Source organism: Dendrobates tinctorius, unplaced genomic scaffold (assembly GCF_039654945.1).
Source record: "Dendrobates tinctorius isolate UK_male_01 unplaced genomic scaffold, ASM3965494v1 ptg000019l, whole genome shotgun sequence".
NCBI classification, from domain to species: Eukaryota; Metazoa; Chordata; class Amphibia; order Anura; family Dendrobatidae; genus Dendrobates; species Dendrobates tinctorius.
Window position 1 is genome coordinate 11,592,121 of NW_027361687.1, and position 72,089 is coordinate 11,664,209.

The following is a 72,089-nucleotide window of genomic DNA, read 5'->3' on the forward strand; positions in this document are numbered from 1 at the left end:
CATAATCATTTTGTTGATGTCATAATCATTTGATGATGTCATAATCATTAGATGATGTCATAATCATTTGATGATGTCATAATCATTTTGTTGATGTCATAATCATTTGATGATGTCATAATCATTTTGTTGATGTCATAATCATTTGATGATGTCATAATCATTAGATGATGTCATAATCATTTTGTTGATGTCATAATCATTTGATGATGTCATAATCATTTTGTTGATGTCATAATCATTTGATGATGTCATAATCATTAGATGATGTAATAATCATTTTGTTGATGTCATAATCATTTGTTGATGTCATAATCATTTTGTTGATGTCATAATGATTTGATGATGTCATAATCATTTGATGTCATAATCATTGGATGATGTCATAATCATTTGATGATGTCATAATCATTTGATGTCATAATCATTTTGTTGATGTCATAATCATTTGATGATGTCATAATCATTTTGTTGATGTCATAATCATTTGATGATATCATAATCATTTGATGTCACAATCATTGGATGATGTCATAATCATTTTGTTGATGTCATAATCATTTGATGATGTCATAATCATTAGATGATGTCATAATCATTTGATGATGTCATAATCATTTTGTTGATGTCATAATCATTTGATGATGTCATAATCATTGGATGATGTCATAATAATTTTGTTGATGTCATAATCATTTGATGATGTCATAATCATTAGATGATGTCATAATCATTTTGTTGATGTCATAATCATTTGATGATGTCATAATCATTTTGTTGATGTCATAATCATTTGATGATGTCATAATCATTTTGTTGATGTCATAATCATTTGATGATGTCATAATCATTTTGTTGATGTCATAATGATTTGATGATGTCATAATCATTTGATGTCATAATCATTGGATGATGTCATAATCATTTGATGATGTCATAATCATTTGATGTCATAATCATTTTGTTGATGTCATAATCATTTGATGATGTCATAATCATTTGATGTCATAATCGTTGGATGATGTCATAATAATTTTGTTGATGTCATAATCATTTGATGATGTCATAATCATTTTGTTGATGTCATAATCATTTGATGATGTCATAATCATTTTGTTGATGTCATAATCATTAGATGATGTCATAATCATTTTATTGATGTCATAATCATTTGATGATGTCATAATCATTTTGTTGATGTCATAATCATTTGATGATGTCATAATCATTTGATGTCATAATCATTGGATGATGTCATAATCATTTGATGATGTCATAATCATTTGATGTCATAATCATTTTGTTGATGTCATAATCATTGGATGATGTCATAATAATTTTGTTGATGTCATAATCATTTGATGATGTCATAATCGTTAGATGATGTCATAATCATTTTGTTGATGTCATAATCATTTGATGATGTCATAATCATTTTGTAGATGTCATAATCATTTGATGATGTCATAATCATTGGATGATGTCATAATAATTTTGTTGATGTCATAATCATTTGATGATGTCATAATAATTTTGTTGATGTCATAATCATTTGATGATGTCATAATCGTTAGATGATGTCATAATCATTTTGTTGATGTCATAATCATTTTGTAGATGTCATAATCATTTGATGATGTCATAATCATTAGATGATGTCATAGTCATTTTGTTGATGTCATAATCATTTGATGATGTCATAATCATTTTGTTGATGTCATAATCATTTGATGATGTCATAATCATTTTGTAGATGTCATAATCATTTGATGATGTCATAATCATTAGATGATGTCATAGTCATTTTGTTGATGTCATAATCATTTGATGATGTCATAATCATTTTGTTGATGTCATAATCATTTGATGATGTCATCATCATTAGATGATGTCATAATCATTTTGTTGATGTCATAATCATTTGATGGTGTCGTAATCATTTTGTTGATGTCATAATCATTTTGTTGATGTCATAATGATTTGATGATGTCATAATCATTTGATGTCATAATCATTTGATGATGTCATAATCATTTTGTTGATGTCATAATCATTTGATGATATCATCATCATTAGATGATGTCATAATCATTTTGTTGATGTCATAATCATTTGATGATGTCGTAATCATTTTGTTGATGTCATAATCATTTGATGTCATAATCATTGGATGATGTCATAATCATTTTGTTGATGTCATATGATTTCATGATGTCATAATCATTTGATGTCATAATCATTGGATGATGTCATAATCATTTTGTTGATGTCATAATCATTTGATGATGTCATAATCATTAGATGATGTCATAATCATTTGATGATGTCATAATCATTTTGTTGATGTCATAATCATTTGATGATGTCATAATCATTTTGTTGATGTCATAATCATTTGATGATGTCATAATCATTAGATGATGTCATAATCATTTTGTTGATGTCATAATCATTTGATGATGTCATAATCATTTTGTTGATGTCATAATCATTTGATGATGTCATAATCATTAGATGATGTAATAATCATTTTGTTGATGTCATAATCATTTGTTGATGTCATAATCATTTTGTTGATGTCATAATGATTTGATGATGTCATAATCATTTGATGTCATAATCATTGGATGATATCATAATCATTTGATGATGTCATAATCATTTGATGTCATAATCATTTTGTTGATGTCATAATCATTTGATGATGTCATAATCATTTTGTTGATGTCATAATCATTTGATGATATCATAATCATTTGATGTCACAATCATTGGATGATGTCATAATCATTTTGTTGATGTCATAATCATTTGATGATGTCATAATCATTAGATGATGTCATAATCATTTGATGATGTCATAATCATTTTGTTGATGTCATAATCATTTGATGATGTCATAATCATTGGATGATGTCATAATAATTTTGTTGATGTCATAATCATTTGATGATGTCATAATCATTAGATGATGTCATAATCATTTTGTTGATGTCATAATCATTTGATGATGTCATAATCATTTTGTTGATGTCATAATCATTTGATGATGTCATAATCATTTTGTTGATGTCATAATCATTTGATGATGTCATAATCATTTTGTTGATGTCATAATGATTTGATGATGTCATAGTCATTTGATGTCATAATCATTGGATGATGTCATAATCATTTGATGATGTCATAATCATTTGATGTCATAATCATTTTGTTGATGTCATAATCATTTGATGATGTCATAATCATTTGATGTCATAATCGTTGGATGATGTCATAATAATTTTGTTGATGTCATAATCATTTGATGATGTCATAATCATTTTGTTGATGTCATAATCATTTGATGATGTCATAATCATTTTGTTGATGTCATAATCATTAGATGATGTCATAATCATTTTATTGATGTCATAATCATTTGATGATGTCATAATCATTTTGTTGATGTCATAATCATTTGATGATGTCATAATCATTTGATGTCATAATCATTGGATGATGTCATAATCATTTGATGATGTCATAATCATTTGATGTCATAATCATTTTGTTGATGTCATAATCATTGGATGATGTCATAATAATTTTGTTGATGTCATAATCATTTGATGATGTCATAATCGTTAGATGATGTCATAATCATTTTGTTGATGTCATAATCATTTGATGATGTCATAATCATTTTGTAGATGTCATAATCATTTGATGATGTCATAATCATTGGATGATGTCATAATAATTTTGTTGATGTCATAATCATTTGATGATGTCATAATCATTAGATGATGTCATAATCATTTTGTTGATGTCATAATCATTTGATGATGTCATAATCATTTTGTTGATGTCATAATCATTTGATGATGTCATAATCATTAGATGATGTCATAATCATTTTGTTGATGTCATAATCATTTGATGATGTCATAATCATTTTGTTGATGTCATAATGATTTGATGATGTCATAATCATTTGATGTCATAATCATTGGATGATGTCATAATCATTTGATGATGTCATAATCATTTGATGTCATAATTATTTTGTTGATGTCATAATCATTTGATGATGTCATAATCATTGGATGATATCATTATCATTTTGTAGATGTCATTATCATTTGATGATGTCATAATCATTTGATGATGTCATAATCATTTTGTTGATGTCATAATCATTTTGTTGATGTCATAATGATTTGATGATGTCATAATCATTTTATGTCATAATCATTGGATGATGTCATAATCATTTTGTTGATGTCATAATCATTTGATGATGCCATAATCATTTGATGATGTCATAATCATTAGATGATGTCATAATCATTTTGTTGATGTCATAATCATTTGATGATGTCATAATCATTTTGTTGATGTCATAATCATTTGATGATGTCATCATCATTAGATGATGTCATAATCATTTTGTTGATGTCATAATCATTTGATGATGTCATAATCATTTTGTTGATGTCATAATCATTTTGTTGATGTCATAATGATTTGATGATGTCATAATCATTTGATGTCATAATCGTTGGATGATGTCATAATCATTTGATGATGTCATAATCATTTGATGTCATAATCATTGGATGATGTCATAATCATTTTGTTGATGTCATAATCATTTGATGATGTCATAATCATTTTGTTGATGTCATAATCATTTGATGATGTCATAATCATTTGATGTCATAATCATTGGATGATGTAATAATCATTTTGTTGATGTCATAATCATTTGATGATGTCATAATCATTTGATGTTATAATCATTGGATGATGTCATAATCATTTTGTTGATGTCAGAATCATTTGATGATGTCATAATCATTTTGTTGATGTCATAATCATTTTGTTGATGTCATATGATTTCATGATGTCATAATCATTTGATGTCATAATCATTGGATGATGTCATAATCATTTTGTTGATGTCATAATCATTTGATGATGTCATAATCATTAGATGATGTCATAATCATTTTGTTGATGTCATAATCATTTGATTATGTCATAATCATTAGATGATGTCATAATCATTTTGTTGATGTCATAATCATTTGATGATGTCATAATCATTTTGTTGATGTCATAATCATTTGATGATATCATAATCATTTGATGTCACAATCATTGGATGATGTCATAATCATTTTGTTAATGTCATAATCATTAGATGATGTCATAATCATTTGATGTCATGATCATTGGATGATGACATAATCATTTTGTTGATGTCATAATCATTTGATGATGTCATAATCATTTTTTTGATATCATAATCATTTTGTTGATGTCATAATCATTTGATGATGCCATAATCATTTGATGATGTCATGATCATTAGATGATGTCATAATCATTTTGTTGATGTCATAATCATTTGATGATGTCATAATCATTTTGTTGATGTCATAATCATTTGATGATATCATCATCATTAGATGATGTCATAATCATTTTGTTGATGTCATAATCATTTGATGATGTCGTAATCATTTTGTTGATGTCATAATCATTTTGTTGATGTCATAATGATTTGATGATGTCATAATCATTTGATGTCATAATCATTGGATGATGTCTAGAGTTGAGCGATACCAGCCGATACTTGAAAATATCGGATCGGAATGGATCGGCCGATCTTTAAAAAAAGTATCGGTATCGCCGATTCCGATACCGGGAACCAATGCAAGTCAATGGGGCCAAAATATCGGAATTAAAAAAAACCCTTTCTTTCCTTGTAGGTTAATTCTACATGAAGAAAAACAACTAAGAATAATGTAGAATGTATTGTGGGAGGTGGAGGAGACATTAAAGCCATAGAGGTTTAGCCCAATCAAATGGAATAGCAGGAATTAAACTTTTTTTTTTAAAGATGTTAGGAGTTACAAAGATATTGACTATGTTAGCCTCATTTATATTTTGCCAGACATGTATGTCTTCTTCTTCTACTTCCTTTTTTTACATTCTTCTTCTTCTTCTTCTTCTACTTAATTTTTTAACATTCTTCTTCTTCTTCTTCTACTTCCTTTTTTTACATTCTTCTTCTTCTTCTTCTACTTCCTTTTTTTACATTCTTCTTCTTATTCCTTTTTTTACATTCTTCTTCTTCTTCTTCTACTTCCTTTTTTTACATTCTTCTTCTTCTTCTTCTACTTCCTTTTTTTACATTCTTCTTCTTCTTCTTCTACTTCCTTTTTTTACATTCTTCTTCTTCTTCTTCTACTTCCTTTTTTTACATTCTTCTTCTTCCTCTTCTACTTCCTTTTTTACATTCTTCTTCTTCTTCTTCTTCTTCTTCTTCTTCTTCTTCCTTTTCTTACATTCTTCATATTCTTCTTATTCAACAATTATTATTCTACATATTCAGCTTCTTCATCTTCTTCCTATTCTTCTTCATCATATTCTTGTTTGTGTCAGGCATTCCTGTAGTTGTTATCTAGAAAAGTTAGAAGTTTACACCTTCCGTTCTGCCTGTCACAAAAGATTTACAACAGGATTTGTCCGCGTTCAGTTTGGCCTGCAGAAGCAGGCCTTTTCCAGGGGCACCACGAGGAGGAACGGACTCACCCCCATACACTGCTTAGTCTTCTTCTGCTTATAAATAAGATAATATCATTTGCTCAGAGTATTAGTCTTATGCTTAATGTTCTTCTGCTTTGTTTTTTTTATGCTTCTTTGTCTTCTCTCTCTTGTTGTTCTGCATCTTGGTGGTTGTCTTCCTGTTCTTTGTCCTCTTGAACCAGCTGACGGTACTGGCACCCGGAGGGGCAGCAGAAGGAACAAGAGCCAATGGCACTACCGAGGACCAGCTGACGGTGCTGGAACCCGGTTACTAAGCAGGAGGTACCTGTGCTACAAAGCACTACCAAGGACCAGCAGACGTTGCCGGAACTCGGATACCGAGATGGAGGCACCTAGGCCAAAGGCTCTGACGAGAACCAGCTGACGATGCTGGAACCCGGAGGGGTAGCATAAGCTGCAAGAGCAAATGGAAATAGCGAGGACCAGCTGACAGTGCTGGCACCCGGAGGGGCAGCAGAAGGAATAAGAGCCAATGGCACAACCGAGGACCAGCTGACGGTGCTGGAACCCGGTTACTAAGCAGGAGGTACCTGTGCTACAACGCACTACCAAGGACCAGCAGACGTTGCCGGAACTCGGATACCGAGATGGAGGCACCTAGGCCAAAGGCTCTGACGAGAACCAGCTGACGGTGCTGGAACCCGGAGGGGTAGCATAAGCTGCAAGAGCAAATGGAAATAGCGAGGACCAGCTGACAGTGCTGGCACCCGGAGGGGCAGCAGAAGGAATAAGAGCCAATGGCACAACCGAGGACCAGCTGACGGTGCTGGAACCCGGTTACTAAGCAGGAGGTACCTGTGCTACAAAGCACTACCAAGGACCAGCAGACGTTGCCGGAACTCGGATACCGAGATGGAGGCACCTAGGCCAAAGGCTCTGATGAGAACCAGCTGACGGTGCTGGAACCCGAAAGGGGTATCAGAAGTTACCCCTGAAAAGCAAAGTTGGCATGCCGCAAGCTGGCCGCAGTTACCGAATCACACAGTCCTACAGGGGGTGCTTGTCCTACTGGCACTATGGAACAAACCTTTCTTACCAGAACCCGCAGTCCACATAGGAAGCACCTAAACTGCTGGCACCCTAGCCTCGGCTAACCCAACCGCAACACGACATGGCAACTTGGGGTGGCAAACTGACATTGACACTTCCCGGAAACAGCAGGCAGGGCTGGAACCAAGCTGGGCAGGAGGGAGTACCCGTGCCAAAGTCAGTTATGAGCAGCAACTGGCGATGTTGGAGCCCAGGACAAGCACTTAGCAGGCTGAGGCCTGATGTGCTGTCAATTGGGAGGCAGCAGGACAGATTGCCATCAAAACAGCAGGGGAACAGCTGACGTTACTGAACCCCACAAACACAGGAGCTAGTGTTTTACTCTGTGAAGACGGCACTTCCGAGCAACAACTGGCTGTGTTGAAGCCCAGGGACAAGCACGGAGCAGGCTTAGGCTGCATTGAAGAAATTTTAAGATCGGTTGTAGACTACTAATTTGAACCAAGCTCCACTTAGGCCTGTGGCTTCACTGATTCACATTCCGATAATGGGAATGTGGACAGAGCAGGCGACATTGCCGGACACACATCAGGGGATTAACTGACCGGACTGAACACCTGTAACACAGGAACAAGTGTGGATTGTGCAGACGCCACTTCGGAGCTGTAACTGGCGGGGTTGGAGGACAGGGGAAATACGAGAGACAGTGTAGCCACAGGCCTAATTGGAGCACGGTTAAAAATCAGTAGTGGTACGACTGTGTAGGCAGCAGGAGACTTTGCCATCCACACAGCAGGGGATCAGCTGACATTACTGAACCCCACTGAGACACGGGAGCAAGTGTCTCTTTCCGTGTGGACGGCACTTCCGAACTACAACTGGCTGTGTTGAAGCCCAGGAAATAGGAGGGTGTAGGCAGAGGCCTACTGTATTTTGAATGAGTTTACAGCAGGAGAGACTGCCATCCACACAGCAGGGGATCAGCTGACGTTACTGAACCCCACTGAGACACGGGAGAAAGTATCTCTTTCCGTGTGGACGGCACTTCCGAACTACAACTGGCTGTGTTGAAGACCAGGAAATAGGAGGGTGTAGGCAGAGGCCTACTGTATTTTGAATGAGTTTACAGCAGGAGAGACTGCCATCCACACAGCAGGGGATCAGCTGACGTTACTGAACCCCACTGAGACACGGGAGCAAGTGTCTCTTTCCGTGTGGACGGCACTTCCGAACTACAACTGGCTGTGTTGAAGACCAGGAAATAGGAGGGTGTAGGCAGAGGCCTACTGTATTTTGAATGAGGTGACAGCAGGAGAGACTGCCATCCACACAGCAGGGGATCAGCTGACATTACTGAACCCCACTGAGACACGGGAGCAAGTATCTCTTTCCGTGTGGACGGCACTTCCGAACTACAACTGGCTGTGTTGAAGCCCAGGAAATAGGAGGGTGTAGGCAGAGGCCTACTGAATTTTGAATGAGTTTACAGCAGGAGAGACTGCCATCCACACAGCAGGGGATCAGCTGACGTTACTGAACCCCACTGAGACACGGGAGCAAGTGTCTCTTTCCGTGTGGACGGCACTTCCGAACTACAACTGGCTGTGTTGAAGCCCAGGAAATAGGAGGGTGTAGGCAGAGGCCTACTGAATTTTGAATGAGGTGACAGCAGGAGAGACTGCCATCCACACAGCAGGGGATCAGCTGACGTTACTGAACCCCACTGAGACATGGGAGCAAGTGTCTCTTTCCGTGTGGACGGCACTTCCGAACTACAACTGGCTGTGTTGAAGCCCAGGAAATAGGAGGGTGTAGGCAGAGGCCTACTGAATTTTGAATGAGGTGACAGCAGGAGAGACTGCCATCCACACAGCAGGGGATCAGCTGACGTTACTGAACCCCACTGAGACACGGGAGCAAGTATCTCTTTCCGTGTGGACGGCACTTCCGAACTACAACTGGCTGTGTTGAAGCCCAGGAAATAGGAGGGTGTAGGCAGAGGCCTACTGAATTTTGAATGAGGTGACAGCAGGAGAGACTGCCATCCACACAGCAGGGGATCAGCTGACGTTACTGAACCCCACTGAGACACGGGAGCAAGTATCTCTTTCCGTGTGGACGGCACTTCCGAACTACAACTGGCTGTGTTGAAGCCCAGGAAATAGGAGGGTGTAGGCAGAGGCCTACTGAATTTTGAATGAGGTGACAGCAGGAGAGACTGCCATCCACACAGCAGGGGATCAGCTGACGTTACTGAACCCCACTGAGACACGGGAGCAAGTATTTTGTTGATGTCATAATGATTTGATGATGTCATAATCATTTGATGTCATAATCGTTGGATGATGTCATAATCATTTGATGATGTCATAATCATTTGATGTCATAATCATTGGATGATGTCATAATCATTTTGTTGATGTCATAACCATTTGATGATGTCATAATCATTTTGTTGATGTCATAATCATTTGATGATGTCATAATCATTTGATGTCATAATCATTGGATGATGTCATAATCATTTTGTTGATGTCATAATCATTTTATGATGTCATAATCATTAGATGATGTCATAATCATTTTGTTGATGTCAGAGTCATTTGATGATGTCATAATCATTTTGTTGATGTCAGAATCATTTGATGATGTCATAATCATTTTGTTGATGTCATAATCATTTTGTTGATGTCATATGATTTCATGATGTCATAATCATTTGATGTCATAATCATTGGATGATGTCATAATCATTTTGTTGATGTCATAATCATTTGATGATGTCATAATCATTAGATGATGTCATAATCATTTTGTTGATGTCATAATCATTTGATTATGTCATAATCATTAGATGATGTCATAATCATTTTGTTGATGTCATAATCATTTGATGATGTCATAATCATTTTGTTGATGTCATAATCATTTGATGATATCATAATCATTTGATGTCACAATCATTGGATGATGTCATAATCATTTTGTTGATGTCATAATCATTAGATGATGTCATAATCATTTGATGTCATGATCATTGGATGATGACATAATCATTTTGTTGATGTCATAATCATTTGATGATGTCATAATCATTTTTTTGATGTAATAATCATTTTGTTGATGTCATAATGATTTGATGATGTCATAATGATTTGAGGTCATAATCATTGGATGATGTCATAATCATTTTGTTGATGTCATAATCATTTGATGATGCCATAATCATTTGATGATGTCATGATCATTAGATGATGTCATAGTCATTTTGTTGATGTCATAATCATTTGATGATGTCATAATCATTTTGTTGATGTCATAATCATTTGATGATGTCATCATCATTAGATGATGTCATAATCATTTTGTTGATGTCATAATCATTTGATGATGTCGTAATCATTTTGTTGATGTCATAATCATTTTGTTGATGTCATAATGATTTGATGATGTCATAATCATTTGATGTCATAATCATTTGATGATGTCATAATCATTTTGTTGATGTCATAATCATTTGATGATATCATCATCATTAGATGATGTCATAATCATTTTGTTGATGTCATAATCATTTGATGATGTCGTAATCATTTTGTTGATGTCATAATCATTTGATGTCATAATCATTGGATGATGTCATAATCATTTTGTTGATGTCATATGATTTCATGATGTCATAATCATTTGATGTCATAATCATTGGATGATGTCATAATCATTTTGTTGATGTCATAATCATTTGATGATGTCATAATCATTAGATGATGTCATAATCATTTGATGATGTCATAATCATTTTGTTGATGTCATAATCATTTGATGATGTCATAATCATTTTGTTGATGTCATAATCATTTGATGATGTCATAATCATTAGATGATGTCATAATCATTTTGTTGATGTCATAATCATTTGATGATGTCATAATCATTTTGTTGATGTCATAATCATTTGATGATGTCATAATCATTAGATGATGTAATAATCATTTTGTTGATGTCATAATCATTTGTTGATGTCATAATCATTTTGTTGATGTCATAATGATTTGATGATGTCATAATCATTTGATGTCATAATCATTGGATGATATCATAATCATTTGATGATGTCATAATCATTTGATGTCATAATCATTTTGTTGATGTCATAATCATTTGATGATGTCATAATCATTTTGTTGATGTCATAATCATTTGATGATATCATAATCATTTGATGTCACAATCATTGGATGATGTCATAATCATTTTGTTGATGTCATAATCATTTGATGATGTCATAATCATTAGATGATGTCATAATCATTTGATGATGTCATAATCATTTTGTTGATGTCATAATCATTTGATGATGTCATAATCATTGGATGATGTCATAATAATTTTGTTGATGTCATAATCATTTGATGATGTCATAATCATTAGATGATGTCATAATCATTTTGTTGATGTCATAATCATTTGATGATGTCATAATCATTTTGTTGATGTCATAATCATTTGATGATGTCATAATCATTTTGTTGATGTCATAATCATTTGATGATGTCATAATCATTTTGTTGATGTCATAATGATTTGATGATGTCATAATCATTTGATGTCATAATCATTGGATGATGTCATAATCATTTGATGATGTCATAATCATTTGATGTCATAATCATTTTGTTGATGTCATAATCATTTGATGATGTCATAATCATTTGATGTCATAATCGTTGGATGATGTCATAATAATTTTGTTGATGTCATAATCATTTGATGATGTCATAATCATTTTGTTGATGTCATAATCATTTGATGATGTCATAATCATTTTGTTGATGTCATAATCATTAGATGATGTCATAATCATTTTATTGATGTCATAATCATTTGATGATGTCATAATCATTTTGTTGATGTCATAATCATTTGATGATGTCATAATCATTTGATGTCATAATCATTGGATGATGTCATAATCATTTGATGATGTCATAATCATTTGATGTCATAATCATTTTGTTGATGTCATAATCATTGGATGATGTCATAATAATTTTGTTGATGTCATAATCATTTGATGATGTCATAATCGTTAGATGATGTCATAATCATTTTGTTGATGTCATAATCATTTGATGATGTCATAATCATTTTGTAGATGTCATAATCATTTGATGATGTCATAATCATTGGATGATGTCATAATAATTTTGTTGATGTCATAATCATTTGATGATGTCATAATCATTAGATGATGTCATAATCATTTTGTTGATGTCATAATCATTTGATGATGTCATAATCATTTTGTTGATGTCATAATCATTTGATGATGTCATAATCATTAGATGATGTCATAATCATTTTGTTGATGTCATAATCATTTGATGATGTCATAATCATTTTGTTGATGTCATAATGATTTGATGATGTCATAATCATTTGATGTCATAATCATTGGATGATGTCATAATCATTTGATGATGTCATAATCATTTGATGTCATAATTATTTTGTTGATGTCATAATCATTTGATGATGTCATAATCATTGGATGATATCATTATCATTTTGTAGATGTCATTATCATTTGATGATGTCATAATCATTTGATGATGTCATAATCATTTTGTTGATGTCATAATCATTTTGTTGATGTCATAATGATTTGATGATGTCATAATCATTTTATGTCATAATCATTGGATGATGTCATAATCATTTTGTTGATGTCATAATCATTTGATGATGCCATAATCATTTGATGATGTCATAATCATTAGATGATGTCATAATCATTTTGTTGATGTCATAATCATTTGATGATGTCATAATCATTTTGTTGATGTCATAATCATTTGATGATGTCATCATCATTAGATGATGTCATAATCATTTTGTTGATGTCATAATCATTTGATGATGTCATAATCATTTTGTTGATGTCATAATCATTTTGTTGATGTCATAATGATTTGATGATGTCATAATCATTTGATGTCATAATCGTTGGATGATGTCATAATCATTTGATGATGTCATAATCATTTGATGTCATAATCATTGGATGATGTCATAATCATTTTGTTGATGTCATAATCATTTGATGATGTCATAATCATTTTGTTGATGTCATAATCATTTGATGATGTCATAATCATTTGATGTCATAATCATTGGATGATGTAATAATCATTTTGTTGATGTCATAATCATTTGATGATGTCATAATCATTTGATGTTATAATCATTGGATGATGTCATAATCATTTTGTTGATGTCAGAATCATTTGATGATGTCATAATCATTTTGTTGATGTCATAATCATTTTGTTGATGTCATATGATTTCATGATGTCATAATCATTTGATGTCATAATCATTGGATGATGTCATAATCATTTTGTTGATGTCATAATCATTTGATGATGTCATAATCATTAGATGATGTCATAATCATTTTGTTGATGTCATAATCATTTGATTATGTCATAATCATTAGATGATGTCATAATCATTTTGTTGATGTCATAATCATTTGATGATGTCATAATCATTTTGTTGATGTCATAATCATTTGATGATATCATAATCATTTGATGTCACAATCATTGGATGATGTCATAATCATTTTGTTAATGTCATAATCATTAGATGATGTCATAATCATTTGATGTCATGATCATTGGATGATGACATAATCATTTTGTTGATGTCATAATCATTTGATGATGTCATAATCATTTTTTTGATATCATAATCATTTTGTTGATGTCATAATCATTTGATGATGCCATAATCATTTGATGATGTCATGATCATTAGATGATGTCATAATCATTTTGTTGATGTCATAATCATTTGATGATGTCATAATCATTTTGTTGATGTCATAATCATTTGATGATATCATCATCATTAGATGATGTCATAATCATTTTGTTGATGTCATAATCATTTGATGATGTCGTAATCATTTTGTTGATGTCATAATCATTTTGTTGATGTCATAATGATTTGATGATGTCATAATCATTTGATGTCATAATCATTGGATGATGTCTAGAGTTGAGCGATACCAGCCGATACTTGAAAATATCGGATCGGAATGGATCGGCCGATCTTTAAAAAAAGTATCGGTATCGCCGATTCCGATACCGGGAACCAATGCAAGTCAATGGGGCCAAAATATCGGAATTAAAAAAAACCCTTTCTTTCCTTGTAGGTTAATTCTACATGAAGAAAAACAACTAAGAATAATGTAGAATGTATTGTGGGAGGTGGAGGAGACATTAAAGCCATAGAGGTTTAGCCCAATCAAATGGAATAGCAGGAATTAAACTTTTTTTTTTAAAGATGTTAGGAGTTACAAAGATATTGACTATGTTAGCCTCATTTATATTTTGCCAGACATGTATGTCTTCTTCTTCTACTTCCTTTTTTTACATTCTTCTTCTTCTTCTTCTTCTACTTAATTTTTTAACATTCTTCTTCTTCTTCTTCTACTTCCTTTTTTTACATTCTTCTTCTTCTTCTTCTACTTCCTTTTTTTACATTCTTCTTCTTATTCCTTTTTTTACATTCTTCTTCTTCTTCTTCTACTTCCTTTTTTTACATTCTTCTTCTTCTTCTTCTACTTCCTTTTTTTACATTCTTCTTCTTCTTCTTCTACTTCCTTTTTTTACATTCTTCTTCTTCTTCTTCTACTTCCTTTTTTTACATTCTTCTTCTTCCTCTTCTACTTCCTTTTTTACATTCTTCTTCTTCTTCTTCTTCTTCTTCTTCTTCTTCCTTTTCTTACATTCTTCATATTCTTCTTATTCAACAATTATTATTCTACATATTCAGCTTCTTCATCTTCTTCCTATTCTTCTTCATCATATTCTTGTTTGTGTCAGGCATTCCTGTAGTTGTTATCTAGAAAAGTTAGAAGTTTACACCTTCCGTTCTGCCTGTCACAAAAGATTTACAACAGGATTTGTCCGCGTTCAGTTTGGCCTGCAGAAGCAGGCCTTTTCCAGGGGCACCACGAGGAGGAACGGACTCACCCCCATACACTGCTTAGTCTTCTTCTGCTTATAAATAAGATAATATCATTTGCTCAGAGTATTAGTCTTATGCTTAATGTTCTTCTGCTTTGTTTTTTTTATGCTTCTTTGTCTTCTCTCTCTTGTTGTTCTGCATCTTGGTGGTTGTCTTCCTGTTCTTTGTCCTCTTGAACCAGCTGACGGTACTGGCACCCGGAGGGGCAGCAGAAGGAACAAGAGCCAATGGCACTACCGAGGACCAGCTGACGGTGCTGGAACCCGGTTACTAAGCAGGAGGTACCTGTGCTACAAAGCACTACCAAGGACCAGCAGACGTTGCCGGAACTCGGATACCGAGATGGAGGCACCTAGGCCAAAGGCTCTGACGAGAACCAGCTGATGATGCTGGAACCCGGAGGGGTAGCATAAGCTGCAAGAGCAAATGGAAATAGCGAGGACCAGCTGACAGTGCTGGCACCCGGAGGGGCAGCAGAAGGAATAAGAGCCAATGGCACAACCGAGGACCAGCTGACGGTGCTGGAACCCGGTTACTAAGCAGGAGGTACCTGTGCTACAACGCACTACCAAGGACCAGCAGACGTTGCCGGAACTCGGATACCGAGATGGAGGCACCTAGGCCAAAGGCTCTGACGAGAACCAGCTGACGGTGCTGGAACCCGGAGGGGTAGCATAAGCTGCAAGAGCAAATGGAAATAGCGAGGACCAGCTGACAGTGCTGGCACCCGGAGGGGCAGCAGAAGGAATAAGAGCCAATGGCACAACCGAGGACCAGCTGACGGTGCTGGAACCCGGTTACTAAGCAGGAGGTACCTGTGCTACAAAGCACTACCAAGGACCAGCAGACGTTGCCGGAACTCGGATACCGAGATGGAGGCACCTAGGCCAAAGGCTCTGATGAGAACCAGCTGACGGTGCTGGAACCCGAAAGGGGTATCAGAAGTTACCCCTGAAAAGCAAAGTTGGCATGCCGCAAGCTGGCCGCAGTTACCGAATCACACAGTCCTACAGGGGGTGCTTGTCCTACTGGCACTATGGAACAAACCTTTCTTACCAGAACCCGCAGTCCACATAGGAAGCACCTAAACTGCTGGCACCCTAGCCTCGGCTAACCCAACCGCAACACGACATGGCAACTTGGGGTGGCAAACTGACATTGACACTTCCCGGAAACAGCAGGCAGGGCTGGAACCAAGCTGGGCAGGAGGGAGTACCCGTGCCAAAGTCAGTTATGAGCAGCAACTGGCGATGTTGGAGCCCAGGACAAGCACTTAGCAGGCTGAGGCCTGATGTGCTGTCAATTGGGAGGCAGCAGGACAGATTGCCATCAAAACAGCAGGGGAACAGCTGACGTTACTGAACCCCACAAACACAGGAGCTAGTGTTTTACTCTGTGAAGACGGCACTTCCGAGCAACAACTGGCTGTGTTGAAGCCCAGGGACAAGCACGGAGCAGGCTTAGGCTGCATTGAAGAAATTTTAAGATCGGTTGTAGACTACTAATTTGAACCAAGCTCCACTTAGGCCTGTGGCTTCACTGATTCACATTCCGATAATGGGAATGTGGACAGAGCAGGCGACATTGCCGGACACACATCAGGGGATTAACTGACCGGACTGAACACCTGTAACACAGGAACAAGTGTGGATTGTGCAGACGCCACTTCGGAGCTGTAACTGGCGGGGTTGGAGGACAGGGGAAATACGAGAGACAGTGTAGCCACAGGCCTAATTGGAGCACGGTTAAAAATCAGTAGTGGTACGACTGTGTAGGCAGCAGGAGACTTTGCCATCCACACAGCAGGGGATCAGCTGACATTACTGAACCCCACTGAGACACGGGAGCAAGTGTCTCTTTCCGTGTGGACGGCACTTCCGAACTACAACTGGCTGTGTTGAAGCCCAGGAAATAGGAGGGTGTAGGCAGAGGCCTACTGTATTTTGAATGAGTTTACAGCAGGAGAGACTGCCATCCACACAGCAGGGGATCAGCTGACGTTACTGAACCCCACTGAGACACGGGAGCAAGTATCTCTTTCCGTGTGGACGGCACTTCCGAACTACAACTGGCTGTGTTGAAGACCAGGAAATAGGAGGGTGTAGGCAGAGGCCTACTGTATTTTGAATGAGTTTACAGCAGGAGAGACTGCCATCCACACAGCAGGGGATCAGCTGACGTTACTGAACCCCACTGAGACACGGGAGCAAGTGTCTCTTTCCGTGTGGACGGCACTTCCGAACTACAACTGGCTGTGTTGAAGCCCAGGAAATAGGAGGGTGTAGGCAGAGGCCTACTGTATTTTGAATGAGGTGACAGCAGGAGAGACTGCCATCCACACAGCAGGGGATCAGCTGACATTACTGAACCCCACTGAGACACGGGAGCAAGTATCTCTTTCCGTGTGGACGGCACTTCCGAACTACAACTGGCTGTGTTGAAGCCCAGGAAATAGGAGGGTGTAGGCAGAGGCCTACTGAATTTTGAATGAGTTTACAGCAGGAGAGACTGCCATCCACACAGCAGGGGATCAGCTGACGTTACTGAACCCCACTGAGACACGGGAGCAAGTGTCTCTTTCCGTGTGGACGGCACTTCCGAACTACAACTGGCTGTGTTGAAGCCCAGGAAATAGGAGGGTGTAGGCAGAGGCCTACTGAATTTTGAATGAGGTGACAGCAGGAGAGACTGCCATCCACACAGCAGGGGATCAGCTGACGTTACTGAACCCCACTGAGACATGGGAGCAAGTGTCTCTTTCCGTGTGGACGGCACTTCCGAACTACAACTGGCTGTGTTGAAGCCCAGGAAATAGGAGGGTGTAGGCAGAGGCCTACTGAATTTTGAATGAGGTGACAGCAGGAGAGACTGCCATCCACACAGCAGGGGATCAGCTGACGTTACTGAACCCCACTGAGACACGGGAGCAAGTATCTCTTTCCGTGTGGACGGCACTTCCGAACTACAACTGGCTGTGTTGAAGCCCAGGAAATAGGAGGGTGTAGGCAGAGGCCTACTGAATTTTGAATGAGGTGACAGCAGGAGAGACTGCCATCCACACAGCAGGGGATCAGCTGACGTTACTGAACCCCACTGAGACACGGGAGCAAGTATCTCTTTCCGTGTGGACGGCACTTCCGAACTACAACTGGCTGTGTTGAAGCCCAGGAAATAGGAGGGTGTAGGCAGAGGCCTACTGAATTTTGAATGAGGTGACAGCAGGAGAGACTGCCATCCACACAGCAGGGGATCAGCTGACGTTACTGAACCCCACTGAGACACGGGAGCAAGTATTTTGTTGATGTCATAATGATTTGATGATGTCATAATCATTTGATGTCATAATCGTTGGATGATGTCATAATCATTTGATGATGTCATAATCATTTGATGTCATAATCATTGGATGATGTCATAATCATTTTGTTGATGTCATAACCATTTGATGATGTCATAATCATTTTGTTGATGTCATAATCATTTGATGATGTCATAATCATTTGATGTCATAATCATTGGATGATGTCATAATCATTTTGTTGATGTCATAATCATTTTATGATGTCATAATCATTAGATGATGTCATAATCATTTTGTTGATGTCAGAGTCATTTGATGATGTCATAATCATTTTGTTGATGTCAGAATCATTTGATGATGTCATAATCATTTTGTTGATGTCATAATCATTTTGTTGATGTCATATGATTTCATGATGTCATAATCATTTGATGTCATAATCATTGGATGATGTCATAATCATTTTGTTGATGTCATAATCATTTGATGATGTCATAATCATTAGATGATGTCATAATCATTTTGTTGATGTCATAATCATTTGATTATGTCATAATCATTAGATGATGTCATAATCATTTTGTTGATGTCATAATCATTTGATGATGTCATAATCATTTTGTTGATGTCATAATCATTTGATGATATCATAATCATTTGATGTCACAATCATTGGATGATGTCATAATCATTTTGTTGATGTCATAATCATTAGATGATGTCATAATCATTTGATGTCATGATCATTGGATGATGACATAATCATTTTGTTGATGTCATAATCATTTGATGATGTCATAATCATTTTTTTGATGTAATAATCATTTTGTTGATGTCATAATGATTTGATGATGTCATAATGATTTGAGGTCATAATCATTGGATGATGTCAAAATCATTTTGTTGATGTCATAATCATTTGATGATGCCATAATCATTTGATGATGTCATGATCATTAGATGATGTCATAGTCATTTTGTTGATGTCATAATCATTTGATGATGTCATAATCATTTTGTTGATGTCATAATCATTTGATGATGTCATCATCATTAGATGATGTCATAATCATTTTGTTGATGTCATAATCATTTGATGATGTCGTAATCATTTTGTTGATGTCATAATCATTTTGTTGATGTCATAATCATTTGATGATGTCATAATCATTTGATGTCATAATCATTGGATGATGTCATAATCATTTTGTTGATGTCATAATCATTTGATGATGTCATAATCATTTGATGTCATAATCATTGGATGATGTCATAATCATTTTGTTGATGTCATAATCATTTGATGATGTCATAATCATTAGATGATGTCATAATCATTTTGTTCATGTCATAATCATTTGATGATGTCATAATCATTTGATGTCATAATCATTGGATGATGTCATAATCATTTTGTTGATGTCATAATCATTTGATGATGTCATAATCATTAGATGATGTCATAATCATTTTGTTGATGTCATAATCATTTGATGATGCCATAATCATTTGATGATGTCATAATCATTAGATGATGTCATAATCATTTTGTTGATGTCATAATCATTTGATGATGTCATAATCATTTTGTTGATGTCATAATCATTTGATGATGTCATCATCATTAGATGATGTCATAATCATTTTGTTGATGTCATAATCATTTGATGATGTCATAATCATTTTGTTGATGTCATAATCATTTTGTTGATGTCATAATGATTTGATGATGTCATAATCATTTGATGTCATAATCGTTGGATGATGTCATAAATATTTTGTTGATGTCATAATCATTTGATGATGTCATAATCATTTGATGTCATAATCATTGGATGATGTCATAATCATTTTGTTGATGTCATAATCATTTGATGTCATAATCATTTTGTTGATGTCATAATCATTTTGTTGATGTCATAATCATTTGATGATGTCATAATCATTTGATGTCATAATCATTGGATGATGTCATAATCATTTTGTTGATGTCATAATCATTTGATGATGTCATAATCATTAGATGATGTCATAATCATTTTTTTGATGTCATGATCATTTGATGATGTCATAATCATTTGAGGTCATAATCATTGGATGATGTCATAATCATTTTGTTGATGTCATAATCATTTGATGATGTCATAATCATTTTGTTGATGTCATAATGATTTGATGATGTCATAATCATTTGATGTCATAATCATTGGATGATGTCATAATCATTTTGTTGATGTCATAATCATTTGATGATGTCATAATCATTAGATGATGTCATAATCATTTTGTTGATGTCATAATCATTTGATGATGTCATAATCATTTTGTTGATGTCATAATCATTTGATGATGTCATAATCATTTTGTTGATGTCATAATCATTTTGTTGATGTCATAATGATTTGATGATGTCATAATCATTTGATGTCATAATCATTGGATGATGTCGTAATCATTTTGTTGATGTCATAATCATTTGATGATGCCATAATCATTTGATGATGTCATAATCATTAGATGATGTCATAATCAGTTTGTTGATGTCATAATCATTTGATGATGTCATAATCATTTTGTTGATGTCATAATCATTTGATGATGTCATCATCATTAGATGATGTCATAATCATTTTGTTGATGTCATAATCATTTGATGATGTCATAATCATTTTGTTGATGTCATAATCATTTTGTTGATGTCATAATGATTTGATGATGTCATAATCATTTGATGTCATAATCGTTGGATGATGTCATAATCATTTGATGATGTCATAATCATTTGATGTCATAATCATTGGATGATGTCATAATCATTTTGTTGATGTCATAATCATTCGATGATGTCATAATCATTTTGTTGATGTCATAATCATTTGATGATGTCATAATCATTTGATGTCATAATCATTGGATGATGTCATAATCATTAGATGATGTCATAATCATTTTGTTGATGTCAGAATCATTTGATGATGTCATAATCATTTTGTTGATGTCAGAATCATTTGATGATGTCATAATCATTTTGTTGATGTCATAATCATTTTGTTGATGTCATATGATTTCATGATGTCATAATCATTTGATGTCATAATCATTGGATGATGTCATAATCATTTTGTTGATGTCATAATCATTTGATGATGTCATAATCATTAGATGATGTCATAATCATTTTGTTGATGTCATAATCATTTGGTTATGTCATAATCATTAGATGATGTCATAATCATTTTGTTGATGTCATAATCATTTGATGATGTCATAATCATTTTGTTGATGTCATAATCATTTGATGATATCATAATCATTTGATGTCACAATCATTGGATGATGTCATAATCATTTTGTTGATGTCATAATCATTAGATGATGTCATAATCATTTGATGTCATGATCATTGGATGATGACATAATCATTTTGTTGATGTCATAATCATTTGATGATGTCATAATCATTTTTTTGATGTCATAATCATTTTGTTGATGTCGTAATGATTTGATGATGTCATAATGATTTGAGGTCATAATCATTGGATGATGTCATAATCATTTTGTTGATGTCATAATCATTTGATGATGCCATAATCATTTGATGATGTCATGATCATTAGATGATGTCATAATCATTTTGTTGATGTCATAATCATTGGATGATGTCATAATCATTTTGTTGATGTCATAATCATTTGATGATGTCATAATCATTAGATGATGTCATAATCATTTTGTTCATGTCATAATCATTTGATGATGTCATAATCATTTGATGTCATAATCATTGGATGATGTCATAATCATTTTGTTGATGTCATAATCATTTGATGATGTCATAATGATTAGATGATGTCATAATCATTTTGTTGATGTCATAATCATTTGATGATGCCATAATCATTTGATGATGTCATAATCATTAGATGATGTCATAATCATTTTGTTGATGTCATAATCATTTGATGATGTCATAATCATTTTGTTGATGTCATAATCATTTGATGATGTCATCATCATTAGATGTTGTCATAATCATTTTGTTGATGTCATAATCATTTGATGATGTCATAATCATTTTGTTGATGTCATAATCATTTTGTTGATGTCATAATGATTTGATGATGTCATAATCATTTGATGTCATAATCGTTGGATGATGTCATAATCATTTTGTTGATGTCATAATCATTTGATGATGTCATAATCATTTGATGTCATAATCATTGGATGATGTCATAATCATTTTGTTGATGTCATAATCATTTGATGATGTCATAATCATTTTGTTGATGTCATAATCATTTGATGATGTCATAATCATTTGATGTCATAATCATTGGATGATGTCATAATCATTTTGTTGATGTCATAATCATTTGATGATGTCATAATCATTAGATGATGTCATAATCATTTTTTTGATGTCATAATCATTTGATGATGTCATAATCATTTAATGATGTCATAATCATTTTGTTGATGTCATAATCATTTGATGATGTCATAATCATTTTGTTGATGTCATAATGATTTGATGATGTCATAATCATTTGATGTCATAATCATTGGATGATGTCATAATCATTTGATGATGTCATAATCATTTGATGTCATAATCATTTTGTTGATGTCATAATCATTTGATGATGTCATAATCATTTGATGTCATAATCATTGGATGATGTCATAATCATTTTGTAGATGTCATAATCATTTGATGATGTCATAATCATTGAATGATGTCATAATCATTTTGTTGATGTCATAATCATTTGATGATGTCATAATCATTAGATGATGTCATAATCATTTTGTTGATGTCATAATCATTTGATGATGTCATAATCATTTTGTTGATGTCATAATCATTTGATGATGTCATAGTCATTTTGTTGATGTCATAATCATTTTGTTGATGTCATAATGATTTGATGATGTCATAATCATTTGATGTCATAATCATTGGATGATGTCGTAATCATTTTGTTGATGTCATAATCATTTGATGATGCCATAATCATTTGATGATGTCATAATCATTAGATGATGTCATAATCATTTTGTTGATGTCATAATCATTTGATGATGTCATAATCATTTTGTTGATGTCATAATCATTTGATGATGTCATCATCATTTGATGATGTCATAATCATTTTGTTGATGTCATAATCATTTGATGATGTCATAATCATTTAGTTGATGTCATAATCATTTTGTTGATGTCATAATGATTTGATGATGTCATAATCATTTGATGTCATAATCGTTGGATGATGTCATAATCATTTGATGATGTCATAATCATTTGATGTCATAATCATTGGATGATGTCATAATCATTTTGTTGATGTCATAATCATTTGATGATGTCATAATCATTTTGTTGATGTCATAATCATTTGATGATGTCATAATCATTTGATGTCATAATCATTGGATGATGTCATAATCATTTTGTTGATGTCATAATCATTTGATGATGTCATAATCATTAGATGATGTCATAATCATTTTGTTGATGTCAGAATCATTTGATGATGTCATAATCATTTTGTTGATGTCAGAATCATTTGATGATGTCATAATCATTTTGTTGATGTCATAATCATTTTGTTGATGTCATATGATTTCATGATGTCATAATCATTTGATGTCATAATCATTGGATGATGTCATAATCATTTTGTTGATGTCATAATCATTTGATGATGTCATAATCATTAGATGATGTCAGAATCATTTTGTTGATGTCATAATCATTTGGTTATGTCATAATCATTAGATGATATCATAATCATTTTGTTGATGTCATAATCATTTGATGATGTCATAATCATTTTGTTGATGTCATAATCATTTGATGATGTCATAATCATTTGATGTCATAATCATTGGATGATGTCATAATCATTTTGTTGATGTCATAATCATTTGATGATGTCATAATCATTAGATGATGTCATAATCATTTTTTTGATGTCATAATCATTTGATGATGTCATAATCATTTAATGATGTCATAATCATTTTGTTGATGTCATAATCATTTGATGATGTCATAATCATTTTGTTGATGTCATAATGATTTGATGATGTCATAATCATTTGATGTCATAATCATTGACTGATGTCATAATCATTTGATGATGTCATAATCATTTGATGTCATAATCATTTTGTTGATGTCATAATCATTTGATGATGTCATAATCATTTGATGTCATAATCATTGGATGATGTCATAATCATTTTATAGATGTCATAATCATTTGATGATGTCATAATCATTGAATGATGTCATAATCATTTTGTTGATGTCATAATCATTTGATGATGTCATAATCATTAGATGATGTCATAATCATTTTGTTGATGTCATAATCATTTGATGATGTCATAATCATTTTGTTGATGTCATAATCATTTGATGATGTCATAGTCATTTTGTTGATGTCATAATCATTTTGTTGATGTCATAATGATTTGATGATGTCATAATCATTTGATGTCATAATCATTGGATGATGACGTAATCATTTTGTTGATGTCATAATCATTTGATGATGCCATAATCATTTGATGATGTCATAATCATTTGATGATGTCATAATCATTTTGTTGATGTCATAATCATTTGATGATGTCATCATCATTTGATGATGTCATAATCATTTTGTTGACGTCATAATCATTTGATGATGTCATAATCATTTTGTTGATGTCACAATCATTTTGTTGATGTCATAATGATTTGATGATGTCATAATCATTTGATGTCATAATCGTTGGATGATGTCATAATCATTTGATGATGTCATAATCATTTGATGTCATAATCATTGGATGATGTCATAATCATTTTGTTGATGTCATAATCATTTGATGATGTCATAATCATTTTGTTGATGTCATAATCATTTGATGATGTCATAATCATTTGATGTCATAATCATTGGATGATGTCATAATCATTTTGTTGATGTCATAATCATTTGATGATGTCATAATCATTAGATGATGTCATAATCATTTTGTTGATGTCAGAATCATTTGATGATGTCATAATCATTTTGTTGATGTCAGAATCATTTGATGATGTCATAATCTTTTTGTTGATGTCATAATCATTTTGTTGATGTCATATGATTTCATGATGTCATAATCATTTGATGTCATAATCATTGGATGATGTCATAATCATTTTGTTGATGTCATAATCATTTGATGATGTCATAATCATTAGATGATGTCAGAATCATTTTGTTGATGTCATAATCATTTGGTTATGTCATAATCATTAGATGATATCATAATCATTTTGTTGATGTCATAATCATTTGATGATGTCATAATCATTTTGTTGATGTCATAATCATTTGATGATATCATAATCATTTGATGTCACAATCATTGGATGATGTCATAATCATTTTGTTGATGTCATAATCATTTGATGATGTCATAATCATTAGATGATGTCATAATCATTTGATGTCATGATCATTGGATGATGACATAATCATTTTGTTGATGTCATAATCATTTGATGATGTCATAATCATTTTTTGATGTAATAATCATTTTGTTGATGTCATAATGATTTGATGATGTCATAATGATTTGAGGTCATAATCATTGGATGATGTCATAATCATTTTGTTATTGTCATAATCATTTGATGATGCCATAATCATTTGATGATGTCATGATCATTAGATGATGTCATAATCATTTTGTTGATGTCATAATCATTTGATGATGTCATAATCATTTTGTTGATGTCATAATCATTTGATGATGTCATCATCATTAGATAATGTCATAATCATTTTGTTGATGTCATAATCATTTGATGATGTCGTAATCATTTTGTTGATGTCATAATCATTTTGTTGATGTCATAATGATTTGATGATGTCATAATCATTTGATGTCATAATCATTGGATGATGTCATAATCATTTTGTTGATGTCATAATCATTTGATGATGTCATAATCATTTGATGTCATAATCATTGGATGATGTCATAATCATTTTGTTGATGTCATAATCATTTGATGATGTCATAATCATTAGATGATGCCATAATCATTTTGTTCATGTCATAATCATTTGATGATGTCATAATTATTTGATGTCATAATCATTGGATGATGTCATAATCATTTTGTTGATGTCATAAACATTTGATGATGTCATAATCATTAGATGATGTCATAATCATTTTGTTGATGTCATAATCATATGATGATGTCATAATCATTTTGTTGATGTCAGAATCATTTGATGATGTCATAATCATTTTGTTGATGTCAGAATCATTTGATGATGTCATAATCATTTTGTTGATGTCATAATAATTTTGTTGATGTCATATGATTTGATGATGTCATAATCATTTGATGTCATAATCATTGGATGATGTCATAATCATTTTGTTGATGTCATAATCATTTGATGATGTTATAATCATTAGATGATGTCATAATCATTTTGTTGATGTCATAATCATTTGATGATGTCATAATCATTTTGTTGATGTCATAATCATTTGATGATGTCATAATCATTTGATGTCATAATCATTGGATGATGTCATAATCATTTGATGATGTCATAATCATTTGATGTCACAATCATTGGATGATGACATAATCATTTTGTTGATGTCATAATCATTTGATGATGTCATAATCATTTTGTTGATGTGATAATCATTTTGTTGATGTCATAATGATTTGATGATATCATAATCATTTGATGTCATAATCATTGGATGATGTCATAATCATTTTGTTGATGTCATAATCATTTGATGATGCCATAAATATTTGATGATGTCATAATCATTAGATGATGTCATATTCATTTTGTTGATGTCATAATCATTTTGATGATGTAATAATCATTTGATGATGTCATCATCATTAGATGATGTCATAATCATTTTGTTGATGTCATAATCATTTGATGATGTCATAATCATTTTGTTGATGTCATAATCATTTTGTTGATGTCATAATGATTTGATGATGTCATAATCATTTGATGTCATAATCGTTGGATGATGTCATAATCATTTTGTTGATGTCATAATCATTTGATGTTGTCATAATCATTTGATGTCATAATCATTGGATGATGTCTTAATCATTTTGTTGATGTCATAATCATTTGATGATGTCATAATCATTTTGTTGATGTCATAATCATTTGATGATGTCATAATCATTTGATGTCATAATCATTGGATGATGTCATAATCATTTTGTTGATGTCATAATCATTTGATGATGTCATAATCATTAGATGATGTCATAATCATTTTTTGATGTCATAATCATTTGATGATGTCATAATCATTTAATGATGTCATAATCATTTTGTTGATGTCATAATCATTTGATGATGTCATAATCATTTTGTTGATGTCATAATGATTTGATGATGTCATAATCATTTGATGTCATAATCATTGGATGATGTCATAATCATTTTGTTGATGTCATAATCATTTGATGATGTCATAATCATTAGATGATGTCATAATCATTTTGTTGATGTCATAATCATTTTGTTGATGTCATAATCATTTGATGATGTCATAATCGTTTGATGTCATTATCATTTGATGATGTCATAATCATTTTGTTGATGTCATAATCATTTTGTTGATGTCATAATGATTTGATGATGTCATAACCATTTGATGTCATAATCATTGGATGATGTCATAATCATTTTGTTGATGTCATAATCATTTGATGATGTCATAATCATTTTGTTGATGTCATAATCATTTGATGTCATTATCATTTGATGATGTCATAATCATTTTGTTGATGTCATAATCATTTTGTTGATGTCATAATGATTTGATGATGTCATAACCATTTGATGTCATAATCATTGGATGATGTCATAATCATTTTGTTGATGTCATAATCATTTGATGATGTCATAATCATTTGATGTCATAATCATTGGATGATGTCATAATCATTTGATGATGTCATAATCATTTGATGTCATAATCATTTTGTTGATGTCATAATCATTTGATGATGTCATAATCATTTGATGTCATAATCATTGGATGATGTCATAATCATTTTGTAGATGTCATAATCATTTGATGATGTCATAATCATTTGATGATGTCATAATCATTTTGTTGATGTCATAATCATTTGATGATGTCATAATCATTTTGTTGATGTCATAATCATTTTGTTGATGTCATAATGATTTGATGATGTCATAATCATTTGATGTCATAATCATTGGATGATGTCATAATCATTTTGTTGATGTCATAATCATTTGATGATGCCATAATCATTTGATGATGTCATAATCATTAGATGATGTCATAATCATTTTGTTGATGTCATAATCATTTGATGATGTCATAATCATTTTGTTGATGTCATAATCATTTGATGATGTCATCATCATTAGATGATGTCATAATCATTTTGTTGATGTCATAATCATTTGATGATGTCATAATCATTTTGTTGATGTCATAATCATTTTGTTGATGTCATAATGATTTGATGATGTCATAATCATTTGATGTCATAATCGTTGGATGATGTCATAATCATTTGATGATGTCATAATCATTTGATGTCTTAATCATTGGATGATGTCATAATCATTTTGTTGATGTCATAATCATTTGATGATGTCAAAATCATTTTGTTGATGTCATAATCATTTGATGATGTCATAATCATTTGATGTCATAATCATTGGATGATGTCATAATCATTTTGTTGATGTCATAATCATTTGATGATGTCATAATCATTAGATGATGTCATAATCATTTTGTTGATGTCAGAATCATTTGATGATATCATAATCATTTTGTTGATGTCAGAATCATTTGATGATGTCATAATCATTTTGTTGATGTCATAATCATTTTGTTGATGTCATATGATTTCATGATGTCATAATCATTTGATGTCATAATCATTGGATGATGTCATAATCATTTTGTTGATGTCATAATCATTTGATGATGTCATAATCATTAGATGATGTCATAATCATTTTGTTGATGTCATAATCATTTGATGATGTCATAATCATTTTGTTGATGTCATAATCATTAGATGATGTCATAATCATTTGATGTCATGATCATTGGATGATGACATAATCATTTTGTTGATGTCATAATCATTTGATGATGTCATAATCATTTTTTTGATGTCATAATCATTTTGTTGATGTCATAATGATTTGATGATGTCATAATGATTTGAGGTCATAATCATTGGATGATGTCATAATCATTTTGTTGATGTCATAATCATTTGATGATGCCATAATCATTTGATGATGTCATGATCATTAGATGATGTCATAATCATTTTGTTGATGTCATAATCATTTGATGATGTCATAATCATTTTGTTGATGTCATAATCATTTGATGATGTCATCATCATTAGATGATGTCATAATCATTTTGTTGATGTCATAATCATTTGATGATGTCGTAATCATTTTGTTGATGTCATAATCATTTTGTTGATGTCATAATGATTTGATGATGTCATAATCATTTGATGTCATAATCATTGGATGATGTCATAATCATTTTGTTGATGTCATAATCATTTGATGATGTCATAATCATTTGATGTCATAATCATTGGATGATGTCATAATCATTTTGTTGATGTCATAATCATTTGATGATGTCATAATCATTAGATGATGTCATAATCATTTTGTTCATGTCATAATCATTTGATGATGTCATAATCATTTGATGTCATAATCATTGGATGATGTCATAATCATTTTGTTGATGTCATAATCATTTGATGATGTCATAATCATTAGATGATGTCATAATCATTTTGTTGATGTCATAATCATTTGATGATGTCATGATCATTTGATGATGTCATAATCATTAGATGATGTCATAATCATTTTGTTGATGTCATAATCATTTGATGATGTCATAATCATTTTGTTGATGTCATAATCATTTGATGATGTCATCATCATTAGATGATGTCATAATCATTTTGTTGATGTCATAATCATTTGATGATGTCATAATCATTTTGTTGATGTCATAATCATTTTGTTGATGTCATAATGATTTGATGATGTCATAATCATTTGATGTCATAATCGTTGGATGATGTCATAATCATTTTGTTGATGTCATAATCATTTGATGAAGTCATAATCATTTGATGTCATAATCATTGGATGATGTCATAATCATTTTGTTGATGTCATAATCATTTGATGATGTCATAATCATTTTGTTGATGTCATAATCATTTGATGATGTCATAATTATTTGATGTCATAATCATTGGATGATGTCATAATCATTTTGTTGATGTCATAATCATTTGATGATGTCATAATCATTAGATGATGTCATAATCATTTTTTTGATGTCATAATCATTTGATGATGTCATAATCATTTAATGATGTCATAATCATTTTGTTGATGTCATAATCATTTGATGATGTCATAATCATTTTGTTGATGTCATAATCATTTGATGATGTCATCATCATTAGATGATGTCATAATCATTTTGTTGATGTCATAATCATTTGATGATGTCATAATCATTTTGTTGATGTCATAATCATTTTGTTGATGTCATAATGATTTGATGATGTCATAATCATTTGATGTCATAATCGTTGGATGATGTCATAATCATTTGATGATGTCATAATCATTTGATGTCTTAATCATTGGATGATGTCATAATCATTTTGTTGATGTCATAATCATTTGATGATGTCAAAATCATTTTGTTGATGTCATAATCATTTGATGATGTCATAATCATTTGATGTCATAATCATTGGATGATGTCATAATCATTTTGTTGATGTCATAATCATTTGATGATGTCATAATCATTAGATGATGTCATAATCATTTTGTTGATGTCAGAATCATTTGATGATATCATAATCATTTTGTTGATGTCAGAATCATTTGATGATGTCATAATCATTTTGTTGATGTCATAATCATTTTGTTGATGTCATATGATTTCATGATGTCATAATCATTTGATGTCATAATCATTGGATGATGTCATAATCATTTTGTTGATGTCATAATCATTTGATGATGTCATAATCATTAGATGATGTCATAATCATTTTGTTGATGTCATAATCATTTGGTTATGTCATAATCATTAGATGATGTCATAATCATTTTGTTGATGTCATAATCATTTGATGATGTCATAATCATTTTGTTGATGTCATAATCATTAGATGATGTCATAATCATTTGATGTCATGATCATTGGATGATGACATAATCATTTTGTTGATGTCATAATCATTTGATGATGTCATAATCATTTTTTTGATGTCATAATCATTTTGTTGATGTCATAATGATTTGATGATGTCATAATGATTTGAGGTCATAATCATTGGATGATGTCATAATCATTTTGTTGATGTCATAATCATTTGATGATGCCATAATCATTTGATGATGTCATGATCATTAGATGATGTCATAATCATTTTGTTGATGTCATAATCATTTGATGATGTCATAATCATTTTGTTGATGTCATAATCATTTGATGATGTCATCATCATTAGATGATGTCATAATCATTTTGTTGATGTCATAATCATTTGATGATGTCGTAATCATTTTGTTGATGTCATAATCATTTTGTTGATGTCATAATGATTTGATGATGTCATAATCATTTGATGTCATAATCATTGGATGATGTCATAATCATTTTGTTGATGTCATAATCATTTGATGATGTCATAATCATTTGATGTCATAATCATTGGATGATGTCATAATCATTTTGTTGATGTCATAATCATTTGATGATGTCATAATCATTAGATGATGTCATAATCATTTTGTTCATGTCATAATCATTTGATGATGTCATAATCATTTGATGTCATAATCATTGGATGATGTCATAATCATTTTGTTGATGTCATAATCATTTGATGATGTCATAATCATTAGATGATGTCATAATCATTTTGTTGATGTCATAATCATTTGATGATGCCATGATCATTTGATGATGTCATAATCATTAGATGATGTCATAATCATTTTGTTGATGTCATAATCATTTGATGATGTCATAATCATTTTGTTGATGTCATAATCATTTGATGATGTCATCATCATTAGATGATGTCATAATCATTTTGTTGATGTCATAATCATTTGATGATGTCATAATCATTTTCTTGATGTCATAATCATTTTGTTGATGTCATAATGATTTGATGATGTCATAATCATTTGATGTCATAATCGTTGGATGATGTCATAATCATTTTGTTGATGTCATAATCATTTGATGAAGTCATAATCATTTGATGTCATAATCATTGGATGATGTCATAATCATTTTGTTGATGTCATAATCATTTGATGATGTCATAATCATTAGATGATGTCATAATCATTTTTTTGATGTCATAATCATTTGATGATGTCATAATCATTTTGTTGATGTCATAATGATTTGATGATGTCATAATCATTTGATGTCATAATCATTGGATGATGTCATAATCATTTTGCAGATGTCATAATCATTTGATGATGTCATAATCATTGGATGATGTCATAATCATTTTGTTGATGTCATAATCATTTGATGATGTCATAATCATTTTGTTGATGTCATAATCATTTTGTTGATGTCATAATCATTTGATGATGCCATAATCATTTGATGATGTCATAATCATTAGATGATGTCATAATCATTTTGTTGATGTCATAATCATTTGATGATGTCATAATCATTTTGTTGATGTCATAATCATTTGATGATGTCATCATCATTAGATGATGTCATAATCATTTTGTTGATGTCATAATCATTTGATGATGTCATAATCATTTTGTTGATGTCATAATCATTTTGTTGATGTCATAATGATTTGATGATGTCATAATCATTTGATGTCATAATCGTTGGATGATGTCATAATCATTTGATGATGTCATAATCATTTGATGTCATAATCATTGGATGATGTCATAATCATTTTGTTGATGTCATAATCATTTGATGATGTCATAATCATTTTGTTGATGTCATAATCATTTGATGATGTCATAATCATTTGATGTCATAATCATTGGATGATGTCATAATCATTTTGTTGATGTCATAATCATTTGATGATGTCATAATCATTAGATGATGTCATAATCATTTTGTTGATGTCAGAATCATTTGATGATGTCATAATCATTTTGTTGATGTCAGAATCATTTGATGATGTCATAATCATTTTGTTGATGTAAGAATCATTTTGTTGATGTCATATGATTTCATGATGTCATAATCATTTGATGTCATAATCATTGGATGATGTCATAATCATTTTGTTGATGTCATAATCATTTGATGATGTCATAATCATTAGATGATGTCATAATCATTTTGTTGATGTCATAATCATTTGGTTATGTCATAATCATTAGATGATGTCATAATCATTTTGTTGATGTCATAATCATTTGATGATGTCATAATCATTAGATTATGTCATAATCATTTGATGTCACAATCATTGGATGATGACATAATCATTTTGTTGATGTCATAATCATTTGATGATGTCATAATCATTTTTTGATGTAATAATCATTTTGTTGATATCATAATGATTTGATGATGTCATAATGATTTGAGGTCATAATCATTGGATGATGTCATAATCATTTTGTTGATGTCATAATCATTTGATGATGCCATAATCATTTGATGATGTCATGATCATTAGATGATGTCATAATCATTTTGTTGATGTCATAATCATTTGATGATGTCATAATCATTTTGTTGATGTCATAATCATTTGATGATGTCATCATCTTTAGATGATGTCATAATCATTTTGTTGATGTCATAATCATTTGATGATGTCGTAATCATTTTGTTGATGTCATAATCATTTTGTTGATGTCATAATGATTTGATGATGTCATAATCATCTGATGTCATAATCATTGGATGATGTCATAATCATTTTGTTGATGTCATAATCATTTGATGATGTCATAATCATTTGATGTCATAATCATTGGATGATGTCATAATCATTTTGTTGATGTCATAATCATTTGATGATGTCATAATCATTAGATGATGTCATAATCATTTTGTTGATGTCATAATCATTTGATGATGTCATAATCATTTGATGTCATAATCATTGGATGATGTCATAATCATTTTGTTGATGTCATAATCATTTGATGATGTCATAATCATTAGATGATGTCATAATCATTTTGTTGATGTCATAATCATTTGATGATGTCATAATCATTTTGTTGATGTCATAATCATTTGATGATGTCATAATCATTTGATGTCATAATCATTGGATGATGTCATAATCATTTTGTTGATGTCATAATCATTTGATGATGTCATAATCATTAGATGATGTCATAATCATTTTGTTGATGTCATAATCATTTGATGATGCCATAATCATTTGATGATGTCATAATCATTGGATGATGTCATAATAATTTTGTTGATGTCATAATCATTTGATGATGTCATAATCATTAGATGATGTCATAATCATTTTGTTGATGTCATAATCATTTGATGATGTCATAATCATTTGATGTCATAATCATTGGATGATGTCATAATCATTTTGTTGATGTCATAATCATTTGATGATGTCATAATCATTAGATGATGTCATAATCATTTTGTTGATGTCATAATCATTTGATGATGTCATAATCATTTTGTTGATGTCATAATCATTTGATGATGTCATAATCATTTGATGTCATAATCATTGGATGATGTCATAATCATTTTGTTGATGTCATAATCATTTGATGATGTCATAATCATTAGATGATGTCATAATCATTTTGTTGATGTCATAATCATTTGATGATGCCATAATCATTTGATGATGTCATAATCATTGGATGATGTCATAATAATTTTGTTGATGTCATAATCATTTGATGATGTCATAATCATTGGATGATGTCATAATCATTTTGTTGATGTCATAATCATTTGATGATGTCATAATCATTTTGTTGATGTCAGAATCATTTGATGATGTCATAATCATTTGATGATGTCATAATCATTGGATGATGTCATAATAATTTTGTTGATGTCATAATCATTTGATGATGTCATAATCATTAGATGATGTCATAATCATTTTGTTGATGTCATAATCATTTGATGATGTCATAATCATTTTGTTGATGTCATAATGATTTGATGATGTCATAATCATGTGATGTCATAATCACTGGATGATGTCATAATCATTTGATGACGTCATAATCATTTGATGTCATAATCATTTTGTTGATGTCATAATCATTTGATGATGTCATAATCATTTGATGTCATAATCGTTGGATGATGTCATAATCATTTTGTTGATGTCTTAATCATTTGATGATGTCATAATCATTTGATGTCATAATCATTGGATGATGTCATAATCATTTTGTTGATGTCATATGATTTCATGATGTCATAATCATTTGATGGCATAATCATTGGATGATGTCATAATCATTTTGTTGATGTCATAATCATTTGATGATGTCATTATCATTAGATGATGTCATAATCATTTTGTTGATGTCATAATCATTTGGTTATGTCATAATCATTAGATGATGTCATAATCATTTTGTTGATGTCATAATCATTTGATGATGTCATAATCATTTTGTTGATGTCATAATCATTTGATGATATCATAATCATTTGATGTCACAATCATTGGATGATGTCATAATCATTTTGTTGATGTCATAATCATTTGATGATGTCATAATCATTTTGTTGATGTCATAATCATTTGATGATGTCATAATCATTGGATGATGTCATTATAATTTTGTTGATGTCATAATCATTTGATGATGTCATAATCATTAGATGATGTCATAATCATTTTGTTGATGTCATAATCATTTGATGATGTCATAATCATTTTGTTGATGTCATAATCATTTGATGATGTCATAATCATTAGATGATGTCATAATCATTTTGTTGATGTCATAATCATTTGATGATGTCATAATCATTTTGTTGATGTCATAATGATTTGATGATGTCATAATCATTTGATGTCATAATCATTGGATGATGTCATAATCATTTGATGATGTCATAATCATTTGATGTCATAATCATTTTGTTGATGTCATAATCATTTGATGATGTCATAATCATTTGATGTCATAATCGTTGGATGATGTCATAATCATTTTGTTGATGTCATAATAATTTGATGATGTCATAATCATTTGATGATGTCATAATCATTAGATGATGTCATAATCATTTTGTTGATGTCATAATCATTTGATGATGTCATAATCATTTTGTTGATGTCAGAATCATTTGATGATGTCATAATCATTTGATGATGTCATAATCATTGGATGATGTCATAATAATTTTGTTGATGTCATAATCATTTGATGATGTCATAATCATTAGATGAAGTCATAATCATTTTGTTGATGTCATAATCATTTGATGATGTCAGAATCATTTGATGATGTCATAATCATTTGATGATGTCATAATCATTTGATGATGTCATAATCATTGGATGATGTCATAATCATTGGATGATGTCATAATAATTTTGTTGATGTCATAATCATTTGATGATGTCATAATCATTAGATGATGTCATAATCATTTTGTTGATGTCATAATCATTTGGTTATGTCATAATCATTAGATGATGTCATAATCATTTTGTTGATGTCAGAATCATTTGATGATGTCATAATCATTTGATGATGTCATAATCATTGGATGATGTCATAATCATTTTGTTGATGTCATAATGATTTGATGATGTCATAATCATTTGATGTCATAATCATTGGATGATGTCATAATCATTTGATGATGTCATAATCATTTGATGTCATAATCATTTTGTTGATGTCATAATCATTTGATGATGTCATAATCATTTGATGTCATAATCGTTGGATGATGTCATAATCATTTTGTTGATGTCATAATCATTTGATGATGTCATAATCATTTGATGTCATAATCATTGGATAATGTCATAATCATTTTGTTGATGTCATAATCATTTGATGATGTCATAATCATTTTGTTGATGTCATAATCATTTGATGATGTCATAATCATTTGATGTCATAATCATTTTGTTGATGTCATAATGATTTGATGATGTCATAATCATTTGATGTCATAATCATTGGATGATGTCATAATCATTTGATGATGTCATAATCATTTGATGTCATAATCATTTTGTTGATGTCATAATCATTTGATGATGTCATAATCATTTGATGTCATAATCATTGGATGATGTCATAATCATTTTGTTGATGTCATATGATTTCATGATGTCATAATCATTTGATGTCATAATCATTGGATGATGTCATAATCATTTTGTTGATGTCATAATCATTTGATGATGTCATAATCATTAGATGATGTCATAATCATTTTGTTGATGTCATAATCATTAGATGATGTCATAATAATTTTGTTGATGTCATAATCATTTGATGATGTCATAATCATTTTGTTGATGTCATAATCATTTGATGATATCATAATCATTTGATGTCACAATCATTGGATGATGTCATAATCATTTTGTTGATGTCATAATCATTTGATGATGTCATAATCATTAGATGAGTTCATAATCATTTGATGATGTCATAATAATTTTGTTGATGTCATAATCATTTGATGATGTCATAATCATTTGATGTCATAATCGTTGGATGATGTCATAATCATTTGATGATGTCATAATCATTTGATGTCATAATCATTGGATGATGTCATAATCATTTTGTTGATGTCATAATCATTTGATGATGTCATAATCATTTTGTTGATGTCATAATCATTTGATGATGTCATAATCATTTGATGTCATAATCATTGGATGATGTCATAATCATTTTGTTGATGTCATAATCATTTGATGATGTCATAATCATTAGATGATGTCATAATCATTTTGTTGATGTCATAATCATTTGATGATGTCATAATCATTTTGTTGATGTCAGAATCATTTGATGATGTCATAATCATTTTGTTGATGTCATAATCATTTTGTTGATGTCATATGATTTCATGATGTCATAATCATTTGATGTCATAATCATTGGATGATGTCATAATCATTTGATGATGTCATAATCATTAGATGATGTCATAATCATTTTGTTGATGTCATAATCATTTGGTTATGTCATAATCATTAGATGATGTCATAATCATTTTGTTGATGTCATAATCATTTGATGATGTCATAATCATTAGATTATGTCATAATCATTTGATGTCATAATCATTGGATGATGTCATAATCATTTTGTTGATGTCATAATCATTTGATGATGTCATAATCATTTTTTGATGTAATAATCATTTTGTTGATGTCATAATGATTTGATGATGTCATAATGATTTGAGGTCATAATCATTGGATGATGTCATAATCATTTTGTTGATGTCATAATCATTTGATGATGCCATAATCATTTGATGATGTCATGATCATTAGATGATGTCATAATCATTTTGTTGATGTCATAATCATTTGATGATGTCATAATCATTTTGTTGATGTCATAATCATTTGATGATGTCATCATCTTTAGATGATGTCATAATCATTTTGTTGATGTCATAATCATTTGATGATGTCGTAATCATTTTGTTGATGTCATAATCATTTTGTTGATGTCATAATGATTTGATGATGTCATAATCATCTGATGTCATAATCATTGGATGATGTCATAATCATTTTGTTGATGTCATAATCATTTGATGATGTCATAATCATTTGATGTCATAATCATTGGATGATGTCATAATCATTTTGTTGATGTCATAATCATTTGATGATGTCATAATCATTAGATGATGTCATAATCATTTTGTTGATGTCATAATCATTTGATGATGTCATAATCATTTGATGTCATAATCATTGGATGATGTCATAATCATTTTGTTGATGTCATAATCATTTGATGATGTCATAATCATTAGATGATGTCATAATCATTTTGTTGATGTCATAATCATTTGATGATGTCATAATCATTTTGTTGATGTCATAATCATTTGATGATGTCATAATCATTTGATGTCATAATCATTGGATGATGTCATAATCATTTTGTTGATGTCATAATCATTTGATGATGTCATAATCATTAGATGATGTCATAATCATTTTGTTGATGTCATAATCATTTGATGATGCCATAATCATTTGATGATGTCATAATCATTGGATGATGTCATAATAATTTTGTTGATGTCATAATCATTTGATGATGTCATAATCATTGGATGATGTCATAATCATTTTGTTGATGTCATAATCATTTGATGATGTCATAATCATTTTGTTGATGTCAGAATCATTTGATGATGTCATAATCATTTGATGATGTCATAATCATTTGATGATGTCATAATCATTGGATGATGTCATAATAATTTTGTTGATGTCATAATCATTTGATGATGTCATAATCATTAGATGATGTCATAATCATTTTGTTGATGTCATAATCATTTGATGATGTCATAATCATTTTGTTGATGTCATAATGATTTGATGATGTCATAATCATGTGATGTCATAATCACTGGATGATGTCATAATCATTTGATGATGTCATAATCATTTGATGTCATAATCATTTTGTTGATGTCATAATCATTTGATGATGTCATAATCATTTGATGTCATGATCGTTGGATGATGTCATAATCATTTTGTTGATGTCTTAATCATTTGATGATGTCATAATCATTTGATGTCATAATCATTGGATGATGTCATAATCATTTTGTTGATGTCATATGATTTCATGATGTCATAATCATTTGATGGCATAATCATTGGATGATGTCATAATCATTTTGTTGATGTCATAATCATTTGATGATGTCATTATCATTAGATGATGTCATAATCATTTTGTTGATGTCATAATCATTTGGTTATGTCATAATCATTAGATGATGTCATAATCATTTTGTTGATGTCATAATCATTTGATGATGTCATAATCATTTTGTTGATGTCATAATCATTTGATGATATCATAATCATTTGATGTCACAATCATTGGATGATGTCATAATCATTTTGTTGATGTCATAATCATTTGATGATGTCATAATCATTTTGTTGATGTCATAATCATTTGATGATGTCATAATCATTGGATGATGTCATAATAATTTTGTTGATGTCATAATCATTTGATGATGTCATAATCATTAGATGATGTCATAATCATTTTGTTGATGTCATAATCATTTGATGATGTCATAATCATTTTGTTGATGTCATAATCATTTGATGATGTCATAATCATTAGATGATGTCATAATCATTTTGTTGATGTCATAATCATTTGATGATGTCATAATCATTTTGTTGATGTCATAATGATTTGATGATGTCATAATCATGTGATGTCATAATCATTGGATGATGTCATAATCATTTGATGATGTCATAATCATTTGATGTCATAATCATTTTGTTGATGTCATAATCATTTGATGATGTCATAATCATTTGATGTCATAATCGTTGGATGATGTCATAATCATTTTGTTGATGTCATAATAATTTGATGATGTCATAATCATTTGATGATGTCATAATCATTAGATGATGTCATAATCATTTTGTTGATGTCATAATCATTTGATGATGTCATAATCATTTTGTTGATGTCAGAATCATTTGATGATGTCATAATCATTTGATGATGTCATAATCATTGGATGATGTCATAATAATTTTGTTGATGTCATAATCATTTGATGATGTCATAATCATTAGATGAAGTCATAATCATTTTGTTGATGTCATAATCATTTGATGATGTCAGAATCATTTGATGATGTCATAATCATTTGATGATGTCATAATCATTTGATGATGTCATAATCATTGGATGATGTCATAATCATTGGATGATGTCATAATAATTTTGTTGATGTCATAATCATTTGATGATGTCATAATCATTAGATGATGTCATAATCATTTTGTTGATGTCATAATCATTTGGTTATGTCATAATCATTAGATGATGTCATAATCATTTTGTTGATGTCAGAATCATTTGATGATGTCATAATCATTTGATGATGTCATAATCATTGGATGATGTCATAATCATTTTGTTGATGTCATAATGATTTGATGATGTCATAATCATTTGATGTCATAATCATTGGATGATGTCATAATCATTTGATGATGTCATAATCATTTGATGTCATAATCATTTTGTTGATGTCATAATCATTTGATGATGTCATAATCATTTGATGTCATAATCGTTGGATGATGTCATAATCATTTTGTTGATTTCATAATCATTTGATGATGTCATAATCATTTGATGTCATAATCATTGGATAATGTCATAATCATTTTGTTGATGTCATAATCATTTGATGATGTCATAATCATTTTGTTGATGTCATAATCATTTGATGATGTCATAATCATTGGATGATGTCATAATAATTTTGTTGATGTCATAATCATTTGATGATGTCATAATCATTAGATGATGTCATAATCATTTTGTTGATGTCATAATCATTTGATGATGTCATAATCATTTTGTTGATGTCATAATCATTTGATGATGTCATAATCATTAGATGATGTCATAATCATTTTGTTGATGTCATAATCATTTGATGATGTCATAATCATTTTGTTGATGTCATAATGATTTGATGATGTCATAATCATGTGATGTCATAATCATTGGATGATGTCATAATCATTTGATGATGTCATAATCATTTGATGTCATAATCATTTTGTTGATGTCATAATCATTTGATGATGTCATAATCATTTGATGTCATAATCGTTGGATGATGTCATAATCATTTTGTTGATGTCATAATAATTTGATGATGTCATAATCATTTGATGATGTCATAATCATTAGATGATGTCATAATCATTTTGTTGATGTCATAATCATTTGATGATGTCATAATCATTTTGTTGATGTCAGAATCATTTGATGATGTCATAATCATTTGATGATGTCATAATCATTGGATGATGTCATAATAATTTTGTTGATGTCATAATCATTTGATGATGTCATAATCATTAGATGAAGTCATAATCATTTTGTTGATGTCATAATCATTTGATGATGTCAGAATCATTTGATGATGTCATAATCATTTGATGATGTCATAATCATTTGATGATGTCATAATCATTGGATGATGTCATAATCATTGGATGATGTCATAATAATTTTGTTGATGTCATAATCATTTGATGATGTCATAATCATTAGATGATGTCATAATCATTTTGTTGATGTCATAATCATTTGGTTATGTCATAATCATTAGATGATGTCATAATCATTTTGTTGATGTCAGAATCATTTGATGATGTCATAATCATTTGATGATGTCATAATCATTGGATGATGTCATAATCATTTTGTTGATGTCATAATGATTTGATGATGTCATAATCATTTGATGTCATAATCATTGGATGATGTCATAATCATTTGATGATGTCATAATCATTTGATGTCATAATCATTTTGTTGATGTCATAATCATTTGATGATGTCATAATCATTTGATGTCATAATCGTTGGATGATGTCATAATCATTTTGTTGATTTCATAATCATTTGATGATGTCATAATCATTTGATGTCATAATCATTGGATAATGTCATAATCATTTTGTTGATGTCATAATCATTTGATGATGTCATAATCATTTTGTTGATGTCATAATCATTTGATGATGTCATAATCATTTGATGTCATAATCATTTTGTTGATGTCATAAGGATTTGATGATGTCATAATCATTGGATGATGTCATAATCATTTGATGATGTCATAATCATTTGATGTCATAATCATTTTGTTGATGTCATAATCATTTGATGATGTCATAATCATTTGATGTCATAATCATTGGATGATGTCATAATCATTTTGTTGATGTCATATGATTTCATGATGTCATAATCATTTGATGTCATAATCATTGGATGATGTCATAATCATTTTGTTGATGTCATAATCATTTGATGATGTCATAATCATTAGATGATGTCATAATCATTTTGTTGATGTCATAATCATTAGATGATGTCATAATAATTTTGTTGATGTCATAATCATTTGATGATGTCATAATCATTTTGTTGATGTCATAATCATTTGATGATATCATAATCATTTGATGTCACAATCATTGGATGATGTCATAATCATTTTGTTGATGTCATAATCATTTGATGATGTCATAATCATTAGATGAGTTCATAATCATTTGATGATGTCATAATAATTTTGTTGATGTCATAATCATTTGATGATGTCATAATCATTGGATGATGTCATAATAATTTTGTTGATGTCATAATCATTTGATGATGTCATAATCATTAGATGATGTCATAATCATTTTGTTGATGTCATAATCATTTGATGATGTCATAATCATTTTGTTGATGTCATAATCATTTGATGATGTCATAATCATTAGATGATGTCATAATCATTTTGTTGATGTCATAATCATTTGATGATGTCATAATCATTTTGTTGATGTCATAATGATTTGATGATGTCATAATCATTTGATGTCATAATCATTGGATGATGTCATAATCATTTGATGATGTCATAATCATTTGATGTCATAATCATTTTGTTGATGTCATAATGATTTGATGATGTCATAATCATTTGATGTCATAATCATTGGATGATGTCATAATCATTTGATGATGTCATAATCATTTGATGTCATAATCATTTTGTTGATGTCATAATCATTGGATGATGTCATAATAATTTTGTTGATGTCATAATCATTTGATGATGTCATAATCATTAGATGATGTCATAATCATTTTGTTGATGTCATAATCATTTGATGATGTCATAATCATTTTGTAGATGTCATAATCATTTGATGATGTCATAATCATTAGATGATGTCATAATCATTTTGTTGATGTCATAATCATTTGGTTATGTCATAATCATTAGATGATGTCATAATCATTTTGTTGATGTCATAATCATTTGATGATGTCATAATGATTTGATGATGTCATAATCATTTGATGTCATAATCATTGGATGATGTCATAATCATTTGATGATGTCATAATCATTTGATGTCATAATCATTTTGTTGATGTCATAATCATTTGATGATGTCATAATCATTTGATGTCATAATCATTTTGTTGATGTCATAATGATTTGATGATGTCATAATCATTTGATGTCATAATCATTGGATGATGTCATAATCATTTGATGATGTCATAATCATTTGATGTCATAATCATTTTGTTGATGTCATAATCATTGGATGATGTCATAATAATTTTGTTGATGTCATAATCATTTGATGATGTCATAATCATTAGATGATGTCATAATCATTTTGTTGATGTCATAATCATTTGATGATGTCATAATCATTTTGTAGATGTCATAATCATTTGATGATGTCATAATCATTAGATGATGTCATAATCATTTTGTTGATGTCATAATCATTTGGTTATGTCATAATCATTAGATGATGTCATAATCATTTTGTTGATGTCATAATCATTAGATGATGTCATAATGATTTGATGATGTCATAATCATTTGATGTCATAATCATTGGATGATGTCATAATCATTTGATGATGTCATAATCATTTGATGTCATAATCATTTTGTTGATGTCATAATCATTTGATGATGTCATAATCATTTGATGTCATAATCGTTGGATGATGTCATAATCATTTGATGTCATAATCATTTGATGATGTCATAATCATTTGATGTCATAATCATTGGATGATGTCATAATCATTTTGTTGATGTCATAATCATTTGATGATGTCATAATCATTTTGTTGATGTCATAATCATTTGATGATGTCATAATCATTTGATGTCATAATCATTTTGTTGATGTCATAATGATTTGATGATGTCATAATCATTTGATGTCATAATCGTTGGATGATGTCATAATCATTTTGTTGATGTCATAATCATTTGATGATGTCATAATCATTTGATGTCATAATCATTGGATGATGTCATAATCATTTTGTTGATGTCATATGATTTCATGATGTCATAATCATTTGATGTCATAATCATTTGATGTCATAATCATTTTGTTGATGTCATAATGATTTGATGATGTCATAATCATTTGATGTCATAATCGTTGGATGATGTCATAATCATTTTGTTGATGTCATAATCATTTGATGATGTCATAATCATTTGATGTCATAATCATTGGATGATGTCATAATCATTTTGTTGATGTCATATGATTTCATGATGTCATAATCATTTGATGTCATAATCATTGGATGATGTCATAATCATTTTGTTGATGTCATAATCATTTGATGATGTCATAATCATTAGATGATGTCATAATCATTTTGTTGATGTCATAATCATTTGGTTATGTCATAATCATTAGATGATGTCATAATCATTTTGTTGATGTCATAATCATTTGATGATGTCAACATCATTTTGTTGATGTCATAATCATTTGATGATATCATAATCATTTGATGTCACAATCATTGGATGATGTCATAATCATTTTGTTGATGTCATAATCATTTGATGATGTCATAATCATTAGATGATGTCATAATCATTTGATGATGTCATAATCATTTTGTTGATGTCATAATCATTTGATGATGTCATAATCATTTTGTTGATGTCATAATCATTTGATGATGTCATAATCATTAGATGATGTCATAATCATTTTGTTGATGTCATAATCATTTGATGATGTCATAATCATTTTGTTGATGTCATAATCATTTGATGATGTCATAATCATTTGATGATGTCATAATCATTTGATGATGTCATAATCATTAGATGATGTCATAATCATTTTGTTGATGTCATAATCATTTGATGATGTCATAATCATTTTGTTGATGTCATAATCATTTGATGATGTCATAATCATTAGATGATGTAATAATCATTTTGTTGATGTCATAATCATTTGTTGATGTCATAATCATTTTGTTGATGTCATAATGATTTGATGATGTCATAATCATTTGATGTCATAATCATTGGATGATATCATAATCATTTGATGATGTCATAATCATTTGATGTCATAATCATTTTGTTGATGTCATAATCATTTGATGATGTCATAATCATTTGATGCCATAATCGTTGGATGATGTCATAATCATTTTGTTGATGTCATAATCATTTGATGATGTCATAATCATTTGATGTCATAATCATTGGATGATGTCATAATCATTTTGTTGATGTCATAATCATTTGATGATGTCATAATCATTTTGTTGATGTCATAATCATTTGATGATGTCATAATCATTTGATGTCATAATCATTTTGTTGATGTCATAATGATTTGATGATGTCATAATCATTTGATGTCATAATCGTTGGATGATGTCATAATCATTTTGTTGATGTCATAATCATTTGATGATGTCATAATCATTTGATGTCATAATCATTGGATGATGTCATAATCATTTTGTTGATGTCATATGATTTCATGATGTCATAATCATTTGATGTCATAATCATTGGATGATGTCATAATCATATTGTTGATGTCATAATCATTTGATGATGTCATAATCATTAGATGATGTCATAATCATTTTGTTGATGTCATAATCATTTGGTTATGTCATAATCATTAGATGATGTCATAATCATTTTGTTGATGTCATAATCATTTGATGATGTCATAATCATTTTGTTGATGTCATAATCATTTGATGATATCATAATCATTTGATGTCACAATCATTGGATGATGTCATAATAATTTTGTTGATGTCATAATCATTTGATGATGTCATAATCATTAGATGAAGTCATAATCATTTTGTTGATGTCATAATCATTTGATGATGTCAGAATCATTTGATGATGTCATAATCATTTGATGATGTCATAATCATTTGATGATGTCATAATCATTGGATGATGTCATAATCATTGGATGATGTCATAATAATTTTGTTGATGTCATAATCATTTGATGATGTCATAATCATTAGATGATGTCATAATCATTTTGTTGATGTCATAATCATTTGGTTATGTCATAATCATTAGATGATGTCATAATCATTTTGTTGATGTCATAAGGATTTGATGATGTCATAATCATTTGATGTCATAATCATTGGATGATGTCATAATCATTTGATGATGTCATAATCATTTGATGTCATAATCATTTTGTTGATGTCATAATCATTTGATGATGTCATAATCATTTGATGTCATAATCATTGGATGATGTCATAATCATTTTGTTGATGTCATATGATTTCATGATGTCATAATCATTTGATGTCATAATCATTGGATGATGTCATAATCATTTTGTTGATGTCATAATCATTTGATGATGTCATAATCATTAGATGATGTCATAATCATTTTGTTGATGTCATAATCATTAGATGATGTCATAATAATTTTGTTGATTTCATAATCATTTGATGATGTCATAATCATTTTGTTGATGTCATAATCATTTGATGATATCATAATCATTTGATGTCACAATCATTGGATGATGTCATAATCATTTGATGTCATAATCGTTGGATGATGTCATAATCATTTGATGATGTCATAATCATTTGATGTCATAATCATTGGATGATGTCATAATCATTTTGTTGATGTCATAATCATTTGATGATGTCATAATCATTTTGTTGATGTCATAATCATTTGATGATGTCATAATCATTTGATGTCATAATCATTGGATGATGTCATAATCATTTTGTTGATGTCATAATCATTTGATGATGTCATAATCATTAGATGATGTCATAATCATTTTGTTGATGTCAGAATCATTTGATGATGTCATAATCATTTTGTTGATGTCAGAATCATTTGATGATGTCATAATCATTTTGTTGATGTAAGAATCATTTTGTTGATGTCATATGATTTCATGATGTCATAATCATTTGATGTCATAATCATTGGATGATGTCATAATCATTTTGTTGATGTCATAATCATTTGATGATGTCATAATCATTAGATGATGTCATAATCATTTTGTTGATGTCATAATCATTTGGTTATGTCATAATCATTAGATGATGTCATAATCATTTTGTTGATGTCATAATCATTTGATGATGTCATAATCATTAGATTATGTCATAATCATTTGATGTCACAATCATTGGATGATGACATAATCATTTTGTTGATGTCATAATCATTTGATGATGTCATAATCATTTTTTGATGTAATAATCATTTTGTTGATATCATAATGATTTGATGATGTCATAATGATTTGAGGTCATAATCATTGGATGATGTCATAATCATTTTGTTGATGTCATAATCATTTGATGATGCCATAATCATTTGATGATGTCATGATCATTAGATGATGTCATAATCATTTTGTTGATGTCATAATCATTTTGTTGATGTCATAATGATTTGATGATGTCATAATCATCTGATGTCATAATCATTGGATGATGTCATAATCATTTTGTTGATGTCATAATCATTTGATGATGTCATAATCATTTGATGTCATAATCATTGGATGATGTCATAATCATTTTGTTGATGTCATAATCATTTGATGATGTCATAATCATTAGATGATGTCATAATCATTTTGTTGATGTCATAATCATTTGATGATGTCATAATCATTTGATGTCATAATCATTGGATGATGTCATAATCATTTTGTTGATGTCATAATCATTTGATGATGTCATAATCATTAGATGATGTCATAATCATTTTGTTGATGTCATAATCATTTGATGATGTCATAATCATTTTGTTGATGTCATAATCATTTGATGATGTCATAATCATTTGATGTCATAATCATTGGATGATGTCATAATCATTTTGTTGATGTCATAATCATTTGATGATGTCATAATCATTAGATGATGTCATAATCATTTTGTTGATGTCATAATCATTTGATGATGCCATAATCATTTGATGATGTCATAATCATTGGATGATGTCATAATAATTTTGTTGATGTCATAATCATTTGATGATGTCATAATCATTGGATGATGTCATAATCATTTTGTTGATGTCATAATCATTTGATGATGTCATAATCATTTTGTTGATGTCAGAATCATTTGATGATGTCATAATCATTTGATGATGTCATAATCATTTGATGATGTCATAATCATTGGATGATGTCATAATAATTTTGTTGATGTCATAATCATTTGATGATGTCATAATCATTAGATGATGTCATAATCATTTTGTTGATGTCATAATCATTTGATGATGTCATAATCATTTTGTTGATGTCATAATGATTTGATGATGTCATAATCATGTGATGTCATAATCACTGGATGATGTCATAATCATTTGATGACGTCATAATCATTTGATGTCATAATCATTTTGTTGATGTCATAATCATTTGATGATGTCATAATCATTTGATGTCATAATCATTGGATGATGTCATAATCATTTGATGATGTCATAATCATTTGATGTCATAATCATTTTGTTGATGTCATAATGATTTGATGATGTCATAATCATTTGATGTCATAATCATTGGATGATGTCATAATCATTTGATGATGTCATAATCATTTGATGTCATAATCATTTTGTTGATGTCATAATCATTGGATGATGTCATAATAATTTTGTTGATGTCATAATCATTTGATGATGTCATAATCATTTTGTTGATGTCATAATCATTTGATGATGTCATAATCATTTTGTAGATGTCATAATCATTTGATGATGTCATAATCATTAGATGATGTCATAATCATTTTGTTGATGTCATAATCATTTGGTTATGTCATAATCATTAGATGATGTCATAATCATTTTGTTGATGTCATAATCATTTGATGATGTCATAATCATTAGATGATGTCATAATGATTTGATGATGTCATAATCATTTGATGTCATAATCATTGGATGATGTCATAATCATTTGATGATGTCATAATCATTTGATGTCATAATCATTTTGTTGATGTCATAATCATTTGATGATGTCATAATCATTTGATGTCATAATCGTTGGATGATGTCATAATCATTTGATGTCATAATCATTTGATGATGTCATAATCATTTGATGTCATAATCATTGGATGATGTCATAATCATTTTGTTGATGTCATAATCATTTGATGATGTCATAATCATTTTGTTGATGTCATAATCATTTGATGATGTCATAATCATTTGATGTCATAATCATTTTGTTGATGTCATAATGATTTGATGATGTCATAATCATTTGATGTCATAATCGTTGGATGATGTCATAATCATTTTGTTGATGTCATAATCATTTGATGATGTCATAATCATTTGATGTCATAATCATTGGATGATGTCATAATCATTTTGTTGATGTCATATGATTTCATGATGTCATAATCATTTGATGTCATAATCATTTGATGTCATAATCATTTTGTTGATGTCATAATGATTTGATGATGTCATAATCATTTGATGTCATAATCATTTGATGATGTCATAATCATTTTGTTGATGTCATAATCATTTGATGATGTCATAATCATTTGATGTCATAATCATTTTGTTGATGTCATAATGATTTGATGATGTCATAATCATTTGATGTCATAATCGTTGGATGATGTCATAATCATTTTGTTGATGTCATAATCATTTGATGATGTCATAATCATTTGATGTCATAATCATTGGATGATGTCATAATCATTTTGTTGATGTCATATGATTTCATGATGTCATAATCATTTGATGTCATAATCATTGGATGATGTCATAATCATATTGTTGATGTCATAATCATTTGATGATGTCATAATCATTAGATGATGTCATAATCATTTTGTTGATGTCATAATCATTTGGTTATGTCATAATCATTAGATGATGTCATAATCATTTTGTTGATGTCATAATCATTTGATGATGTCATAATCATTTTGTTGATGTCATAATCATTTGATGATATCATAATCATTTGATGTCACAATCATTGGATGATGTCATAATCATTTTGTTGATGTCATAATCATTTGATGATGTCATAATCATTAGATGATGTCATAATCATTTGATGATGTCATAATCATTTTGTTGATGTCATAATCATTTGATGATGTCATAATCATTGGATGATGTCATAATAATTTTGTTGATGTCATAATCATTTGATGATGTCATAATCATTAGATGATGTCATAATCATTTTGTTGATGTCATAATCATTTGATGATGTCATAATCATTTTGTTGATGTCATAATCATTTGATGATGTCATAATCATTTTGTTGATGTCATAATGATTTGATGATGTCATAATCATTTGATGTCATAATCATTGGATGATGTCATAATCATTTGATGATGTCATAATCATTTGATGTCATAATCATTTTGTTGATGTCATAATCATTTGATGATGTCATAATCATTTGATGTCATAATCGTTGGATGATGTCATAATCATTTTGTTGATGTCATAATCATTTGATGATGTCATAATCATTTGATGTCATAATCGTTGGATGATGTCATAATCATTTTGTTGATGTCATAATCATTTGATGATGTCATAATCATTTTGTTGATGTCATAATGATTTGATGATGTCATAATCATTTGATGATGTCATAATCGTTGGATGATGTCATAATAATTTTGTTGATGTCATAATCATTTGATGATGTCATAATCATTAGATGATGTCATAATCATTTTGTTGATGTCATAATCATTTGATGATGTCATAATCATTTTGTTGATGTCATAATCATTTGATGATGTCATAATCATTAGATGATGTCATGATCATTTTGTTGATGTCATAATCATTTGATGATGTCATAATCATTTTGTTGATGTCATAATCATTTGATGATGTCATAATCATTTGATGTCATAATCATTGGATGATGTCATAATCATTTGATGATGTCATAATCATTTGATGTCATAATCATTTTGTTGATGTCATAATCATTGGATGATGTCATAATAATTTTGTTGATGTCATAATCATTTGATGATGTCATAATCATTAGATGATGTCATAATCATTTTGTTGATGTCATAATCATTTGATGATGTCATAATCATTTTGTAGATGTCATAATCATTTGATGATGTCATAATCATTGGATGATGTCATAATAATTTTGTTGATGTCATAATCATTTGATGATGTCATAATCATTAGATGATGTCATAATCATTTTGTTGATGTCATAATCATTTGATGATGTCATAATCATTTTGTTGATGTCATAATCATTTGATGATGTCATCATCATTAGATGATGTCATAATCATTTTGTTGATGTCATAATCATTTGATGATGTCATAATCATTTTGTTGATGTCATAATGATTTGATGATGTCATAATCATTTGATGTCATAATCATTGGATGATGTCATAATCATTTGATGATGTCATAATCATTTGATGTCATAATTATTTTGTTGATGTCATAATCATTTGATGATGTCATAATCATTGGATGATGTCATTATCATTTTGTAGATGTCATTATCATTTGATGATGTCATAATCATTTGATGATGTCATAATCATTTTGTTGATGTCATAATCATTTTGTTGATGTCATAATGATTTGATGATGTCATAATCATTTGATGTCATAATCATTGGATGATGTCATAATCATTTTGTTGATGTCATTATCATTTGATGATGCCATAATCATTTGATGATGTCATAATCATTAGATGATGTCATAATCATTTTGTTGATGTCATAATCATTTGATGATGTCATAATCATTTTGTTGATGTCATAATCATTTGATGATGTCATCATCATTAGATGATGTCATAATCATTTTGTTGATGTCATAATCATTTGATGATGTCATAATCATTTTGTTGATGTCATAATCATTTTGTTGATGTCATAATGATTTGATGATGTCATAATCATTTGATGTCATAATCGTTGGATGATGTCATAATCATTTGATGATGTCATAATCATTTGATGTCATAATCATTGGATGATGTCATAATCATTTTGTCGATGTCATAATCATTTGATGATGTCATAATCATTTTGTTGATGTCATAATCATTTGATGATGTCATAATCATTTGATGTCATAATCATTGGATGATGTCATAATCATTTTGTTGATGTCATAATCATTTGATGATGTCATAATCATTAGATGATGTCATAATCATTTTGTTGATGTCAGAATCATTTGATGATGTCATAATCATTTTGTTGATGTCAGAATCATTTGATGATGTCATAATCATTTTGTTGATGTCATAATCATTTTGTTGATGTCATATGATTTCATGATGTCATAATCATTTGATGTCATAATCATTGGATGATGTCATAATCATTTTGTTGATGTCATAATCATTTGATGATGTCATAATCATTAGATGATGTCATAATCATTTTGTTGATGTCATAATCATTTGATTATGTCATAATCTTTAGATGATGTCATAATCATTTTGTTGATGTCATAATCATTTGATGATGTCATAATCATTTTGTTGATGTCATAATCATTTGATGATATCATAATCATTTGATGTCACAATCATTGGATGATGTCATAATCATTTTGTTAATGTCATAATCATTAGATGATGTCATAATCATTTGATGTCATGATCATTGGATGATGACATAATCATTTTGTTGATGTCATAATCATTTGATGATGTCATAATCATTTTTTTGATGTCATAATCATTTTGTTGATGTCATAATCATTTGATGATGCCATAATCATTTGATGATGTCATGATCATTAGATGATGTCATAATCATTTTGTTGATGTCATAATCATTTGATGATGTCATAATCATTTTGTTGATGTCATAATCATTTGATGATGTCATCATCATTAGATGATGTCATAATCATTTTGTTGATGTCATAATCATTTGATGATGTCGTAATCATTTTGTTGATGTCATAATCATTTTGTTGATGTCATAATGATTTGATGATGTCATAATCATTTGATGTCATAATCATTGGATGATGTCTAGAGTTGAGCGATACCAGCCGATACTTGAAAATATCGGATCGGAATGGATCGGCCGATCTTTAAAAAAAGTATCGGTATCGCCGATTCCGATACCGGGAACCAATGCAAGTCAATGGGGCCAAAATATCGGAATTAAAAAAAACCCTTTCTTTCCTTGTAGGTTAATTCTACATGAAGAAAAACAACTAAGAATAATGTAGAATGTATTGTGGGAGGTGGAGGAGACATTAAAGCCATAGAGGTTTAGCCCAATCAAATGGAATAGCAGGAATTAAACTTTTTTTTTTAAAGATGTTAGGAGTTACAAAGATATTGACTATGTTAGCCTCATTTATATTTTGCCAGACATGTATGTCTTCTTCTTCTACTTCCTTTTTTTACATTCTTCTTCTTCTTCTTCTTCTACTTCCTTTTTTTACATTCTTCTTCTTCTTCTTCTACTTCCTTTTTTTACATTCTTCTTCTTCTTCTTCTACTTCCTTTTTTTACATTCTTCTTCTTATTCCTTTTTTTACATTCTTCTTCTTCTTCTTCTACTTCCTTTTTTTACATTCTTCTTCTTCTTCTTCTACTTCCTTTTTTTACATTCTTCTTCTTCTTCTTCTACTTCCTTTTTTTACATTCTTCTTCTTCTTCTTCTACTTCCTTTTTTTACATTCTTCTTCTTCTTCTTCTACTTCCTTTTTTTACATTCTTCTTCTTCTTCTTCTTCTTCTTCTTCTTCCTTTTCTTACATTCTTCATATTCTTCTTATTCAACAATTATTATTCTACATATTCAGCTTCTTCATCTTCTTCCTATTCTTCTTCATCATATTCTTGTTTGTGTCAGGCATTCCTGTAGTTGTTATCTAGAAAAGTTAGAAGTTTACACCTTCCGTTCTGCCTGTCACAAAAGATTTACAACAGGATTTGTCCGCGTTCAGTTTGGCCTGCAGAAGCAGGCCTTTTCCAGGGGCACCACGAGGAGGAACGGACTCACCCCCATACACTGCTTAGTCTTCTTCTGCTTATAAATAAGATAATATCATTTGCTCAGAGTATTAGTCTTATGCTTAATGTTCTTCTGCTTTGTTTTTTTTATGCTTCTTTGTCTTCTCTCTCTTGTTGTTCTGCATCTTGGTGGTTGTCTTCCTGTTCTTTGTCCTCTTGAACCAGCTGACGGTACTGGCACCCGGAGGGGCAGCAGAAGGAACAAGAGCCAATGGCACTACCGAGGACCAGCTGACGGTGCTGGAACCCGGTTACTAAGCAGGAGGTACCTGTGCTACAAAGCACTACCAAGGACCAGCAGACGTTGCCGGAACTCGGATACCGAGATGGAGGCACCTAGGCCAAAGGCTCTGACGAGAACCAGCTGACGGTGCTGGAACCCGGAGGGGTAGCATAAGCTGCAAGAGCAAATGGAAATAGCGAGGACCAGCTGACAGTGCTGGCACCCGGAGGGGCAGCAGAAGGAATAAGAGCCAATGGCACAACCGAGGACCAGCTGACGGTGCTGGAACCCGGTTACTAAGCAGGAGGTACCTGTGCTACAAAGCACTACCAAGGACCAGCAGACGTTGCCGGAACTCGGATACCGAGATGGAGGCACCTAGGCCAAAGGCTCTGACGAGAACCAGCTGACGGTGCTGGAACCCGGAGGGGTAGCATAAGCTGCAAGAGCAAATGGAAATAGCGAGGACCAGCTGACAGTGCTGGCACCCGGAGGGGCAGCAGAAGGAATAAGAGCCAATGGCACAACCGAGGACCAGCTGACGGTGCTGGAACCCGGTTACTAAGCAGGAGGTACCTGTGCTACAAAGCACTACCAAGGACCAGCAGACGTTGCCGGAACTCGGATACCGAGATGGAGGCACCTAGGCCAAAGGCTCTGATGAGAACCAGCTGACGGTGCTGGAACCCGGAGGGGTATCAGAAGTTACCCCTGAAAAGCAAAGTTGGCATGCCGCAAGCTGGCCGCAGTTACCGAATCACACAGTCCTACAGGGGGTGCTTGTCCTACTGGCACTATGGAACAAACCTTTCTTACCAGAACCCGCAGTCCACATAGGAAGCACCTATACTGCTGGCACCCTAGCCTCGGCTAACCCAACCGCAACACGACATGGCAACTTGGGGTGGCAAACTGACATTGACACTTCCCGGAAACAGCAGGCAGGGCTGGAACCAAGCTGGGCAGGAGGGAGTACCCGTGCCAAAGTCAGTTATGAGCAGCAACTGGCGATGTTGGAGCCCAGGACAAGCACTTAGCAGGCTGAGGCCTGATGTGCTGTCAATTGGGAGGCAGCAGGACAGATTGCCATCAAAACAGCAGGGGAACAGCTGACGTTACTGAACCCCACAAACACAGGAGCTAGTGTTTTACTCTGTGAAGACGGCACTTCCGAGCAACAACTGGCTGTGTTGAAGCCCAGGGACAAGCACGGAGCAGGCTTAGGCTGCATTGAAGAAATTTTAAGATCGGTTGTAGACTACTAATTTGAACCAAGCTCCACTTAGGCCTGTGGCTTCACTGATTTTCGTATTTCCCCTGTCCTCCAACCCCGCCAGTTACAGCTCCGAAGTGGCGTCTGCACAATCCACACTTGTTCCTGTGTTACAGGTGTTCAGTCCGGTCAGTTAATCCCCTGATGTGTGTCCGGCAATGTCGCCTGCTCTGTCCACATTCCGATAATGGGAATGTGGACAGAGCAGGCGACATTGCCGGACACACATCAGGGGATTAACTGACCGGACTGAACACCTGTAACACAGGAACAAGTGTGGATTGTGCAGACGCCACTTCGGAGCTGTAACTGGCGGGGTTGGAGGACAGGGGAAATACGAGAGACAGTGTAGCCACAGGCCTAATTGGAGCACGGTTAAAAATCAGTAGTGGTACGACTGTGTAGGCAGCAGGAGACTTTGCCATCCACACAGCAGGGGATCAGCTGACATTACTGAACCCCACTGAGACACGGGAGCAAGTGTCTCTTTCCGTGTGGACGGCACTTCCGAACTACAACTGGCTGTGTTGAAGCCCAGGAAATAGGAGGGTGTAGGCAGAGGCCTACTGTATTTTGAATGAGTTTACAGCAGGAGAGACTGCCATCCACACAGCAGGGGATCAGCTGACGTTACTGAACCCCACTGAGACACGGGAGCAAGTATCTCTTTCCGTGTGGACGGCACTTCCGAACTACAACTGGCTGTGTTGAAGCCCAGGAAATAGGAGGGTGTAGGCAGAGGCCTACTGTATTTTGAATGAGTTTACAGCAGGAGAGACTGCCATCCACACAGCAGGGGATCAGCTGACGTTACTGAACCCCACTGAGACACGGGAGCAAGTGTCTCTTTCCGTGTGGACGGCACTTCCGAACTACAACTGGCTGTGTTGAAGCCCAGGAAATAGGAGGGTGTAGGCAGAGGCCTACTGTATTTTGAATGAGGTGACAGCAGGAGAGACTGCCATCCACACAGCAGGGGATCAGCTGACATTACTGAACCCCACTGAGACACGGGAGCAAGTATCTCTTTCCGTGTGGACGGCACTTCCGAACTACAACTGGCTGTGTTGAAGCCCAGGAAATAGGAGGGTGTAGGCAGAGGCCTACTGAATTTTGAATGAGTTTACAGCAGGAGAGACTGCCATCCACACAGCAGGGGATCAGCTGACGTTACTGAACCCCACTGAGACACGGGAGCAAGTGTCTCTTTCCGTGTGGACGGCACTTCCGAACTACAACTGGCTGTTTTGAAGCCCAGGAAATAGGAGGGTCTAGGCAGAGGCCTACTGAATTTTGAATGAGGTGACAGCAGGAGAGACTGCCATCCACACAGCAGGGGATCAGCTGACGTTACTGAACCCCACTGAGACACGGGAGCAAGTGTCTCTTTCCGTGTGGACGGCACTTCCGAACTACAACTGGCTGTGTTGAAGCCCAGGAAATAGGAGGGTGTAGGCAGAGGCCTACTGAATTTTGAATGAGGTGACAGCAGGAGAGACTGCCATCCACACAGCAGGGGATCAGCTGACGTTACTGAACCCCACTGAGACACGGGAGCAAGTATCTCTTTCCGTGTGGACGGCACTTCCGAACTACAACTGGCTGTGTTGAAGCCCAGGAAATAGGAGGGTGTAGGCAGAGGCCTACTGAATTTTGAATGAGGTGACAGCAGGAGAGACTGCCATCCACACAGCAGGGGATCAGCTGACGTTACTGAACCCCACTGAGACACGGGAGCAAGTATCTCTTTCCGTGTGGACGGCACTTCCGAACTACAACTGGCTGTGTTGAAGCCCAGGAAATAGGAGGGTGTAGGCAGAGGCCTACTGTATTTTGAATGAGTTTACAGCAGGAGAGACTGCCATCCACACAGCAGGGGATCAGCTGACGTTACTGAACCCCACTGAGACACGGGAGCAAGTGTCTCTTTCCGTGTGGACGGCACTTCCGAACTACAACTGGCTGTGTTGAAGCCCAGGAAATAGGAGGGTGTAGGCAGAGGCCTACTGTATTTTGAATGAGTTTACAACAGGAGAGACTGCCATCCACACAGCAGGGGATCAGCTGACGTTACTGAACCCCACTGAGACACGGGAGCAAGTATCTCTTTCCGTGTGGACGGCACTTCCGAACTACAACTGGCTGTGTTGAAGCACAGGAAATAGGAGGGTGTAGGCAGAGGCCTACTGTCTTTGTAATGCGGAGACAGCAGGAGAGACTGCCATCTCCACAGCAGGGGAACAGCTGGCAGTGCTGAACCCCACTAACACTTGAACGAATGTGTTTGGCTCTGTGGAGACGACACTTCTGAACACCAACTGACGTTGTTGGAGCCCAGGATTAGGCGAGGAGCAGGCTGGGGCCTACTGGATTTTGGCAGGTGAATGCAGCAGGAGACTTGCCATCTCCACAGCAGGGGAACAGCTGGCAGTGCTGAACCCCACTAACACTTGAACGAATGTGTTTGGCTCTGTGGAGACGACACTTCTGAACACCAACTGACGTTGTTGGAGCCCAGGATTAGGCGAGGAGCAGGCTGGGGCCTACTGGATTTTGGCAGGTGAATGCAGCAGGAGACTTGCCATCTCCACAGCAGGGGAACAGCTGGCAGTGCTGAACCCCACTAACACTTGAACAAATGTGTTTGGCTCTGTGGAGACGACACTTCTGAACACCAACTGACGTTGTTGGAGCCCAGGATTAGGCGAGGAGCAGGCTGGGGCCTACTGGATTTTGGCAGGTGAATGCAGCAGGAGACTTGCCATCTCCACAGCAGGGGAACAGCTGGCAGTGCTGAACCCCACTAACACTTGAACGAATGTGTTTGGCTCTGTGGAGATGACACTTCTGAACACCAACTGACGTTGTTGGAGCCCAGGATTAGGCGAGGAGCAGGCTGGGGCCTACTGGATTTTGGCAGGTGAATGCAGCAGGAGACTTGCCATCTCCACAGCAGGGGAACAGCTGGCAGTGCTGAACCCCACTAACACTTGAACGAATGTGTTTGGCTCTGTGGAGACGACACTTCTGAACACCAACTGACGTTGTTGGAGCCCAGGATTAGGCGAGGAGCAGGCTGGGGCCTACTGGATTTTGGCAGGTGAATGCAGCAGGAGACTTGCCATCTCCACAGCAGGGGAACAGCTGGCAGTGCTGAACCCCACTAACACTTGAACGAATGTGTTTGGCTCTGTGGAGACGACACTTCTGAACACCAACTGACGCTGTTGGAGCCCAGGATTAGGCGAGGAGCAGGCTGGGGCCTACTGCATTTTGGCAGGTGAATGCAGCAGGAGACTTGCCATCTCCACAGCAGGGGAACAGCTGGCAGTGCTGAACCCCACTAACACTTGAACGAATGTGTTTGGCTCTGTGGAGACGACACTTCTGAACACCAACTGACGCTGTTGGAGCCCAGGATTAGGCGAGGAGCAGGCTGGGGCCTACTGGATTTTGGCAGGTGAATGCAGCAGGAGACTTGTCATCTCCACAGCAAGGGAACAGCTGGCAGTGCTGAACCCCACTAACACTTGAACGAATGTGTTTGGCTCTGTGGAGACGACACTTCTGAACACCAACTGACGCTGTTGGAGCCCAGGATTAGGCGAGGAGCAGGCTGGGGCCTACTGGATTTTGGCAGGTGAATGCAGCAGGAGACTTGCCATCTCCACAGCAGGGGAACAGCTGGCAGTGCTGAACCCCACTAACACTTGAACGAATGTGTTTGGCTCTGTGGAGACGACACTTCTGAACACCAACTGACGCTGTTGGAGCCCAGGATTAGGCGAGGAGCAGGCTGGGGCCTACTGGATTTTGGCAGGTGAATGCAGCAGGAGACTTGCCATCTCCACAGCAGGGGAACAGCTGGCAGTGCTGAACCCCACTAACACTTGAACGAATGTGTTTGGCTCTGTGGAGACGACACTTCTGAACACCAACTGACGCTGTTGGAGCCCAGGATTACGCATGCCGCATGCAGAGGCCAATGGGCATCGGTTTTTATGGAGGTTGTGGACTACTACTGATTCTAACCATGCTCCACTTAGGCCTCTGGCTCCACTGTCTCTACTATTTACCCTGGCCTCCAACCCCGCCAGCTACATCTCTGAAGTGGCGTCAGCACAATCTACACTTGTTCCTGTGTTACTGGTGCTCAGTCCCATCAGTTGATCCCCTGATGTTTGTCAGGCAAGTTCGCCAGCTCTGTCCTCATTCCCACTACTGGTTATGGGAATGTGGACAGAGCAGGAGACCTTGCCGGACACACATCAGGGGATAAACTGATGGGACTGAGCCACAGGAACACAGGAACAAGTGTAGATTGTGCTGACGCCACTTCAGAGATGTAGATGGCGGGGTTGGAGGTCAGGGGAAATAGTAGAGACAGTGGAGCCAGAGACCTAAGTTGGGCACGGTTAAAAATCAGTAGTGGTTTGAATGTTGATGGAGCTGGTGACTCTGCCGTCCACACAGCAGGGGATCAGCTGGCATTACTGAACCCCAGTAACACAGGAGCTAGTGTGTTTCTCTGTGCAGACGACACATCTGAGCGACAACTGGCTGTGTTGAAGCACAGGGATTATAGTTCAGGTGGTAGAAAAATGAACACACCAGCAGACCTGGATACAGTTGCCAACCACTAATTTAGTCTGTAAGAGGAATGGCAAAGTCTTTGGAGATCCAGGCCTTGTTCATTTTCAGAAAAGTCAGCCGGTCAACATTATCGGAAGATAGTCGCGTGCGACGGTCTGTTAGTACACCACCTGCGGCACTAAAGACACGTTCCGATAATACACTGGCAGCAGGGCAAGCCAGCACCTCCAATGCATAATGGCTAAGCTCTGGCCATGTATCCAGCTTAGAGACCCAAAACTTGAAGGGGGAAGAGCCATCTGGGAGTACAGCGACAGGGCAAGACATGTAGTCTGACACCATCTGACGGAAGCGTTGCCTCCTGCTGACTCGAGGCGTCGCTGATGGTGTAGACAATTGTGGTGGACACACAAAACTTTGCCACATTTGGGCCATAGTGGTCTTGCCTTGTGCTGCGGCACTGCCTCTGCTCCCTCTTTGTGCAGAGTTTCCTCCACTGCCTCGACGCACAGAGCTGCTTTGTAAAGCACTAGCAACAATGCTGTCGGGTGGAATGGAAAACATTATGGACTGCACCAGTGACTCTTCGTACTCCCGCATTTTACGCTCCCGGTTCAACGTTGGTATGAGCCTTTGTACGCTGTCCCGGTAGCGAGGATCTAGGAGGGTGTACACCCAATAATCAGCCGAGACGAGAATGTGGGCGATGCGGCGGTCGTTTCTCAGGCACTGCAGCATGAAATCAACCATGTGCTGCAGACTCCCAACTGCCAAAGAACCGCTGTCCCCTGTTTGAGGCGTGACCTCGACCTGCTCTGCATCACCCCACCCTCGCTGTACATACTGAGTAGAGGTTTGTGTACCTCCCTCCTCTGGAGAGATGTCTTCCTCCTCCATCGACTCCTCCTCATCCTCCTCACAAAGTGTCCCCTGCCTAGGCCTTTGTGAGGAAACACGTAGCGCAGACTGTCCAGAAGCAGATGGCATTTGGGACTCCTCATCCTCCACCTCTTCTGAAACCTCATCCCTTAGTGCTTGCAGTGTTTGTTGAAGCAGGCAGATAAGGGGGACAGTCATGCTGACTAGTGCATCATCTGCACTCGCCATCCGCGTGGATTCATCGAAGGCACGCAAAACGAGGCAGATGTCCTTCATAGAGGCCCACTCAATGGTGCTGAAGTGTGAACGGCGCACAGTGCGACTTGTTTGCGCCTGATGCAGCTGGTACTCCATGACTGCTGCCTGCTGCTCACACAACCGCTCCAACATATGTAACGTTGAATTCCACCGGGTGGGTAGGTCACATATGATGCGATGTTCCGGAAGGCCAAATCGTCGCTGCAGAGCAGCGAGGCGCGATCTTGCCGTGCTGGAACGTCGCAAGTGAGCGCACTCTATGCGGACCTTGTGTAACAGTGCAGCAAGATCCGGATAGTCCCTCAGAAAGCTCTGCACGACCAAGTTAAGAACATGTGCCAGACATGGGATGTGTGTGAGGTTGCCTAGGCCAAGAGCTGCCACCAGATTTCGGCCATTGTCACACACTACCAAGCCCGGCTGGAGATTCGCTGGCCCAAACCACACATCGCTCTCCAGCTTGATAGCATTCCAGAGCTCCTGCGCTGTGTGGCTTCGATTCCCCAAAGAAATTAATTTGAGTACAGCCTGTTGACGTTTGGCCACGGCTGTGCTCATATCGGTCGTAACAGGCTCCTGCTCTGCTGTTTCTGAGGAACTTGAGTAGGAGGAGGAGTCTATGTGTACAGACTGGAGTCCTGCAATCCGTGGCGTTGGAAGAACACGTACAGCGCCACTCTCCAGATCCGTACCCGGCTCCACAACATTGACCCAGTGGGCAGTGAGGGAAAGGTATCGTCCCTGTCCATGGTTACTGGTCCACGCATCGGTGGTCAGGTGGACCTTGCTACTAACGGCGTTTAGTAGCGCATGTTTTATTTTGCCCTCAACATGTTTCTGCAGGGCAGGGACGGCTCGCCTGCTGAAATAAAAGCGGCTGGGCACGTTGTATTGGGGGACTGCCAATGCCATTAAGTCCCGGAAGGTGTCAGTGTCCACCAGCCTGAATGACAGCACTTCAACTGCCAGAAGTTTGGCAATGCCAGCATTCAGAGACTGTGCTCGGGGATGGTTTGCCGAGTAAGGGCGCCTTTTATCCCATGCCTGTGCTACCGATGGCTGTGATGGATGGGAACGTGCTGTTATGGGTGGAATCTGACAGGGTCTCCGAACAACAGTGGCAGAGGTTCTTCCTTGGCGATCCTGTGAGGAAGCCGAACCAGCAGTGTGTGAGCTGGAGGAAGAGGGCCCAACACGAACTGAAGAGGTGGTAGGTGGTGCTGTACGTTGGCCTACGTCTTCAGGGTGTCTCTGCAACTCCAACTCGTGCTTGGTGCGCACATGTTTCCACATATTTGTGGTATTGAGGTTGCTGACATTTCTCCCTCTTTTGACTCTCTGATGACACAGCTTGCATTTGACAAAGCAAATGTCATCTGCAACTGTGTCAAAAAAGGACCACGCACTGCAACTCTTGTGAGCGCCCGGTTTGCCTTTGGAAGGAGGAATGCTCCTAACGGGTGCCGAAGTGGAGGGTACAGGCAACCAAGTCTTCCCCCTCCCTCTGCCTCCTGTTTTGGCCGGTAGGGGAATCTCTTCCTCCGAGCTGCTCCCACCACCTTCCTGTTGCTCACGCCATGATAGGTCAAGGACCTCATCATCTTCCCTCCCCTCTTCAAACAGCTGCTTCTCCGGGGTTGTCTCGCCAGCACCGTACGCACCAGAAAGTGGCAACTGAGTCTCGTCATCATCTGATGCGTACTGAGGTGTGCTGACCATAGGCACTGGCCCACTCGCCTCTTCAGATTCAGAGGGACAAAGAAGTTGCGCATCACTGCATACTCCCTCTTCTTCACATTCAGGAATGCTGCTTGGCTGGCCCCCTCTTTCCAAGCCAACAGATTCCGAGAACAGAAGTAGAGACTGTGATGGCTCCTGTCCATGTCTCTCTGACTGCCTGGGCACTTTGGCAGGTGGTGAAGAGACAGATGGTTGCTCTTCGGTGCTCTGACCCTGAGAGGATGCGGAAGTAATTGAAGTCGATGCGTTAGCTGCCATCCATCCGACAACGGCTTCAATTTGTTCCTCCCGCAGCAGTGGGGTACGTTGAGGTCCTACAAAGCTGCGCATAAAGGACTGTTGCCTGCTAAAACTGGGGGATGCTGATCCACTGGTGCCCGCAGCAGGCCCAGAATCCCCACGTCCTCTACCTGTAGAATCCCCACGTCCTCTCCCTGCAGAATCCCCACGTCCTCTCCCTGCTGAAACTCCACGCCCACGCCCACGCCCCCGCGCCTTACTCCCTGCCTTCTTCATCTTGCAAGACTGCTTAAGATAGGCAAAAAAGGACAAAGGGGGGCCTTAGTGTGCTTATTCCTGAACAGCTGGTTACAGGTACAAGAAACACTAATTTTATGAAGTGTGTGTGTGTGGACTAGACTTTAATAGGAGCTGATGTGGCCTACACAAGTTCAAAATGTAGTGTTTGGTGAACTTTTTATGTGGTTTCTTTGTTTGAAACAAACTCAAAGTATGAGAACAAAGAATTGAAACTGATAGTATCACCAACTTTTTGGAGCTATTACAATGCAGGCAGGTAACCTACAATGCAAAAGATGAGGCTCCAAAAAAATTGGGTAATACTAATCTGGCTGCGCCGGCAGGGCACAAGCCAGAAAAAAGGCTCCTCTATCTACTCCTATATAGTGTTTGCAACCAACCAATGTTGATGGATACGGATGGATGCACACTAATAGGAGAAGAAAAAATGAGCTGCACTCAGAGACAAATATGTGTGAGGCAGTGACGCACGTTGAGCGTCCTACAACCAGACGTAGCTGCAGGACACTCTACTCAGCGTGAGCTGCACTCACACACAGTCAGAGACCTCTCAGACAGCCGTCAACAGTGCAGCTAAGTGGGCACTGGCACTGACAGGCTGCATAAAGGCTCCGCTGTGTTCTCCTATATAGTGTTTGCAACCACCGTAGATGGAGACGGATGGATGCACACTAATAGAAGAAAAAATGAGCTGCACTCAAATAAAAATATGTGTGAGGCAGTGACGCACGCTGAGCGTCCTACAGCCAGACGTAGCTGCAGGACACACTACTCAGCGTGAGCTGCACTCACACACAGTCAGAGACCTCTCAGACAGCCGTGAACAGTGCAGCAAAGTGGACACTAGCACTGAAAGGCTGCAGAAAGGCTCCGCTGTCTACTACTAGTGTTTGCAACCAACGTATATGGATACGGATGGAAGCACACTAGATTGAAATTATTTAAAAAATGCAGCTCAAAAAATAAAAGATGTATGAGGCAGCAGTGATCACACTGGGTGGCCTACAGCCTGACGTGGCTGCAGGACCCACTCCACAGCGTGAGCTGCACTCACACAGCCCTTGCAGACAGCTGTGAACACTGCTGCTAGGGCAAAGAAGGCTACAGTGGTGGTTTATGTAGCCTGGGTAAAGCACTAGATGTTTGGTGGAATCGCTATTTCTAACTGTCCCTCACAGTCTTCTACAGCAGCCTGTCCCTAACTGAATTCACAGCAGAGTGACCAGAATTGGCGGCTGCGGTGGCTTTTATAGTGCATCATGACATCATTTCGGCAGCCAATCACAGCCATGCCAATAGTTAACATGCCTACATGCCTAACAGGATGTGCCCACACTTCGGAGGATTCCCATTGGCTTAATCAAAGCAAGCAGGCTCATAGCATGATGGGAACTTCCTATTCCGATTCCGATCCCGGAATCCGATATGAAAAAAGTATCGGAATTAAGTATCGGAATTCCGATACCGCTAATATCGGCCGATACCCGATACTTGCGGTATCGGAATGCTCAACACTAATGATGTCATAATCATTTTGTTGATGTCATAATCATTTGATGATGTCATAATCATTTGATGTCATAATCATTGGATGATGTCATAATCATTTTGTTGATGTCATAATCATTTGATGATGTCATAATCATTAGATGATGTCATAATCATTTTGTTCATGTCATAATCATTTGATGATGTCATAATCATTTGATGTCATAATCATTGGATGATGTCATAATCATTTGATGATGTCATAATCATTTGATGTCATAATTATTTTGTTGATGTCATAATCATTTGATGATGTCATAATCATTGGATGATGTCATTATCATTTTGTAGATGTCATTATCATTTGATGATGTCATAATCATTTGATGATGTCATAATCATTTTGTTGATGTCATAATCATTTTGTTGATGTCATAATGATTTGATGATGTCATAATCATTTGATGTCATAATCATTGGATGATGTCATAATCATTTTGTTGATGTCATAATCATTTGATGATGCCATAATCATTTGATGATGTCATAATCATTAGATGATGTCATAATCATTTTGTTGATGTCATAATCATTTGATGATGTCATAATCATTTTGTTGATGTCATAATCATTTGATGATGTCATCATCATTAGATGATGTCATAATCATTTGATGATGTCATAATCATTTTGTTGATGTCATAATCATTTTGTTGATGTTATAATGATTTGATGATGTCATAATCATTTGATGTCATAATCGTTGGATGATGTCATAATCATTTGATGATGTCATAATCATTTGATGTCATAATCATTGGATGATGTCATAATCATTTTGTTGATGTCATAATCATTTGATGATGTCATAATCATTTTGTTGATGTCATAATCATTTGATGATGTCATAATCATTTGATGTCATAATCATTGGATGATGTCATAATCATTTTGTTGATGTCATAATCATTTGATGATGTCATAATCATTAGATGATGTCATAATCATTTTGTTGATGTCAGAATCATTTGATGATGTCATAATCATTTTGTTGATGTCAGAATCATTTGATGATGTCATAATCATTTTGTTGATGTCATAATCATTTTGTTGATGTCATATGATTTCATGATGTCATAATCATTTGATGTCATAATCATTGGATGATGTCATAATCATTTTGTTGATGTCATAATCATTTGATGATGTCATAATCATTAGATGATGTCATAATCATTTTGTTGATGTCATAATCATTTGATTATGTCATAATCATTAGATGATGTCATAATCATTTTGTTGATGTCATAATCATTTGATGATGTCATAATCATTTTGTTGATGTCATAATCATTTGATGATATCATAATCATTTGATGTCACAATCATTGGATGATGTCATAATCATTTTGTTAATGTCATAATCATTAGATGATGTCATAATCATTTGATGTCATGATCATTGGATGATGACATAATCATTTTGTTGATGTCATAATCATTTGATGATGTCATAATCATTTTTTTGATGTCATAATCATTTTGTTGATGTCATAATCATTTGATGATGCATTAATCATTTGATGATGTCATGATCATTAGATGATGTCATAATCATTTTGTTGATGTCATAATCATTTGATGATGTCATAATCATTTTGTTGATGTCATAATCATTTGATGATGTCATCATCATTAGATGATGTCATAATCATTTTGTTGATGTCATAATCATTTGATGATGTCGTAATCATTTTGTTGATGTCATAATCATTTTGTTGATGTCATAATGATTTGATGATGTCACAATCATTTGATGTCATAATCATTGGATGATGTCATAATCATTTTGTTGATGTCATAATCATTTGATGATGTCATAATCATTTGATGTCATAATCATTGGATGATGTCATAATCATTTTGTTGATGTCATAATCATTTGATGATGTCATAATCATTAGATGATGTCATAATCATTTTGTTCATGTCATAATCATTTGATGATGTCATAATCATTTGATGTCATAATCATTGGATGATGTCATAATCATTTTGTTGATGTCATAATCATTTGATGATGTCATAATCATTAGATGATGTCATAATCATTTTGTTGATGTCATAATCATTTGATGATGCCATAATCATTTGATGATGTCATAATCATTAGATGATGTCATAATCATTTTGTTGATGTCATAATCATTTGATGAGGTCATAATCATTTTGTTGATGTCATAATCATTTGATGATGTCATCATCATTAGATGATGTCATAATCATTTTGTTGATGTCATAATCATTTGATGATGTCATAATCATTTTGATGATGTCATAATCGTTGGATGATGTCATAATCATTTTGTTGATGTCATAATCATTTGATGTCATAATCGTTGGATGATGTCATAATCATTTTGTTGATGTCATAATCATTTGATGATGTCATAATCATTTGATGTCATAATCATTGGATGATGTCATAATCATTTTGTTGATGTCATAATCATTTGATGATGTCATAATCATTTTGTTGATGTCATAATCATTTGATGATGTCATAATCATTTGATGTCATAATCATTGGATGATGTCATAATCATTTTGTTGATGTCATAATCATTTGATGATGTCATAATCATTAGATGATGTCATAATCATTTTTTTGATGTCATGATCATTTGATGATGTCATAATCATTTGATGATGTCATAATCATTTAATGATGTCATAATCATTTTGTAGATGTCATAATCATTTGATGATGTCATAATCATTGGATGATGTCATAATCATTTTGTTGATGTCATAATCATTTGATGATGTCATAATCATTAGATGATGTCATAATCATTTTGTTGATGTCATAATCATTTGATGATTTCATAATCATTTTGTTGATGTCATAATCATTTGATGATGTCATAATCATTTTGTTGATGTCATAATCATTTTGTTGATGTCATAATGATTTGATGATGTCATAATCATTTGATGTCATAATCATTGGATGATGTCGTAATCATTTTGTTGATGTCATAATCATTTGATGATGCCATAATCATTTGATGATGTCATAATCATTTTGTTGATGTCATAATCATTTGATGATGTCATAATCATTTTGTTGATGTCATAATCATTTGATGATGTCTTAATCATTTTGTTGATGTCATAATCATTTGATGATGTCATAATCATTTTGTTGATGTCATAATCATTTTGTTGATGTCATAATGATTTGATGATGTCATAATCATTTGATGTCATAATCGTTGGATGATGTCATAATCATTTGATGATGTCATAATCATTTGATGTCATAATCATTGGATGATGTCATAATCATTTTGTTGATGTCATAATCATTCGATGATGTCATAATCATTTTGTTGATGTCATAATCATTTGATGATGTCATAATCATTTGATGTCATAATCATTGGATGATGTCATAATCATTTTGTTGATGTCATAATCATTTGATGATGTCATAATCATTAGATGATGTCATAATCATTTTGTTGATGTCAGAATCATTTGATGATGTCATAATAATTTTGTTGATGTCAGAATCATTTGATGATGTCATAATCATTTTGTTGATGTCATAATCATTTTGTTGATGTCATATGATTTCATGATGTCATAATCATTTGATGTCATAATCATTGGATGATGTCATAATCATTTTGTTGATGTCATAATCATTTGATGATGTCATAATCATTAGATGATGTCATAATCATTTTGTTGATGTCATAATCATTTGGTTATGTCATAATCATTAGATGATGTCATAATCATTTTGTTGATGTCATAATCATTTGATGATGCCATAATCATTTGATGATGTCATAATCATTTGATGATGTCATAATCATTTTTTTGATGTAATAATCATTTTGTTGATGTCATAATGATTTGATGATGTCATAATGATTTGAGGTCATAATCATTGGATGATGTCATAATCATTTTGTTGATGTCATAATCATTTGATGATGCCATAATCATTTGATGATGTCATGATCATTAGATGATGTCATAATCATTTTGTTGATGTCATAATCATTTGATGATGTCATAATCATTTTGTTGATGTCATAATCATTTGATGATGTCACCATCATTAGATGATGTCATAATCATTTTGTTTATGTCATAATCATTTGATGATGTCGTAATCATTTTGTTGATGTCATAATCATTTTGTTGATGTCATAATGATTTGATGATGTCATAATCATTTGATGTCATAATCATTGGATGATGTCATAATCATTTTGTTGATGTCATAATCATTTGATGATGTCATAATCATTTGATGTCATAATCATTGGATGATGTCATAATCATTTTGTTGATGTCATAATCATTTGATGATGTCATAATCATTAGATGATGTCATAATCATTAGATGATGTCATAATCATTTTGTTCATGTCATAATCATTTGACGATGTCATAATCATTTGATGTCATAATCATTGGATGATGTCATAATCATTTTGTTGATGTCATAATCATTTGATGATGTCATAATCATTAGATGATGTCATAATCATTTTGTTGATGTCATAATCATTTGATGATGTCATAATCATTTTGTTGATGTCAGAATCATTTGATGATGTCATAATCATTTTGTTGATGTCAGAATCATTTGATGATGTCATAATCATTTTGTTGATGTCATAATCATTTTGTTGATGTCATATGATTTGATGATGTCATAATCATTTGATGTCATAATCATTGGATGATGTCATAATCATTTTGTTGATGTCATAATCATTTGATGATGTTATAATCATTAGATGATGTCATAATCATTTTGTTG